The sequence below is a fragment of the Anopheles bellator genome, chromosome 1 (genome assembly GCF_943735745.2).
Source record: "Anopheles bellator chromosome 1, idAnoBellAS_SP24_06.2, whole genome shotgun sequence".
Taxonomy (NCBI): Eukaryota; Metazoa; Arthropoda; class Insecta; order Diptera; family Culicidae; genus Anopheles; species Anopheles bellator.
Window position 1 is genome coordinate 53,724,890 of NC_071285.1, and position 68,608 is coordinate 53,793,497.

At 50.8% G+C, this 68,608-nt stretch overlaps 9 protein-coding genes across 9 annotated transcripts; 5 read left to right on the top strand and 4 right to left on the bottom strand.

The window, feature by feature from the left end:
• Positions 1-11,175: 11,175 nt before the first annotated feature.
• Positions 11,176-15,945, top strand: LOC131215870 (uncharacterized). The gene is made up of 4 exons (XM_058210266.1): positions 11,176-13,215; positions 14,193-14,302; positions 14,373-14,554; positions 14,636-15,945. Exons 1-4 carry the CDS (start codon positions 11,176-11,178, stop codon positions 15,025-15,027), a joined length of 2,724 nt encoding a protein of 907 aa, XP_058066249.1. The 3' UTR covers positions 15,028-15,945.
• Positions 15,946-16,104: 159 nt separating this feature from the next.
• On the bottom strand, positions 16,105-21,083 carry LOC131214354 (ras-related protein Rab-2A). Its single transcript, XM_058208738.1, has 4 exons — positions 20,620-21,083; positions 18,616-18,931; positions 18,375-18,555; positions 16,105-18,305 (listed from the first exon to the last, which is right to left on the bottom strand). The coding sequence occupies exons 1-4, from the start codon at positions 20,663-20,665 to the stop codon at positions 18,207-18,209; spliced, it is 642 nt and encodes a 213-aa protein (XP_058064721.1). The 5' UTR covers positions 20,666-21,083; the 3' UTR covers positions 16,105-18,206.
• Positions 21,084-21,603: 520 nt separating this feature from the next.
• Positions 21,604-23,599, top strand: LOC131214315 (post-GPI attachment to proteins factor 3). Its single transcript, XM_058208701.1, has 5 exons — positions 21,604-21,742; positions 21,813-21,970; positions 22,034-22,448; positions 22,514-22,718; positions 22,797-23,599. Exons 1-5 carry the CDS (start codon positions 21,604-21,606, stop codon positions 22,873-22,875), a joined length of 996 nt encoding a protein of 331 aa, XP_058064684.1. The 3' UTR covers positions 22,876-23,599.
• Positions 23,600-23,758: 159 nt separating this feature from the next.
• LOC131214192 (uncharacterized) lies at positions 23,759-27,648 on the bottom strand. The gene is made up of 2 exons (XM_058208575.1): positions 27,468-27,648; positions 23,759-27,412 (listed from the first exon to the last, which is right to left on the bottom strand). Exons 1-2 carry the CDS (start codon positions 27,646-27,648, stop codon positions 24,315-24,317), a joined length of 3,279 nt encoding a protein of 1,092 aa, XP_058064558.1. The 3' UTR covers positions 23,759-24,314.
• A 1,570-nt stretch (positions 27,649-29,218) lies between these two features.
• On the top strand, positions 29,219-32,429 carry LOC131214295 (D-glucuronyl C5-epimerase B). The gene is made up of 4 exons (XM_058208679.1): positions 29,219-29,263; positions 29,983-30,133; positions 30,203-31,645; positions 31,715-32,429. Exons 1-4 carry the CDS (start codon positions 29,219-29,221, stop codon positions 31,864-31,866), a joined length of 1,791 nt encoding a protein of 596 aa, XP_058064662.1. The 3' UTR covers positions 31,867-32,429.
• Positions 32,430-56,380: 23,951 nt separating this feature from the next.
• Positions 56,381-56,842, bottom strand: LOC131215871 (uncharacterized). Its single transcript, XM_058210267.1, has 2 exons — positions 56,633-56,842; positions 56,381-56,569 (listed from the first exon to the last, which is right to left on the bottom strand). Exons 1-2 carry the CDS (start codon positions 56,840-56,842, stop codon positions 56,381-56,383), a joined length of 399 nt encoding a protein of 132 aa, XP_058066250.1.
• Positions 56,843-57,674: 832 nt separating this feature from the next.
• LOC131215872 (uncharacterized) lies at positions 57,675-58,117 on the bottom strand. The gene is made up of 2 exons (XM_058210268.1): positions 57,923-58,117; positions 57,675-57,854 (listed from the first exon to the last, which is right to left on the bottom strand). The coding sequence occupies exons 1-2, from the start codon at positions 58,115-58,117 to the stop codon at positions 57,675-57,677; spliced, it is 375 nt and encodes a 124-aa protein (XP_058066251.1).
• A 474-nt stretch (positions 58,118-58,591) lies between these two features.
• Positions 58,592-59,020, top strand: LOC131215873 (uncharacterized). Its single transcript, XM_058210270.1, has 2 exons — positions 58,592-58,768; positions 58,850-59,020. Exons 1-2 carry the CDS (start codon positions 58,592-58,594, stop codon positions 59,018-59,020), a joined length of 348 nt encoding a protein of 115 aa, XP_058066253.1.
• Positions 59,021-59,907: 887 nt separating this feature from the next.
• On the top strand, positions 59,908-60,270 carry LOC131214372 (uncharacterized). Its single transcript, XM_058208757.1, has one exon. The coding sequence runs from the start codon at positions 59,908-59,910 to the stop codon at positions 60,268-60,270; it is 363 nt and encodes a 120-aa protein (XP_058064740.1).
• The last annotated feature ends 8,338 nt before the right edge of the window (positions 60,271-68,608 follow it).

Sequence of the window (68,608 nt, forward strand, 5' to 3'; positions counted from 1 at the left end):
AACTGCAGTACAAGCGTAAGGTCGACATTTGAGGGATAGAGAAAAGAAGTTAGATTGTAATAGAAGATATTCCAAACAATCGAAAGATATCTACGTAAACCGAAGATGATATCACATGGCGACCGTGTAGCGCCTCGAACCGTGCAATGAATGTGAAGTAATAGAAGTTAAACAAAACCATTACAATACGATTGTCGAAAGCCACAACTGAACTCACTCGCGAATTGCAAAAGATACGTACGCTATCCTGCTTCGTTTGTGTCGCAAAAAGCAGCATCTCTGTGTTGATTATAGTTTACGCGATTATAGTTTTACGTTTAGCGTCAAGTAGAAAACGAGCATTTTCCAGCGGCATCCCGACGATGTCGGCTTTCTCAACCACCCAAACGCAAAGCAATCCCGATAGCCGAGGACAATGGTGGCACGGCACCGGCGATAGAAGCGCCGCCAAAAACCACCACGATAGAACCACCACCCAAACCTAAAAGCCGAAACTGGGCCCGATTATAAGGTTTAAGTTAGATAATTTAATATGTAAGTTAGCTTTAGTTAAAAGGAACCAACATTTTTCTTTCTCTCCGATTCCCGAACCATTCGCGAATATTGAATAGCAATAGATTTGTAATTAGATTTGTATCTTCTGTCTGATTTGAGTGCAAGATAAGCCAGTTTCCATAAAGTGTTGCCACATAAAGGAAGAAATAAATTACATTAAAACGTTGAAAGGTAATTTTTGGCCTTATTGCAAGTAAGTAACTGTTCTGTTGATCTGTTGTTGATCAATTACTCTTGAAATCTTCTCACTTTGTTCTTTTTGTTAAAAATCATAATGTTTCTCATTACATTTATGTAATGTCAGAAATTATTATTGTTTCACATAATTTCATTTAATTTTTTTTTAAGATGCAAAACCTGGCAAACAGGAAAAAAAATTACTTTACGATTTTTCTCTATCCGTTCGCGGCCATAATTGCCTGCAACTATGCAACCAGCACGAAACTTAAAGCTTCATCGAGAGAGCTTTTGAGAAATATTTCGTTGACGCTTTTACTGGCACTTTTCACACTAAAAAAACAGTTACAGTCTGTGACGAAAAAAGGTTGTATGCCTTTTTAAAAATTATCATCATCTAATAATCTAATACGAGGGAGAAAAATTACTTTAGTCTATCAACAATCAACTCACCATTGTTGAAAACTAGCCCTATGCGCAACAATGTTTGCACTGCGAAATTTTCGGACAAAGGCAAACCCTCAAGGAAACAGCTTCCGCTGCTTTTTCCATTGTCCGGTTCACCAGCTTTATCGCATGCGTGATTAGTTCAGGCCATTGGACATAATCGATCGGTTTGAAATGCGAAAGAAAGCAAATGATGCAATTACGACGGAAGCATTCCATCTTTTTGGGGGCAACGCGCATTATGATAACGGGTAGGTTCACTTGATAATAAATCACTTACCTACGGCCGCTCTTGCCTTTGCCAAATTTATCACCTAAACTTCACGTGACTCAGCATCTTATCGCAATGATCCTTTTTTATCTCACATCACGTGAATCGGTTTATTTGAACAAAATGGACTGATTTTCAGCACAGGTTGCTTGGGTGAAAAAAAGGAAAGCGTATTTTGTGCGTTGTAAGCCCTGGGCGACGGTACCTGCCGGGAAGTGGCTCTGCTTCGAGAACGTTCCACGGTGACGCAGCACAATAGGCGTGCCACGGACAGGCCCTTTTCTTCGGCACTTTAATATAATCATTCGAAATTGTTTCAATTTTTGCAACGGTTGCAGCGATACCGATGAATCATCGGCGGTCGGTCTGTCGGTCGAGACGATTTTGACGTCATTCCGAAAATAGTTTCCCAAAAATAGATTACGCTCAATTGCAGTGGCTGGTTCGAGTGGCTGGTTAAAATTATCCAGCAAAACCATGCGCCGCCGGCTTTCGGCCAGCAATTGTAGGCGCCGGGGGTTGATGGCCCTCCGGCCATCTGAAAGGCTGCCGGCCCAACGAGCGCCGGCCGATACCTGATCAAGAGAGGTTCCCCACTATCCGGATTGGCCGCAGTCGCGTTTTGTTCGTCACCGAGTACGGTTGTGTTCTCACGCTTACGCTTTCCGCTCGCTCTCTCGCTCTCGCAAGACCCCCCGAAAACGCAGCCTTTTCGCAGCTGACCAGCTCAAGAGTTTGTTCAACACATACACACCGAACGGCCGCGCCACTATTGGTTTGTGATTCCCTTAACCGGGTCAGCGGTCCGGAGAACGTCCCTCCCGTGTGCAATTTCGAGGACCACGAGGATTTCGAGGAGCCCCCAAGTAGTCGCCCCAGCGTTACGCGAGTACAACCTTCAGCACTGACAGCTCCCGGCTGCGCACGCCTGCCCGATATTTCGTTCCGAGATTGTCCCCGTCCGCGTATCGCGGCTGTTGCCGATTGTGTCGACGCTTGTGTGCGTGCGTCTGAGAGTAGTGTGTATCCGCGAGAGCGTGCGTGCAGCTCACTGGCAGAGAGAACGATTTCTTTGTGCGGATCCCCGCGGTGGTAGAGAGAACAAGAAGAAGCAGCTTCACTGTGTTTGCAGTTCTTTTTGTGGGTGAAAGTGGCCGCAACTCCATTGTCGTTGTTTAGTATTGCGAGCTCAACCCTTTCAACGTTGCCCTGCGAGTGCCATCGTGTGTGTGAGAGAGAGAGCCGACACCGCGCCGTGTTCTCCCGTGAAGCAGAGCGAGAGCTAGCAACCAACTAGTAACGCACAGTAGCACAGCAGTAATCGAAGTAACCGGCGTTGCTACTCATCTGAACGACGAACACTAACACGCAGACCGTTGGCGCCTTTCAGCTGGGTCACCGTAGTAGATTGCAATCGATCGCCCGACGAGAACCGACCGAAGGAAGGCAACCGGGGAAAGAAGAACCCGCCCATCGCGAACGTAAGTATTGATTAGAAACTAAAAAAAGGAAAAGCGTTAATCACGTGCTCGGATCGCATGTTAATGGTCCTTGGTCCTGTAGCCGGTGGCCTGCCCGGTGTCCTTGGGCACCATTTCACCACCGTTTGGACATAACCACCGCAACTCAGGTCGCCATCCTGCTCTCGCTGGCTTCCTGCCTCTTTCTCTCACATGGAGACCGCAGCATAATAAAGTGAAGTCCGCAGCATAATAAAGAATCGCTAATGGTTCTGAGCCGTGTGTGAAAACAAAACCTTTAGAAACATTAGCGCGTTTTCCGCTCTAAAATAAGGCTCAAAAAATGAATGCAGCGCGGTCTCTTCGGCCCCATAATTGCTGTAACCCTCCTCCACTGCTCATGTTTTATCTTTATCCAGTTTTAGTCGGTTCGGTACCAGATAAAACATGGACCTCCCCACACACGCCGAAGCGGAACGCGCACCGATCGAACGGCGATGGAAATTTCCATTGGCCATTACCTTACACACCACACCACGCAACGGCGCAACGGCGCAACGGAGGGACGCTCGAATGTTTGCTTGGCCACATATTCACGGGCTGCCCGAGCGCGACGCACTTGCTGAAGTCGGTTCTTCGACATCATCTTTCGTCGACCGCCGGGCTGCGATGCAGTTTGCGCGCGGCTGCCATACATATTTATTGCTTTTCGTGTGCGTCGCGATCGCCATATGCGTCGCGACAGAATTGGTGAGCGATCGCCCCAGAGGGTGGTGCTAACTTTAAGCTCCACCGGAGAAGTGATGCTGCCAATTTTAATGAAGGGGTTCCGACCGAAACTCGTTTCATCTTCCGGTGGCGATGTCGGGCGCCAGCCCAGTCATCGTGGTCTGCTAATTGTGACGAACACATTCGAGTGTGTTTCTCCGTATCTTAACAAGATCTTAATGAATTCGTAACACACGACACCCATCCGTGGGCTTCTGGTTGATTGGATTGAATTGACCGCAGTGTTCACCACACGCTCCGATTAATGATGTGGTACGCGAGTCCCATTCTTCATTTTATCGACCGCACAGTTTATGCACAAAGTTGTCGCCACGCCTGGCAGACGCACGCCTCAGCCTGATAATGACATTGCGCACATGTCTCGCCCGCGGTCCCCGGGGGCGATGAGTAACCCCGTCACTCTGGGTGTGATAAGCAAGCAGACGATCAAGTGCCTTTGCAACATCGCCGCAGCCGCCGCACGAACGTCAGCAGATGAACGGCCGACCCGACCCCCGGCAGCATCGGCGGCCGGACACAACAACCGAATCGCGCCACCAATCGTAAACGCGATCGATCGGTAGGGATTGTCCGAACCGAACACTTCCTCGTTCTCGGCGCGATTGCATAATAGAAACCGGTCCCAGCGAGTTTCGTCGTTAACAACGTTAGCGTGACGGTTTTTTTTGGCTTCAGTTTCGCTTTATGCTTTATGCGCATCGACCACCAGATTGTTTTTTTTTTGTTTTTGGTTCTGAATGTAACCTTATCCGAGGGCGATATAGCGAGCGAGAGAGCGACGTTGACGCTGAGAGGGAGGGAGGGCTGTATCTAATTTACCGTTGCGAAAAAAGGAACCGAACCCGCTACTTACTTAATTCGATTGGTGGCGCCCAGGTCGTATGCGAAAAGGACTAGCACGAATCGGGTGGCGGCAAACACAGTTATGAATGATGATGAAGCACGCGGTCCTGTTCCACGAAAACGCGTTGCTGGCTTCGTTGGTCCGTTCACCGTCCCCAGAAGGGGTTTTGCGTGTAATGTCCGATTCGGCAGTACTTTGAATTGCGGTGTAATGGTGTTTTAATCACGGTGTCCCTTCCTGGTTCACCCAAGGTTGTTCAATTATCAATCAAAGTTGTAATGTTGGCTCGCACCTAAATCTTGTTCCGTTCCATGGCGCAGTGCTGCCGTGTTTGCAAAATGGAAGTGAAGGTCGCAGACTAAGAACTCTATCGCGTTACTCTATCTTCTACCGTGCCCTTGTAGTGTACCGGTTGGTCAGTTACCCCAACAGTGACCCGCTCTAATCGGACACTTGGCCCGGATTTTTAGGAGGCATTATCATCCGTTTTCAAATGCTCCCATTTTTCTTCCCGACTTGCCGAGTTCCTGCCGAGTGGGAAAGGATTTACAAAATACTCACCACTTTTACAACATAGCCTCGCGAAGGTTTAATAGGGTTTGGACAGTTTTGGCATTGAAATCGCAATTGAGGCTAATTGTTTCCAATGACTGATCACTTCCTGGGCCACAGGATGACACAGGTCTTTCGTGCATATTGCACTGGGGCCTCAGGTACGTGAAGGGTACGTGAAGTTGATAGGCTTATCGTTTGACGTGGGCTGAGTATTTATGGTGACCTGTGTTCTTATTTCAAGAATAGCTGGCGGCTTGCGTTATCCGTGGACCACTTCAATTACCACCGACCGTCCATTTAGTGCCTGATGACGGGGGGTCATTTTATAGTACACTTTTGAGCCAATCTTTGGGCCTAATCAAGTGACGCAATGCAATACTGCCTTGCGGCTCATGCAGCGACCAACACACACGCAATGGTGTTTATGCAAAATTTAACTTATGCCCTACTCATCAACCCGGGCCCGGGTAACCGGGCGCAAGCATTAGCATAATTCCCTCCAGGTTGAGTGATTGCTGGCCGGAGCGAAACGAAAAGGACACAATCGCCACACGCTACCAGGAGTCCATGCACACTCGTGGCCACCCGGATACGCTCCTTCGCGGGCGAGCTAGCAAAAAAAGGCCAAAAGGCGACCTCAATCCTCGGACAGCTTGTAGTGCTTCGACCACGTCGGGAGCGTTAGGTAGCGTAAGGACCAGTTTCACGATAATCCAGCTGTTGGCCCAAAAACCACCCAGCTCCATATCTTCCCGGAGCGGTTTTCGTTATTGAATTAGTTTCGGTCCCATTGCAATCGAGTGTGCGAGGTCACCGAAAGCCGTTCCTGGGTGTGCGCCGCGGGACAATTTAAACTCGATTTGTGCCGCTGCTGCCGAACGGAATTGAATCATAGTAAAAAAAAAAGTACGGTAACCGACCACGTGATCGTTTAATGGAGGTTTGCGGTGTTCGCGTGCGAACGCAAGTGAATTGCACGTACGCATGCCAATCTAGTGACAATTTCCGCTTTAGCGAGCGGCCATCTGATACCTCTTCCCGGACCGTCCGACAGAAATGATGATTGGCAGTGGAGCGCGCTCGTTGGCCGCGAATTTGTTTGCTGAATTGCAATCAGTAACCGCCGGGAAACGAAACAGCAGCCAACGCGTGCGTCACTCCGCCGTGCCGCGTCGTCTGGACGGCTGGGCGGTTGTCGTGAAGTGAGCTGAAAATAGAAGGTGAAGAAACGCTTCAAGATCGTTCAAACCCCACGACGCAAGCGGTGGCATCTTTCTTTCCGGCGTCGGCGTTTCTTGGGCAAGTTTGGTGGGGGCCGCCATTCGGTGAAAATAAGAGTGTACGCTGCGCACCACGCGCAAGACACCCGATGTGCGCACAAGACGCTCTGAGAGGCAATGGTGTGGTGTGTTCGGGTCGCAATCGGTCTTACGGTGGTGGTAGAGCCGCGAACTGGAGCAAACTGGCGCGAACCAAGCCGTTGATCGATGGACCGTTAGCGCTCCGACGAGCAGCCAGCAGCAGTGCGCCGGTCGACGGCGAAGGTTTGGCAGAAGCAGCCCGTTTGGGGGCCACAACCAGTGGCCGGCAGTTAAATCTGGTTAACGTTAATGCATATATATCAATACGGGATATCATATCCGACTGCGAATCGCTTCCCGCTGGGAGCGCAAAAGAATGTCCTTGTGGCGGCGAGCGCGTTCCCTCGTAGGGCTCGGTCGATTGCCTTCCCTGTAGAAAAGGATCGATTGTCGGAACACAGAGACGTTTGCCAACTGCAGAGATGAGGAATAAAAGCCATTAAAAGCGTCACCTGCGCGGACGTGTTTTGCATGCTCAGCGAAACATTGTTTCGCCCTCCGGGGGCCATTGCGTATCCGAACCGATCCAGTCGTATCCAGTTTGGTGTAATAAAGGGAACCATCCTGGCCGAGTGCTCCCGCATCTCAGTTAAACCGCGAGTTGGTTTAAGATCTTTGCGTGTCAGTTGCTTTACTCAGCAAATTAGTATATTGCTAGTCGGTGCGGATTGATGCCAAGTGTTTTGCCCCATCGGTTTACCCTTAATTGGACCCTCGCAAAGCGGCCCTGCGCTAGATGGAAGGAATTAGCCTTCGTTTCCTTGACTTGAGGAGGACTCCATGATGTGTTTGGCAAGGGTTGGCATCGTCAATTGATAACACTCAACCTTGAGTCCAAGCACATGTAGCACCATTTTCATCGTATATTTACCGTACTTATTCGTTAGTGTAAATGAATCGTCATAAATACGATAAAACCTTGGCGCGGTCCATTCATTCACGCACGGCAAATGCCGCGTTCTGTCCAAAGGTGCAATGCCTCCGCCCTGAACCCGGTTCAAGGGTAAGCCCCGTGTGTCCTAGGCATCCGTCGAGTGGCCACATGCGATAAAACTGCATCGACCATATGTGACCGCTGCCACCAGACAGGCGACGCTGATTACGGCCCGGCAAAACATGGCAAACAGCCCTGGCTAAAATATGCCCCCATCTCGCGTATTGTGCGCCGTAGACGCTGCTCAAACAAAGAACAGGCCGCATGGCATGACACAGATGTGTGTGGGAAAGAAGGGATTTAGCACCGTTTAGTCTTAATTTGCGTGGCATGCGACGAAAAGATAAGATTAGTGTTCGCAATTACGCTGTTTTTCGGGGCCCGAATCAAACTGGTGGCGTCCCACTGAATCGGAAGTCGGTGCTCCATCTCTGGTTGGACTGCCTGATCAGGTCACTGATCATCGTGTAAGGCATGGCCGGTGTTTGCCGCGGCTGTTGGAAACCAAACGGAACCGCACACAATCTCTGCCTCGGGCTGTGTCAAGCCACCGGAAAGGGACCGCGATCGGATCGGACAACAAACACGGATTCACTCCGTTCATCCACGGCGCCGCTGCCGCCGAGCCTTCGGCGGGTTTACTCTCTTCGTGGCGGACAATTTGGCTTTTACCTCACCGCTCACGTCGCCACGAGTCTGATAATGGTGACAGGCGACCGACGGCGACGGCGCCGATGACGGCCGATGGGCGGCTGACTCAAACCTCTTCGAGGAGGAGTGTGGCGGCGAATGAACTGCCCGCTGCCATGATAAGGAGCGTGCCCCGGTGTGTAGGTCACATCGCTCTGGATGCTATCTGTGGTACACGCCGCGGCCACCAATAAGTTCCCACGCGGATTGCAGAACTCAGTTGCTTGACGCACGCCGCGCAAGGCGCACCCACCCGCGACGCGACCAGAGTCTGAAGCGAGCCCACCAGCGAGAGAGATCATCCTGCGGCCGCCCGGAGTGGAGTGTCTCAGCTGGCAATGGGGCGCTTTAAAGAAAAGTTTAAACTGTGGTGATGTGCGCAGCCCGCATACCGCGCCTTGGTTGCCCTGCCGTTTTCCCAGCCTTGTGGCGCAAAATTGTGGACCCAGTGCGAAGAAGTCCGAACAGGATTTGGTTCGGCGGCTATGGCGGTGGCGGCTCCCGTTGGCTGCTACGATTGCCGAATGATAAGTCACGGATGATAGAGGTGGCTCCGTTACACAGAGGGCCCCGCGCAGTTCAGTTTCGGTGGAGCTCGAGGCGGCGGGCCATAATCTGCGAGCGTAAAACTTAATTTATCATCCCGCGATGAGATGACGACGACAAACTTCGCGGTGTGTCGTGCCGTGCACCCACAAGTTTCGTGAATTGTGAGAGAATGTGGTAAGTTGGGGGTGCACCCCGCGTGTCACGGCGAAGCGTTTGAATTGTTCTTCTATTGCTACGTGTTTGTGTGGGTGTGTTGGTTAGCTAATTGCCACCGGCTCCAGCTGATGAGCGGGCTGGTGGATGACGGATTGAGCTGCGAGTTGTGCTTTGTCCTAAACTCAGCTCTCGATAAGATACGGATTGGGCAGACCTCACGTGACAGCTCAGTACGCAAGGTTTCTTCCTTTCTTACTTCCTTCGGCGTCTTAAAACACTTTCGTAGCCTAATCGAGTGGCTATTACGCCGCAAGAATCGGACGACTAGCTCCATGTTGCTCCTGTTCATTTCGAATGCTGTCGAATGTTCCCAAAGCCGGCAAACTGGTGCCTCGGAGTCCATTTGTGCGCCATGGCCGCCACTCGTCGAGACTGAATGGAACCGGCATTCTGGCAGCGTTCCATCTTCGCGGCCTTCGAATGGGCCGGAAGAGAAACCCACAAAGCTTAGTGCGGCCGATGGGTGTTTGCTGAACCCCAAATCCAGTGAACTCTGTGCGGGGTAAAGTGAACTCTGTTGTGTAAAACGCCGGAGCGGAAACTATTAATACAACCGATGCGCCATGGATCCAGGACCGAAGACAGTCGGGCGGCCCGCATGACGCCAGCGGTGACATTAACCACGTCATTCGTGCTACTTTCGTGCCTCTTGATCCTTGCCTTTCGCCCGTCCTTGAAGGCGACCAAAGACGTCAGCGGGCTTCCGCGGCCGACGGATGCTTCGGCTCCGGACCGGATCGATCCAACTCTGACCGGTGGCCGCCGTTGTGTGCGAGCGTGCGTGAGATTGCCGTACGGTTACTTACACTCTCCTGCAGCGGAAGTAGGAGCTCCCGGATTTTTTTAATGGGTGACGGTCACTATCTGCAGCTCGATGCTGCGCTCGGTGCCACAATCTGGAAGAAAAATGCTGTGAGAAAAGGCCGAATAGAAGTGGGCTTGAAGTTTTGGCGAGACTGTGAACTTTGCCATGTGCACTTTGATTGTTTCTAGGTGTGGTTGAAAGCCGTTGCCGTTGCTCGATTATTTTGAATCACTCGCTCTCGGAATGACTCGAATGTCAATTTTTGAATTATCAACAACCGGCTGTGAAAAATGGTGACGACGCTCGTTCTGGGATCTCGTTAATGTTGGGCGGCCTAAATATAACGTGTTTGTACCGTAGAGAGGGAGCAAAAAACCCCTTGCAACCTTTATTTGTGCGCGCGTCCCAATTTCGGCTGTACCGACTTGCTGTCCCATCCTTCATTCCTTCAGCGTTGTTTTATTTTTGCCAATTATTCGACATTCTATTTCTGTCCTGTTTTTGCAGATTTCCCGCGCACACTAGCACCGAGCAGTGGGTGGCCAGCAGCAGAGCGTCGCACACGTGGCGAAGACGGCGGGCCGAGTGAGAGTGCTCCTTGGAGTGTGATTTGTCTGCTGTGGCCGTGCGTGTCTCGTGGTGGTTGTGCCGAGAAAAACCCTTCGCGATCGTCGAGCTGTGCTAAGAACAGGCTGTGCTGTGAGAGGTGCTTGAGCGATAAACAAAAATAGTCTGCCTTTATTCCCGGTTCGGCTACGGACTCGGCGAAACCGTCCCGCGAGGTGTGCCCGTTCAAAGTGCAGTGCCGCGCTCCCGGTGGGCCAAGATGATCTGGTTGGGCTTTGCGAACGCCGCCGAAGCCTGACACACTGCAAGGCCGTGTACATTGACCGCTGCCGTGAGCAGCTACCGCGAGCAGTGCGTGCGTTTGCGCGTCTCTGTACGCCAACGACTGGTGACTTTGAAGGATTGCAGTAGAAAACGTGTGTTTTGAGTAGCAGAAGCAAGTGCCTAGAGGGAAGGAGCAGCCCGTGTACCGCGCGCGAGGAAGCGGTTTGATGAGAACAACGAACCCGTGTCTGTTGTCAGCGACGCACGGCGGTCACTCGGAACCCCTTATGCATCGTATCCGGAAATCCGTGACCACCACCGAATCCACCAGCCACTGTCTCCGCTATCTGCCAAAGGATCCGCGGCTCAGATCGATCCGATCGAGACGGAGAGGGTTTTTATTAGCCGCCAAGGCCACCATCACCACCACCACCGCCACCAGCACCAGTAGCGGGACCAATAGCACCAACACGGTGTAGGGTTGTAGTCGGTAGTAGTGAGACGAGCCACAACACTGCCCCATCGCGAACCTGCTGCTCCCGGGAAACACCGGGACAGTTCCGACCAATCAGCTGGTCCGGGCGATCACCTAGCGCGCGCGCACCCGTCACGGAAAGAGACAAACCCCGCGTGTGTAGCTGTGTTTCCTTCCTGCGCGGAGCAGCTGCTTTCGGAGCTTTTTGCTTCTACGATGGTGCTCGAAATCCGCATCACGGACCCGTCGGAGAAACCGTTCCTCGAGCCGGACCACGCTACGGCCGACCGGCAGAACAACAACAACCATGGCAACCCGCCGGCGGATCCGGTCACCGGTAGTCGATCGTCACCGGAGCGGAACCGCATCGGGCGCGAAGAGCTGGAAGCGATCAAGACGAATCTGTTGAACACAGGGAACGAGGTCACGTTTAGCAGCGTGCTCGACTCGGACCTCGGTCCGTCGGAGAAGGGCAACTACGGGAAGAACCTGAGCATGTCCCAGCTGAAGGTGCCGCCGGCCGGGACGGGCGTCGGCAATGGGCGCCGATCGCGCCTCAACTCGGAGGTGTCCGAGGCCGACTCGATACTGTCGTCGCTGCAGGAGCCGGTCAAGAAGAAGCCACCGAAGATACCGGACGGTGGCTTCGGCTGGGTGGTGGTGTTTTCGTCCTTCATGATCTCGCTCATCATGGACGGGGTGTCGTTCTCGTTCGGGCTGATCTACATCGAGCTGCTCGCTTACTTTGGAGAATCGAAGGCTAAGACGGCCTGGATCGGGTCACTGTTCATAGCTGTGCCGTTGTTGTCCGGTCCGATTATGTCCAACCTCGTGGATCGCTACGGTTGCCGCAAGATGACGATGATCGGCGGTGTGGTCGGCGGGCTTGGGTTCGTGTTGGCTTCGTTCTGCCAGTCGATCTTCCAGCTGTACCTCACGTTCGGTATACTGGCCGGCGTTGGGCTGGGCGTGGGCTACGTGACCGTGGTGGTGAGCGTGGCGTTCTGGTTCGACAAGCGACGAACCTTTGCCACCGGCATCGGGGCGTCGGGCACCGGAATCGGCACGTTCGTCTACGCGCCACTCTGCCAGTGGCTGATTGCCGAGTTCGGGTGGCGCGGGACGACCCTCATTCTGGCGGGGACCCTGTTCAACATCGTGGCCATGGGCGCCCTCATGCGGGACCCCGAGTGGATGATCGAGGAGGCGCGGCTCGAGAGTCGGGCGCAGAGCATCCAAACGTTCTCGAACTCGAGCGTGTACCTGGACGAAATCAAAAAGCTCATCGAGACGGGCATCTCGCGCGAACACGTCCTCGATACGCTCGTGACGAACGTGAACACCGAGGCGAACCAGATGATCCTACCGCCGGAGAGCTCGGTCCTGACGAAGCGCTACCAGAGCGAGGTGGCCCTGCCGACGTTTTACGCCGAACAGGAGCACCTCAGCCCCGGCGAGCACCACTTCCGCGGGCACCGGGGCAGCAATCGGTCGCTGCGCCAGAACATCCTCACAAAGGAAACGTTCAAGCGGGGCTCGGTGCCGGGCAAGCTGGCCACCAGCGCTGCCCGACTGGCCAGCGCCGAAACGCTCAACTCGTACGAGAAACTTACCGAGGACGAGCCAGCGAACGGGAAGCATGACCGCATCCGGGGGCTACGAGCTTCGCTGAAAACGCTTAGTGTGACGTCGCTCGAGGACGGCTACTTGAGCGTCAAGCGGCAGCAGGAACTGCAGGAGAAACCGGGTGGCAGCCGGTGGTCGCTGGACGAGGTAGCTTTGGCTGCCGGTGGCGGCGACGCTAACGGTGGCATCGGCGGCGGTGGTGGTCACGGCATTGGTGGGGGCAGTTGCGGTGGTCTCAGCACTGGTGGCGATGGTCTGCGTGTCGAAAAGGGTACGCCCCAGCGCAGCTTCCGTGGCAACTCGCTGGACGTGGTGTACGAGAACGAAATCTTCAATCCGGATGTCGACACGAGCGTTACGCTGGTTGTGCCGAAACAAACGAAACTGAAGTCCCGTCCGGCGGCCAGCGCTACTGCTGGTGAGACGCGTAACGGTGGTCTCAAGCGGCAGCAGCTCGCACGCCAGCAATCGATGCGGTACTCGAACTTCTACAAGGACATGCGGCTGCACCGCAACTCGATCCACTATCGGGGCGCACTGCTCAACACGCACCGCTACCGGCTGAAGGCGTCCTCGTGTCCGAACATCTTCCGCAACTCGATGACGACCATCGCCAAGGAGCAGGACGAGGTAAGACGGGCGGACCGGTCCAATCCGGTCCCATTTTCATATTTCGTTAGTACATGGGCGGGCGGGATCATAAACACCTCATTTCATTCGGTTGGTACCGATTGGTACTAAAAATAAAGCTGAGTGAGTTGGAGACTGACTGAAAGGCGAGTTCCGCGGACGCGGATTGCAGTGGTTCCCTGGTCCAAATGGGGACCGCTAGAGATAATTACGGGCTCGAGTCTTGCAACCGGTTCGAACCGGTTTCCGGGTATGTTGCGGCTGTTGTTGATGCGACCCTTCTCATCCGGTGACTGGTGCCGGTGCGGTTCTCAGAAGCAAACAAGTAGTAAACAGAATTACCGAAAGCTTTAAAATTTTACTGTTGTAGCTAACTGTGGTTGGCAACAAACATAAATTCAGTGACACATTGATTGACGCTGTGCGTCACGTGCGTCATCGCGACACGTTTGTTGATGTCTGGGAATCGCACGCCATTCCCGCTAATGAATGTCCCACGATCGGTGGTCAAGATGATCTTGCACGGGGCTTTATCAAGCACCTGCGTGACGCTAATTCCTTCCCCGCTCGAAGGTTGTTGTGGTCCGCATCGGTTGGCATCGTTCGGGATTCCAATTTTACCCGGGTTTGAAAACTGGTTCGGTACTTGTTTGGTTTTTGTTTTGCTTTGATGTGCAACGTTCTAGAAAGATTGCACATTCCGGTACTAATATCAGTTCTAGGCCGTCTAGTTTCATTGCTAATTTGAAAGGCATTCATAAGTTTAGCTGGGATAAAATTAGAATTTGTGAGGGAAATCCAACCGGTTTGCTTCCATTTCACGGTCGATGGAGACGCATGGTCGTTTGAACGGGTGACAGAGAATACTTTTGATGAAAACACCATTTTTTGTTTATGTTGAGGCAGTCAACAACATTCATTGAGTTCATTCATTGAACGATCTGATCGTGTAACTGATCGCTTTCTTTCCTTTCCAGCCCTGGTACGGAAGCTTCATCGACACGCTGAAATCGATCTTTGATTTCTCTCTGTTCTTCGAATTCCGCTTTGGTATGCTATCTATCTCGACACTGCTGTTGTTCGTTTGGTAAGTCTTCCCACTTAGTTTAGTTTAAACAAAAGCGTCCAAACTACTGATTGGTCCACTCTATCTACAGGTACATCATTCCCTATTTCTACATCCCCGAGTACGTCCTGCAGAACAACTACAGCGAGGAAGATGCTGCGAACCTTATCTCAATGATCGGAATTTTCAACACGATCGGTATGGTCGGTCTCGGTTGGCTCGGAGACCAGCCCTGGGTCAATGTTTGCAAAGCCTACGCCGTCTGCTTAGCTTGTAAGTGGCCCACATTCGGCCCGAAGATGCGACATTTGATCTCGCTTGATTAACATTTCCGTACCTTTTCCCAAACCCAAGGTTGCGGAGCGTCCATCTTTCTCTTGCCGTGGGCCGTCGGCAGCTACTGGGCCATGTCAGTGCTGTGTGTGGTATTTGGCATTACGTTTGCCAGCACTTTCTCCTTCACGCCCATCATCATGGTGCAGCTGGTGAGCCTGGACGATTTCACAGTGGCATACGGCCTCATACTGCTGGTGCAGGGCATCGGCAGTCTCGTTGGGCCTCCGATTGCGGGCTTCCTGTACGATGTGACCCACCGGTGGGACGATTCTTTCTACGCGGCCGGTTTCTTCATCTTCCTGTCGGGAGTGTGCGCCTGGGTGATCGGCCCGATAGAGCGTGCAAATATGGAGGACGAGGAGGACACCGAAAAAGGAAGTGAAGCCCTGAGCTCCACTGCAACGGCTTAAACGGATCGTTTCGCTTTCTTTCCGTGTCACAGTGGTGGTGGTGGTGGTGCCTTATGTACTTATATCAACGTGTGTGTTCGTAGAAAGCAAACGTGACAAATCCGCTCGCCGGAAACCGCCGTAGTTTCCAGATTAGAACGCCTCCACGGTGTGTCACAATACGAACTACCTCAGCAAAAGAACTGTTCGGAAAAGCAAACTCACTCACCCAACAAATTAACCAACCAAGTAATTAATATCGATTGTATGCCTTTTTTTGGCCTTTTACCTAGCAAACACCAGCCGGTGCGCTGTAGAATAACACTGTCTGGCTAGCGATTTGCATAGTATTCCACTTCACGGTTAGAAGTTTTCATGTTATTAGCAAAAACCCGTTTCGGCTTTACAGTTACGCAAGAAAAACTGCAATAGTGTGTTAGTATGAAATGTCGAAGTCAATGTAATTGCCTTATACACGAAAATGCACCCTGTAGGCCGAGCTTAGCGAATGTTAAAGCTTCACAGCAGCTCTAGGGGGAGACAACCCCTCATCAACCTGCTGCCACAAGCGCGTGATGATAGTTGATTACGAAGACGAATTTTAGGGGAATTGAACGGTAAAAAAATTAATAGTTTGAAGAATTAAAGGAAACTATAGCGTAGCTTACACTTTCCAGAATGGCCATTTCGATTGATTTTGTATTAGTTGGCTACCAAAAGTGGCCGGATACAGGTGTGTGACTTGTTTGTTGCGTTCGGAAAAGCTTTCCTGTATTAAAGTATACCCGTCATTGCGTGAAAGGCATTGGCCAATTTCAATAGTAAAATCGACCTTTATCATATACAACAGTGGGTGCAGGATGCAAGATAGACACTGAACTGTGGACGCGTGAATATTTAATTTAAACCACACTTAAAACTGTACTTTTATAAGATCTTGTTCGCAGCGGAATATCCTTTCTTTTTTGTACTTATCACTAAGATCATTTGATTCAATAAATATTTTATTCAACTAGATGGTGACTTCCAGAAAATTTCGGGTGAAAGTAAAATAAAAGGAAACCACGCGATGTGCACCGTTTCGCAAATTCAGTTCCATTGTCTTTTTTATTATTTCAGCTTTATCTATACCATACACAACTATATGCCAGTAAATTTGACGCCAGACCGGGCATCCGGATCTTGTGGAGATGACCTCATTTGCACACCTTTCATAAACGCTAACCTCATGTTGCTCTTGCTTTTCGGTGCAAAGTCAAGCTGCTTCGTGCCGCGTGATGGAACAACTTTTTACCACGTTCCTTGCATTTAATGTTGTTATCCCTAATAGCCACCAGCTCGTTGGATTGTGTTTTATTTATTGTTGTGTTAATAATAAACGGGGGATTAAAGTTTGTTTAGCTACGATGTCGTGCACCCGAGTGTGGATCTCTCTTTGGGGCGAGTTGGGCTGTGACAAATGAGGAACTCGAGTGCACCGCTGGTCAAGAAATCGAGTGCAAAGCGTGGAATTGTTTTCTGTAATATTCCAATCAAGATAACGCAAGGGTAGCTGACCTCTCAAGCATGGAGTTGGTTGGGAACTCCACAAGAATTCATTAGACTGTCAACTGGTCATAACTTCCTACTGCCGCTGTATGTGTTTATCTAAACAAGAAGTTTCAGCTACTGCAACAGCGGTTTTAACCAAATATAAGATTACAGTGACGTAGTCGTTTCAAAGTGGACAGTAAAGACAGTATTGATCACGGCAGAAAGCTGGGACAAGATTTGTTGGTTAAACTATTTGGTTTAGGAGAATAAAATCCATCGTCAAAAAGATTTTACCGCTATTAGTGAACTAACTCATCAACGCATTAAAAGAAATTCAATTGGAAGAGCAACGGGCAAGTTGTAAAACTAAACTTGAAATTGTTGACGAGTAATGGAAAAGCAGAGCTCATATGGGACGTTGCATTATTTTTATTTGCCAATCCTCGACATGCCTATCGTGCTCTATAATATAGTTCCCTTATCATTTAGTCTGCTTATTTAGTCTTTAGTCTTCAATCCGCAACGTGTGTTAATCGTACCCAGTATCTTGCGTATTAGCGAAACAATCTGCGTATGCGTAATAGTAGAAACGTGTCCGCTTCACCGTGAAAAGGAACAGTAGATGATCGGTTTCGGTGCCAGTGAAGAGAAAGCAGCTATTGGCCCGCAGTTTTGTTTGTTTGTGGAAAAAATGACAGGAAAAGTTATCTCACGCTTGCGCCTCAAATACACCTCCATCGTGATGAGATTAAAACTATTTATGTAATGTTTTTTTTTATGTTATGCTACTTTACAATCACCCGCCGCCACAGCTGACACAATCCTGCCGATACCATCTGCTCTGCTGCTCACCTGCTGCAAAGGATGTTTTGTTTGGTTTTTTGCTTTATTGGAAGATGTACCGTTAATGCTCGGATCGGAATCGGATTGATTGATAGGGTATGCGTGTGAATTTGTTGTTCGGTAATCATGCCACTCGCTCTTACTGGTTGCAGTATTCCCTTCATCGCTTCCCATTCACCTGTACGCCTGTATTTACTTGGATTTAATTTATCATTGTGTTTAACGTCTTGTTCGTACACCCTCGTATACCCAGTTTATACTTAAACACTTAATTTGTTCGCAAGTTGGGAATTGATTTGAGTTTGGTAACGGTGTCGCGCTCCTCGACCTGTCCTCTTCTACTGCGATCTTCACGTACGGACAAGTCAAACCACGATTCACTGCCGTTGTTAGTGGCTTCTGCAACTCGTTTTTCGCTTCTCGCGTGGAAATTTACGTGTCATCGGAACAGGGAATGAGATTGGTTTTCCTTTTCGGCTTTCGGTTTTTGCTACTGTAGTTGTATTGTTGTAGAGAAGAAAATGCAGCCTCCAACGGTAAAATTTTAGATCAAACACACACATACACACACATACGCAACACAGGCCTTCGCTTTCCAAGCTCGGTACAGCGGTCCGCGACACGGTATCTCATTTGTCCATTTGAGTTCGGGACGCGTTTCGCTAACGAGCCATGTGCTTCCCACCTTCGGTTCTACGCGATGAGATCGGTTACTTGATCTCATCCCAGGTGCGGCCAACCATCATCGTCGTCGATGTGGGACCGTCGTCGGGTGGGGAAGCACTACACATCAGGATCGTCGTCGGTGGCTGGCGGCACGACGCTTAGCAGCATCCACTGCTGGCCGGTCCACCCGGGCTGTTGCCGCTGCCGAGCGACGGGCTGGTCGGTGAATGCTGCTGACCGATCTTGATTCCGTTGGCCTGTCGATTAGCGGGAAAAAGTCAATCGTATCGTACATCATTACTCGAGAGACAGTTGTCGCTCCCTACCTCATTGTTGATGTCGAAGACACCTTCCTGGATCTTTTCGTAGATCTCCTTAGCCGTGTTGATGAATGCCTCCTCAACGTTGGCCGCCGTGCGGGCCGAAGTTTCCATAAACACGAGACCATGCTCACGAGCGAACGCTTCGCCTTCCTCTTTCTTTACCTCACGTCTCGAGTCGAGATCGCTGCAAATCGAAGAAAGAGAATTAGTGGTTTGCTGAAGCAGTGTCACCAGCACCGCTAACCTCTTGTTGCCGATCAGCATAATGACCATATTCGAGTTTGAATGTTGCCGTGCGTCCTCGAGCCATGTGGTCAGATGATTGAACGTTTCACGGCGCGTTATGTCATACACCAGCAAAGCACCGGCCGCTCCTCGGTAGTACGAGCGCGTGATCGACCGGAATGCTTCCTGGCCGGCCGTGTCCCAGATCTGTAGCTTGATCTGCTTGCCATCGATCGTGATCATGCGCGCTCCAAACTCGACCCCGATCGTTAGATCGTGCACTGGCTGGAAGCGTTTGTCGGTGAACTGCAGCAACAGACAGGATTTGCCGACACCTGCGGAAAAGGATCGTCAAAGAAGGAGTTTGAATATTCCCGTTAAATCCACCGCATTGTTATGATGACGTGTGAGATGTTTCGCGGCGGCCAATTGCTCTTCGTGAGGCCTGTGCGAGAGGTTCATTTATGGCAGTCCATTTTCTTAGCTGTTATCGCAAAAAGATTGCTCGCTCTATGAGTCGACCTGCCATGGGTCAAACCTGCGTAGGATTTCAGCATCAACAATTTCGCAATTTTTGCCACGCGGTCTATTTACGAGCATGTGATCAATGCGTGTATTTTATTTAACAAAAGAAAAGAACCTGATACGATCAATGGTATCACAATTGAGGTTTTAATGACTTTCCATGCCACTTGGAAAGACGGCTGTGATCAATGGATTTGTGATAATGGTTTCTTCCTCGAACCAAGCTTGCCATGAATCATGTTCGGGTTGCTATCGAAATGGAAAACATTAAAGAGCGAGTCAACTGGCCAGTCTATTATAAATGTTTCGCCGACACGCGCATAATGGGATCAAAGGCAACCCCAGTTTCCCGTCCGACTCGCATGATTCATGCTACCGACAGACGTAAACAAACGTATTAAATTACTGACCAGTTCTTGCGCCCTCAGACTTGCGTCTTTTGTTTCTTTCTATCCCTGCGTGATGATTTGATGACGATGATAGCCAGTGAAGGCAACATCACGCCATTTCTCTTCATTCGATATCGTATGCATGTCTTCCATCGCACTTTGCTTTGTCCGTGGGGCCGTAGTGTTGCAAGTGCAATTTCTATGCGCTCAGGAACTCAGATTGCTGATAGTTTAAACCATCCAAATCGAGTTGCCGTGGCCAAACGGTGGTGTTCAGGGACGATACTTTCCCTCATTGTTGGCACGATTGGCCTTTCCGTTTTATGCAGTGTAATTACATACGATGCTGACCCACAGAGGGAGACAGAGACAGAGAGACAGAGAGCGCGAGTGACACACGCAGACACGGACCCGCATAGTTAGAAGAGAACACAAGGCGGACAAAGGACCACCAGCCGTCAACCGGTCGCGCTCCGGTTGCTGGTCACTTTCAACCACGCCAAATTTGCGTCCTCGACAAGCAAAGATTGCTTTGGTTCAGAAATCATCACACTAAAGTCCGGGCGACTACTCGGAGCTTAGGAGGTGGAAAAACGTGTACCAAGCAATCCTCACCAGTTCCTTCCATATGGCGCTACAAAGCCCAACACGGAGGTAAACCACGTCAAAGACCGTCGTGTGCGGCGCTGACTGGCAGCAGCGGTGGGCAGAGTGTGGTGTGTGGTTGATGACGAAAAATTATCGATTATTTAGCTTTCCGTAGCCGTCACCGACTCACGGCGCACTGCCTGTCTGTTGGCAGCCATCGTCGGAGTTTTCCCAACGAAGAAGGATAAGGAAGCGATGTTCGTCCCCGTGTTCCCACAAACATGATAATATTTCGGATTCCCGGAAGCGCCCCTTGGTTGTGGTGGTTACGCAAAGCCTTTGGCAGCCTTCGGCAACGAGCAACGCCTACGCAATGCTAATTTAATCACACCCCAAAAGAGCCAGTGAGCCACCCCCCGATGGGCATGGATTTTGGTGTGCGGCAGAAAATGTTGGAACTGGATGTTCCGTATGTTTCCGGGTTCGCGGATAGGATGCTGTTCTACGCGCTACACCCTTACCTGTGTCCCCGATGATAATATATTTGAACAAATATGCGTACGACATTTTAATTTGCGTTGTTATTCGACCCGCTACGCAGAAATCGCCTTGGCTCTGTTGCACTTTGTGTCGTTGTTCGCCTTATCACGTCACGACCGCACGGTATCACTAAGGGATGGTTTTCGCTAGATTACTAGGGGATAATCGGATTCCTTTTTCAGACGACACTTTTCCGCGTTTGCTCGGCCACTGCGTATTGGTTCTCTAGGGCAACAAAAACACACACATAACACACCGTCAGCCCACACAATAGGAACACGGAGTGCAGTATTGGATGATGTTACGCGCACTACCGAGCGCAGATTCGATTGAATATTACAATTGATCGACGGGTGGCTGTGAACTCTGCACACTTTCCACGATTCCTCTATTGGTTCTCTTTGTTCAATCTACGCGATTAGGGGCTCAGCGATGACCGATCATGAAAAAAATCGTACTACGGATAAAATCTGATGACGGTCCTGCAAGCGAGAAACTTCAAGTGCAGTTCGTGTGGCAGGGTTGCATCCGCGGCTGGACTGCTGTCAAAGTGATGACTGTTGTAAAATCGCTTTCACTCGTTTGCGATTGCGAGTTAGAAAGTAAAATGGGAATCGGAACCATTGTTAAATCGCTTTTCATTGACCTCAATAATGAAGGAAGTGAAATAATCAAAATAAAGCGCTCTGTCCGACAGCATTCAACATTTGTTATTTTCTCACCTTCGTCTCACTCTCACTATGGGCATCTCACGTTCGTTTCACCTCGCGCTCCGGGTTTGTTTTGATTCCCTTCCTCTCCGACATTCCTGACACCGCGCAAAGCGTCCTTGCGAAGGTGTAATTTGCAGGATTACGCGTAATTCATTGCGCGGCATGATCCTGTGATTGTGCTGTTTGTCGGTTTGCTGCTGGTGTCATTGTTTGCAGTATCGCTTTGGGCAACAAGCTTTGGGCGGCCGCACCATGATTCGGTACCGGGTTACGCTGGTACTCAGTTTACTGGTGATCTATTTCTTTCGCCTAATTTTCGCTTCCGGCGGTGACCGCAGCCAATACTATCAGAATTGTTTAAAGTTTTGCACGCTCGATAACTGTACCAAGTGTAAGAAGCGCCGGACACGGGCCCTTCCGCTCGGAATTTAATGCAATGTAATGCATTGTTTTGATTCTAGCTGGAATTTCGTACACCCGAGAATTACAATGGAAGCATGACCCGATCAATAAGTTGCTCCTGTGGACATGTTACGACGAGTGCGGCTACGAGTGTATGTGGAAGACAACCAGCGCATTTCATAACCGCAACTGGACCACTCCCCAATTTTACGGGAAGGTAAACGGTCGTCCCACACCGGATTTTGTTATGAAACCTTAATTTAAATCTGCTTATTTTTAGTGGCCCTTTGTCCGGTTTCTTGGCATGCAAGAACCGGCATCAGTTGTTTTCTCCGTGGCCAACTTCGTTACGCACTACAAAATGATGCAACGCTTCAAGCGGGAAGTTCGCTCCGACAGCCCCATGTTTGGGACGTGGCGCTTTTTTTCCTACATCTGCCTCAATGCTTGGATTTGGTCGACCATCTTTCATACACGGGATTTCCCCATCACGGAGCTGCTGGATTATACGTTCGCGTACTCGATGGTGCTTGCCTCGTTCCACGGCATGGTGCTGCGCATGATACACCGGATGTCGGTGGTCGTCCGGGGCACCTTCAGTACGCTGTGTGTGCTGTTTTTCGTTAACCACTTTTCGTACCTCAGCATCGGACGGTTCGACTACTCGTACAACATGAAAGCGAACATTGTCACCGGTAGGATTCTGGGTTCTTTTAAGGCGAGATTCTGAGTCTAAAATGGCCATCGATTATTGCGACAGGGATGAGCGGCGCTCTCGGGTGGATGCTGTGGTGTTTGATGCAACGCCGGAAACGTCGCTACGTTTGGAAGTGTTTTCTGTTCATCGTCCTGGCGACCCTGTCGCTGCTGCTGGAAGTAAACGATTTCCCACCGATCCTGTGGACCTTCGATGCGCACTCGATTTGGCATCTTGTCACGGCACCACTCACTATACTATTCTATAGGTAACGCGTATCGTTGGGGTCCCTAAGGAACCCGTAATTACGTTAGTTGATTTAACCCCTAATCTTGCCCCTTTCCAGTTTTATCATTGAAGACTGTAAGACGTTGCGAAAAGAACTGGCGATCGGCGAAGACGAAGAAAACCGTAAGCTGTTGTAAGGCAACGTTTCGGAATCCAGCCTGGGGGGCGTTTTCGCAAAGAACCAGCGAACAACTATCTCCACGACAATAATATACAAGCCAGCGTAAAAACGACGATCGAAAGTGACAAAAGTACGGGTTAATTCGACGCAACCAAATATCCTTTACGGCGGATAACACATTGCGTTGTCGAAAAGTGTCGCGTTCCGTAGAGAAGACATTTACAGTTTTAAGGAATTTACATAATTCGACAGATTTTAATTTATAAATCACCAAGCTAAAAACTAACCACAAAACGATTTTCGAACAAGTTAGTGATCAGACGGTTGCCAAAATTACGATTTTCTTAATAAGTTTCGCACAGTAACTGCGAGCCGGTGGCTTTACGGAACCAAGCATCATCACGGAACAAATATCTTAATGAAGTTTGCGAAAATAATAACATTCTATACATCATCATCACGAGCAGCACCGGACCCGAGCAGTGTAGATAGTTAACATGTCAATTTTATGGGCTCGAAAAACTTTCCGCACTTGGATTCCAGCGTTTGTGAATGTTTGCTGATAGTCGTAGCCGTGAAATTTGTATCCCTTTGCACGGATTTCTAGTCAACTTGTACGTGGCCACAGTAGTACGGTGACGCGAGTGGGATATTTTAACTTCCCTCAGTTACCATATTTCAGTGTAAAACATGACTGTTTACGATAAAAAAAACTATTGCTACCGTTTCGTAACGTAGAGAAGTGTACCTAGACTAGGACCAATATACAAATTTTAATCATATATTCTTATTCGATCAACAAAACGATTTTTGGGCTGCTGTTTCTCTTTTCTCCTACAACTGACAAGATGATGACCAACGAATCGCGAGGAATGAGAAGCGTTTCTTTTGGATTTAGTTTACACATTGGTTTATTTCGCGCGGTACAGGCCGTTACACATTATTAATTAGCTTTGCCGCTGCGCTTTACACTTTTTTCATTAACGATAAAAAAACACGTTTACATTTCTGAAAAATAATTGTACAGTATAATGTGAAAACGGGAATACCCCTCGGAGCCTTGCTCTGCTTAAACCCTATCATCTTTGCTTAAGAGAATGCGAATCCGCATCCGAATCCGAATCTGCGGGCAGCTCCGCGAGGCGCACACACTCGCAGGCGTGTATGTTTATATATTTATACGTGTGTATTTGTGTTGCTACTTCAGCGTTGAAGGTTAGTTAAATAGGCGAATTCTAATGTGCATCTTAGTTAACCGTTAAATAGCGCACCATTGTGTCCACCACCACCGCATGCTTTGCTTCGTTCAGAATCACAAGTTTAAAATTTGCTGAATTTTTGCCCCGTTTCGCCCTGCCTACCGGGATGCGAAAGCTAAACAGCAATGGCGACGATCGAATGATCGGTTGCTTCCCCACGTTAGTTCCCTCCCCGCTGCGGTCCCCTGTGCGAGCTTCACGGACTTCGGTAAGTATTGCGCCGTGTGTAACTGGCAAAGCGGACGTAGTCGTTGATCTGGGTCAGCTGATTCCAGTACTGATTGCTCCACAGGGCGTACGTTCGATGGTAGGCGGCAGTTGCTTGGGCATCCGGGCTAACGGGTGTTCGTGCCCGTTGTCGGACGATGTGTGATGAGTGCGCCGGGAACGGCCCTCCGCTTTCCATTTGCACAAACTGTGGACCACTTATTTCTTCCTCCAGCGGGGCACCACCAACGATCACCGGAGCGATGGGGACCGTTGCGGGTCCCGGTGTTGGTCCTGTGCCACCAACTGCTCCACCGGCCGTACCCACAAACAACGGCGACGGTGCAACCGAAACCGAGTTGGAGGCCACAATTTGCTCCAAACTACCTGCGGTTACGAGTGCTGCCGACGTGCCGGCGGCGCCACCACCACCGCCCATCAGCTCGTTGGCCGTTTCTTTCGGTGTCGATTTGGCCGACGTTACCGAAATGCGATCGACATCATCGAAGAAGGACGAATTCGACCCATCACTGTCATACTCGGATGAGTATGAGCTTGCATCGTCCATGTCATCGTGCGGTTCATCGTTCGGAACTGCCTCGATCGGTATCGGTAGTGGCAGCAGTGGTTGATCGAGCATCTCCGGTGGTTCGGGGGTCGAGCCTACGTTCGAACCAACCGTGTTCGAGTTCAGCTCAAGCGAATCCTGTTGCTGGAAGCGAATCCGTTTTGGAATCTTCGCCTGTATCACATCCTCTACGTCGTCCTCTTCTTCTTCCTCAAACAGTGAACCCCGATTCGAGCCGCAGGTGTTCGAATTCAGTTCGATCTCTTCGCCTTCCAGCTCCAGTTCGGCCACCGATCGTCGTTCGTGGCCCAGGAGAATCTCGGCGTGCTCCTCGGCTGTTGTACGATTGTGCAGTCGCGAAGGATCGAGCGAAATGCCCGACGGAACCACATCCGGCACGGATCCCTTCCTCGACAGCTCCCGGTCACTGATCGTGTCGTCGTGCACCTCGAGGCTGCAACCGTCGATGGAGTGAAGCTGTACCTGGTGTTCCTGCTGCTCCACGCTCAGTTCCTTCTGCTCCATAATTTTCGCAAACAGAGCGTCGTTGTTCGACTCGAACGCGGGACACTCGTTCACGTTCGATTCACTGTCGGAGCTGTGCTCGAGGTCGGAACAGTCGACCGAGCGCATCTGGCGGACGGCACGCGGATCAGGGATCTGATTGAGACGGGCCAGCGGTGCATTGAAGTCCGAACCGACCTCCACCTTTTCGGTGACATTGGTGCTGAGCGACGAGCTGCTGCTCTCCCCGTCCGAATCTGCTGCAAACTCATTCACCGCCAGCTGTTCTAGTCCCAAAACGATCGTTTCCGGAGAAGTGATTGTCGGAACTGCGAGCATTAGACCGTTGTTTACTTCAGTGGATGGGCACACTGTGGACACTTTTATGCCATTTCTCGAAGGTCCTGGCTTGGGTGAAGGTGCCGACGATGAATCATCATCATCATCATCGTCATTGTCCGTCGCACCATTAGCCGGCTCCGTGTCCAATGATTCGTCAGCTTTGCCATTTGCCTTCCGATTGCCGTTAAGTGAATCGAGTTTAGTAGCACCGGTCCCAGTGCCCCCGGGTTGGGGCCGCTCTAAGCTTAATTTTCCCATCGACACGGTCATATCGTCCAAAGCACAGCTGGGCCCAGATACGTTACCGTTCATCTCTCCGGTGTGCCCGTTTCGCTTTCCGTTCACGACCGTTGTTTCTTTGCCCTCAGTTGCGCTCACCTCGACCACCGTTTCTTCGTCGGAAGTCGACTTTTCCAAACTATCGTCCAGCTTCGTGTCTTCATTGTTGTTTACCCGTTGAACCGCCGAAGGTGCATTCGCGATCTTTTCACCCACCACGGCCGCCACCTCATGGGTAGCGTCCAGCATTTTCATTGCTTTTAAAAACAATTGATCCGCATCGCGATCACGAATTTCCTGTTCCATCTGTGAGGCGAACAGCTTCTCGTACCGGTCTCCGTACGTCGCAAATTGCCAAATGTGTTCCATCGTGTCCTGGCTAGGCATGCGGTACACGAACATCTCGTTCCCGCCGATATCGTGTAGTATGCGCCTGAAACGTTCCATATCTTTCACGCCGGACACCAACGTGACCGCGATTCCGTTCGTACCGAAGCGTCCCGCCCGCCCGATTCGGTGCAGGTAGGTCGCGTGGTCCTTCGGTACTTCTGCGTTCACCACCAAATTGACGGCTTCCACATCGATACCGCGTGCGATCACGTTCGTGGCCACCAGAACTCGGGCCCGTAGCGCACGGAAATCATCCATCGCTTTCAGACGCGAACGCTGCTCCATCCCACCGTTGATCATGTCCGCAGGCCAACCGCCCTTCCGCAGGTAGTTGCAGTACGTTTCAGCTTTGGCGGTCGTGTTTGCAAACACCACGGCTTGCGTGAAAACGATCTGCCGAAAGAGCTGCCCCATCGAGGCCACTTTCGCCAACAGATCCTTCACATTGTCGCTCTCTTCCGGAAGTTCACGCACGAATTGCTTGATACCGTACAGCATCGGAACCTCCCGCTTTGGCGTGACGCCGATAAACTTCTCGTTCATGTAGCGCAACAGCTCCCGGTCGCGGTTGTTGTAGAACGTGGCGCTGCAAACGAGCGTTTGCCGCTTCTCGGGCAGCGCCGCCACGATACTGTTGATATCCTTGCGTATGTCGAGCAGTGTGTCCGCTTCGTCCAGAACGAGCGTCCGGATGTGGGACGTGTTGAGCACATTGCTTTTGATGAGGTGCAGCAGCCGACCCGGAGTGCCCACGACTGCCGAACAATTCTGGAGATTTTTCCGATCGACACTGATCTCCATGCCGCCTATGAAGCTGCGGGCCTTAAAGTTTGGCACATCGGCCCCGATCCGGTTCAGTACACCCTCGATTTGAACAGCGATTTCGCGTGTCGGTGCGATTGTGAGTGATTGTGGAAAGCCGACTTCCGACAGGTGCGATTCCACGATAGTCACTGCGAAGACGAGCGTTTTGCCTGTTCCCGCTTTTGCCTGCACTAGAAGATCTGCAAAAGGAGACGATGAGCTTGTGTCCACTTCTCCCTCTTTATCCCCACTTACCGAAATCACACCGCGCCAGCGGAATGGCACGGGCCTGTATCGGCGAAGGGTGTATGAAATTATTCCGCGCTAGGGCCTGCTTAACCGTCGCGGAAAGAGGCATCATGTCGAAGCGAAGCGAAGTATCGAAGAACACGTCCGCCGAGCGTGGCTTTTCATCGTTCAGGTTGTGAGCAGCCATGGCTGCGGGAGATTCCGGATTGTGGGAAAGTAACGGGGAAAGAGGGATGGAGATTGTGTTGCGCTTCAGCGGCGCTCCTCGGGCGAAAACTCTTCGTCCACGGCACTACCAAAGTTCGCGGCCCGTAATGGCAAGAAAATTCCCCCTATGGTTTGCTAATTGTTTACACTTTGTGTTCCTCCAGCAGCCCTATTTGCCGAGGAGTCTGCCTCATACGCAAATGACACGCAACACGCAATAGATCGTCACCTGCACACGGCCCAGCCACGGTACCGCCCCGATTGCGTTCGCGAACTGCTGCACCCTTTTTGGCGAAAAAACGGTATCCGTTTTTCTTCTTTTGTTTGCGACGCACCCGAAATACACTTCCTTGCCTATTGCCTTCAGTGTCCTAGTGATTTACACTCCCGAAAATGGATTGCACACACTCCTTACGCGTCGCCTTCTGACAGCTGCGTCGATGAAAAGCTTCCCCGCGCCTTTGCCAGAGTGAGATGCAATGTGAGAAGAGTGTGCACGACTTCATCGAAGGTAGAAGGAAAGGGACGACAACACTTTTCTGCCTACTACGATTCGATCTTCGTCAGTTTTCCTGGTAAACAATGAAAATAAGTCGAATTTGTGCTTCAAATACGATCGATTTCAAACACCTTAAGCAAAAACATAAATGATGCGATGAAGCCATATATTTTCCACACAAAATACATTGTAGATTTTTTTAAATTTTCGCGAGCAAACCGGTTTCATCGATTCTGCGAGCGTTCCAAGTCGCTTTGTTTTGATTCGGAGCTGTCAACTCTGACGGCCTTGCTCGCCCTCCCCGCCTTCTCCAGTCTTCGCTCCTATTGCTCTTTCGCTGCGATCGATCGACGCACCAAAACATACACACGAAAGGCCGAAAAAAGTCAACACGCAGCAAACGTCAAGGAGTGCGGGTTTGGCCAGAAACACCTGGGCAGGATACGAAGGACATTTTGCATGCCGTGTTCAACTGCACACACGCACGCACCCGTCACAGTGCGTTGTTGTGTGTCAGCGAGACAAGTGGCGGAAAATATAGCACCCTCGCACGGTACGTCCTCATTTTCGGAAGTGCGAAAACGCTATTGGTCCGCAGTTCGCAATCGGCAGCCGTGTGGGATGTGAGGTCGGTGAGCATTGTAGCACTGTTCCCAAAAGAGCCTGCTGGTGGGTGGTAGCGCACGAATCAACAACATAAGTAGTGTGTGAGAAGCGACCGCATAAAGCAGGTTAAACCGCGATGGTTCCCGTCATATGGTCAGCTGCCGACACGAATTGAACGAAGGGGGCCAAGCAAACTGTGCCACCTCTAAGCATGAACGCTGGAACCACAGTAACCGTGCGACGATTGCCTAGCGACCATGGTGACCGATGGTGAAAAGGTGCTAAAACCGAACGGAACGCTACAGTAAACCTAGAACGCATAAGTAATGATCACCTAGTGCCGTGCTTGACCATTCCGGCAGGCAAACCGTGAGTGCTGAAGTTTGTGTGTGTTTCCCTGTTTTGTCCTGCGTCCGAACGTGTCCCGCAACAATCATCCGAGTCGATGACTGCGTTAAAAAACGGCATTGGCGCATCCGCAGATCAGAAGGTATCCGGCAGGAAGTGGCACATCTTTTCGTTTCGTCGATTGATTGATAACATAAACGCGTTACATTTATAATTTTCAATTTTTATTTCAAGTTAGCAGAAGAGAGCGCCATTTTCTCGAACAGGACGAGTCCCTTGATGTCAAAAGAAAAATGTTTCAAATCCGGAAAAATGTTTTCAACCTGATGAGCTTGGGAGATATTTTTCGATTCTTTATTGACTACAATATTTGTTCATTCAATACAAATACTTACGGCTCTTGGCTGCTTCGACGGATTCGCATTGATTGCAAAGAATTGCCTCCCTTTGGAATTTTCTAACCTTTTCCTTCCTTACATTTGCCGGTGGGGTGTAAATCTAAAAGTAAATTCAAATTCACTCCTATGACTTGGGCTCGCGTTTCAGCCCCCTTCGCTAGTTATCGATCAGTGTATCAAAGTGGTTCGTGTATGATTTATGGTTATTGACCATGCCGAAACGGAAATTGCACGCCTATTTGAGCACGGCCGCAGGAGGTTGGCAAGGAGGTTATTGATGGACGATTGAGAGGAGTGTATGATAAATAGATGCAATCAAGATTGTGACGTATTGTTCCCAAGCTGCGTTGGCCACATTCCTGCCGCTAGGTAGCAGGCTAGCTGCTGCTGCTACCTTTCTTTGTTGGACAAAACTGTTTCGGGCACATTTTCACTTACATCGCAATTTCGCTCCTCTTTTCAGACCCGATTCTTTCTTATCATTATGCGGCTAAACCCAAAGTTTCTGCTGAGTCTCTGCGTGGCGGTGACACTGATAACGTTCGCCCTTTGGGCGTACTGTGGCGTTGGTCACGGGCTGGTACCAAAGTGGCCACAGCACCATGGAGACGGTAGTGGTAAGTTTTAGTTGTGGTTCGCTTTCTTAATCAGCCATCACTCAAAGGAATTGCTTCTTTCCACAGGGGATCTCTTCGAGCAGACGGAGGAAATCGATTGTATCATTAATCAGGAGTACGCGATCGGGTGTCGCAAGGAGGGCGATGAAGTGTATCTGCCCTTTTCGTTCCTGCAGAAGTACTTTGACGTGTACGGGTCACTGAACGTGGTCGATGGTAGCCGTAGGTTCGATTGGACGCATAGCTACGGCAAAGTTAACTATCCCAAGGGAGGCTACGATCCCCGTGGTATCTTCATGTACTTCGAAAACTACAACGTGGAGATGCGCGATCGCGTAAAGTGCATCAGTGCACTCGAGGGCGTCCCGATTTCGACGCAGTGGGAAAGCCAGGGTTACTGTTACGCCACGCAAATTGCCCAGTTTGGACTCTCGCACTACAGTAAAAACCTGACCGAACCAGAACCACGCCGCAAGGTGGTCGAGGATGGGGATCGTGAAATGGCCGCCTGGATCATACCGAAAGGTAGCTCGCTGAATAGAACGATCGATCCGATCGTCGCGAGGGCGTTAGGACGATTGACGGGAGCGAACATGGTGTTGACATTCTCAACCGGCAAGTCTTTCGATACTGCGCTCGTCCTGCCGATGGATCATGTGCTGGATTTGGTACTGAGCGTAGACGTGCTGCTGAAACCGAACTCAACCCTTTGCGTGACGCTGCAGAACCGGGAAACACAGAAGCTGTACCACGTGTACTACATTCTTGCCGATCTCCTGATCGGTGTGCAGGATGAGAACATTTACTACGGCATCGGTCTAAACAGTACCGGAGCGTGGAAGCGTTTGACACGTGATCTGTTTGTGGATCTGCAGAAGGGTTTGCCACAGTACGTGACCACGGACAAGCGGCGCAAGATGCGGCGCACTGAGTTAAAGGTGGTGGAAGTGTCGTTACTCGGCAACGGTAGTATCGATAATTTGACTCTTTCGACGAGTGAACATATTGCACATTTTTATGATGCGGCCGAGTGGTTGATACGGCACCAGGATCCGAGCAGCGGTGGATGGCCTATTCCAGTGCGAAGAAAATTGGGCTCTGGGTTCGGTGAGCTGGCGCGCGGATGGTACTCCGCAATGGCTCAGGGCCACGCCATTTCGCTACTGGCCCGCGCTTACTACCATTCGCGGGGTGACCAACGCTTTCTGCGGGCGGCTCTCGACGGGTTAAAGCTCTTTCGGATACCGTCCTACCAGGGCGGGGTGCTGGCAACTTTTCTGGGGAAGTACGCCTGGTACGAGGAGTACCCAACGACACCGCACTCCTTCGTGCTGAATGGCTTCATCTACTCGCTACTGGGACTGTACGATTTGAATTCGACCGCACCAGCAAACCAATCGAACGAAGCTGCGATGCTGTTTGAGCAAGGCATGACGAGTCTGAAGAAGATGTTGCTCCTGTACGATACCGGATCGGGCACGAGCTACGATTTGCGCCACTTTACGCTCGGTAAGTAGTGTAGATAGTGATCATCGTTTATTACCGCCTGTGGTCACGATGTGTTGGTGCTCGTTTTAGGAATTGCACCAAACTTAGCCCGATGGGACTATCACGCAACGCACGTCAATCAACTGCTACTGTTGGCTACCATCGACCCTGATCCGCTGATCATCCAGACGGCTGAACGGTGGAAAAACTACATGATAGGTAAACGCGCTCAGCACAATTAAAACCCGGCGCGGACAAGCGTGAAACGGGAACGATTTGGAACCACTTTTCACTGGGGTTTCCCATTCCTAGACCTATAATCTTCTCCACTTCCATTTTGAATGCCTTACACAATGTCGAAAAAACACATATGGGAAACATAAACCTAGGATCGTTAGCTCGCGGGCACTGTAGAGTCATCAGCGTAGAACCGAGTCAAAGGACGGCAAAGAAAGAACGAATTAGGACAGAAGAACTGATGGTTGAAGTGGTAGTATTAGCAGTAATAGTAGTATACCTAGTAGTGATGGAACTTGCAGCACCCGTTTGGCATTCGTATGACGCGGTGACGGGTTGGCTGGCGGTGATCGCTGTTCGCGATATCCGATCTCCTTGTGCCCAGTCGGTGAGCAGTATCATCTTTCTAAAGTATTGGCAAACGGAAGAGATCACTTACTCGTGATATTATCGGTACCTTTAGCGTAAGTGGTGTTGTAAATATGTAACCCGTTCTTTCCAATTTTACTGGCTAGAACTTGTAGAGCGCCTTTCGATCGAAAGAGTGAACGACTCGCTGCACACTTCTTTCCTGTCTGCCGACGTGGAACCCCAAGGATCACAAGCTGTGGGGTGCCCGTGGAAAGAAACCTTTCCTAGATGCTTTCAACTTTTGTACGACGACAGTGTGCACAGCACGCCCGTGGCCACCACTCTAGATAAGGCACCATCACACAATAATCATAAAGTCACAAGAAGTACCACAGGGATAGCGTTTTTTTAGGGCGAGGCTGTAATGAAGGTTGTAAAAATCGATCCAAATATCCTTATTAGGCGCAATGTATTATGCTTTCCCTAAAACGTACTTACGACGGAGTGCACCCTGGTTGCACACACGAACGGTCATGCCAATGACTCAGTGGGTGAGAGTTCATAATTTATGATGTTACGGCTTCTTCTGACCACTGTTGCGAAGCAACTCATCGAACGCGATGGTTTGAACTCCAAAGCGTTTGCAGCGGTCTCGTAGTTCCGTTACCACTCAACCTTTCTTGATCTTAACTATGCACAAACGAACCGGGTGTGTAGGGATCACCAATCGGTAGAACACAATTAGAAACAAAACTACTACAAAACCCAACATTTAGAGAGCTTATACTGGATACACAACCTATTTGAGCGAGATAGTGAGGACACTGGGCGATTTCACGTTCAATCTATTGTTACAGGACTAGTAGCGAGTGTAGCACAATGGCAAACACAGCAATCGGAAGGAAGGAAGTTTGTCTAAAAGTTTAGTGTGCACACACATCCACAAAGATTTACGATAATTGGTAGTAAAACGATATCAAAAGTACTGTTAAAAGTGCAACGATGAGAATGGAATGTTCGACTAGAGTTCGGTGGAGTGACCGCGAATTATTCTTTCTTCTGCACATATTCGCACCTCAACTCGTTTTCTATAATGTGTTTGTATAGTTTATCAATCAGTACCTCATAGTTGTTAAGTTATGCATTACTTATGCATTACTTTTTTATGTTTTTGTTTTATAGTTGCCGAAAGATAGGCTGAATGAGGCCACAAATCGTTTTAAAAATAGTCCTCAATTACGTTGGGATCGTTTGATCCTTTTTATGTTTATAATTGCTTTAATCCACAATGGTATTCTACGTTGGTATTCGATTTTAATACACAAAGCCGGTACATGTCACAAGCAGACACAGAAAATTATCGCACCGTTGCATTTGATTGGGTCTTGCTTTGCAGGGTATAGTTATTAAGGTGCAACCACGAGACACCGAAGCGAACATCACTTAGAATGCACGCACGAACGAACTTAGAACGATTAAGTTTGTACAACTAATAACAAATCTACAAGACTGCTGATCCGATGATCCAAAAATCGATTATTAGTGTGTACCTTTCTGCTGGTTCGCTATCGGTGTAGGGGGCAAAAAATTTGAACGATTTCGTGTCGAATATTTAATTAACAAGAACAAAAAACCGGAAGCTTACATTTTGTTTATATTTCACGCTGTTAATCCATTCCTAGTTATTGCATAGTTACGATTGGCCTCAGTTAAACTGAAAAGTGAACATTATCATAAATAGCAATGAGCCCGGGCATGTAGAAAGGATAGGTGGAATTGTAACAAACTAAATAGCTAACATTGGTAACTTAACGCCAGGTGGCTTTTCGTAGTCCAAATGAACTTAATTAAGTTAGAACTTTCCAAACAATGATTGCACGATGTTATCGGCGGAAATCAGGCAGCAAATGTGTTTTCCGGTTGATCGTCAGCCGTATGCAGCACTCAATAATACCATCATACCTGACTAGGATGGACGAAGGCTGTTAGAATGTGTGTGTGTGTGTTTTTGTAATGTAATAACTCTCTCGACAATAACGTGAGGATGGTTCAGAGTTGGCATCAGCGTATTCCATTGAAGAATGTAAAAACATTGGTTTAGCTCGTTGTGCGATCGTTGGCGAAGCGGGAAAGCGGAAACCGACTCCGGATAGTTTAAGTTTAATTCAGCTCCTCCTACCAATAGACTTACGTCAGAGAAGTAGTTCACCGTGGCCCAACCAGCCACGTGCCACGACAACCAATCCTACGGAAACCTACAAATTATCAATAGCTAGTGAATGGTAGAGAAAAACGGCATATGCTAGGATATCATCGTTTTAAAATTCCAGAGCGTAGAACACCGCGAAAGCGTCACTTGCATAAAGAATAGCAACTATCAACCATACTACTGTACGATGATAATAGTTTTGAAATGTACAAATTTGTAGGTAATTACAAATGAAAGCAAAAGACTAGTAAACGCGTCAACTATCGGCGTATCCAAGAGAGCAAACAAAACCTGGCACCCAAAACGACGGCAAACAGAACCAAACCTGACACGCTCCCGAAAGAGGATTTCGTTTGTTTGCATCGTTGGAGTATTGCAAAACAACAACACTATTACTTTGTATTTCGTGCTCTGTTGTTGTTGTAACCATGTTTACTATAACCCAAAATCCGGAGCAGCAGCAATTACTTTAGGGAACAAAACCAAGGTACGAACTGTCGAAACATAGAACGAACTGTGGGAGTCTTTTAGCTCCTCACCGACTTCAAATCACTTCGTTAAATGATCGCTCAGCAATTCCTGTATAATCTAAAGTAGAACGCATTCTTCGTAGGACCTTTTTGCAGTTCACTTCTCCGTTGGCAGTACCTTTTGAGCAACGAATGAAATATCCAAATCTCTGATGCAAAAGAGTATTTCACTTTCCTTCAGCGCACACGGTACACGAAGCAATGTCAATAATATCATATCATAATGGGCACTGGAAGGAAGCTCACCCTGCTAATACACAGTACATAATACTGATTATGACATCACAAACGAAACGATGAACAAGTGAACATTGTAATACGATATGCGTCATGCTGCACAAGACTCTAAAGTACGGTATGATACGAATCAAACCTATCAATAAACCAATAACAAATGGATAAACATAATTTATATTTATCGCTACGTATGTTGAGCACGTACGAAAGATGGACATCGACGATAGTGAGGCACGCATTTATGGCTAACCCTTGTTTTGGTGTCGAACCGAAGCCTTTCGAGACGATGGGCTGTGGGCTCTCAAATTATCACCCCAACGTCTCCACACACCAACCTCACGTATACGCTGCACTCAAATCAAACGCGACATAGAAAAAACGGGAACCGACGCCTCTCAACCGAGGATTTGAATTTTTATGGGTCTTTTATGCTGAGCAGTCTGGCAGAGGAATACAACCTGGCGCACATTACCTGGGCACCGGTTGTGCAATAATTTTCCAAAGCATTACTTTAACACGCCGGGCGGCGCCGGATGCCCACACTGTGTCCGGGGCCTGCGGAGCCTTTAAAAATCCTTTTCCAAGAAGTGTGTTTCGACACAGGCTGAAATAAAGTCGAACGCCAGCGCGTATTATTGTTGTAGCGAGCAGAGTTGCGTGGTTGTGGATTGGAAAACTGGGCGATGGTAGGTCGCCCGTAAGCTGGCCCGATCTCCACAACCTGTCGCTGGATGGTCGTGGGATAGGAGAGGGAAAAAAAACTCACCACCAGAAACCTTTCCCTTCGAGTGGGAAATAAATTATCGTCCACCGGCGACCGATGCCGCCATCTTGGTGCACTCATGTTTTGCATAGAAATGGTGATTACGCTCGACGGTGATTGCCTGGTGCACTTTTACTAACAGCGCGCCCTGCACACTCGAGTACGTCCCACGGTGGTCAACCCTCGTGCGAAGGAGTTGTGGCGGACATTTTACCCGCAGACCGGACGGCAGGTAGTGAGCATTTGGTCCGAAGATAAATGATTGAAGAATGGACCACGTGACACAACCGTAATCCGCTACACATTGGGGAGATTCTGTTTACGGGATCGTTGAGTGGGCCACAACCAGTTCGGTTGGGCACCCTGAGGCCCATAGGATGTACGCCACACTGACGATCGTCTGCCGGAAGTGGGCGTAAGTCTGGAAAGAGAAAGTGTTATCCCCTGATGAAGATGTGGGTTGATCGGATCGACAGGTCGGTAGATCCTATTTGGGTGTGACGCTTTGGTGGATATGCTTGTCAGCTCATTACGGTCCGTCAATAGGGCTATGGTTTGCCGTAGAGCCAACGCAAACAGATATCTATATTTGGACTATCGAATTCGACGGTATGACGAAAGATACGTACTTTAACCTTCAATCGGCGACAAGGGGGTCATTATCTTTGATAGGCGCGTCATGCTGGCTCCCGAATGCACCGAAACGATAATCGCACATAATCATCGGTACACGCCAATGTTAATCGTTTCGATGCCGTGTTGATTGCTCTATCGCTCGCCACTGCACCGTGGGCTCCGGATCGGCGGATCGAAACGGATGTTATCGGGCGTCCGGATCGCGCCCGGAGTGAAATCAATTTCGATAAATTAGCTACCGTTTTATCAGCCCCTCGCTTCGTAGGCCAGCTGGGTGGCCCGGAACGCTCCGCTTCTGCGGTCTCCGGTGGCCGGCACAAGAAGCGTCCCTGCGGGCCACGCGTGATAGAAGCGCACGCGCTCGAATCTCGCCGCGAAGTTAATGGTAATCTGTAGAAAAACGATCTTTCAAACCGCGCAAGTAAACTGCGGCAATTCGTTCCGTTTTTCAGCGCACTACGTTGGGGTCCGAGCCCCGGCAAAGTTTGTTTGCTGTGCTGGCTCCCAGCACAGATGGCTGCAGCAGCAGCAGCCGTGCCTTTCGCCAGGCGGGAATTATTGGAATTAGACGTAATGACGCGCCTTCCCGTGCCACTTTCGGTAACGCGGGCCCGCGGGTTGGAAGCGGCTCTAATAATTTAATCGCCGGAACCAGAAAACCCACCACATCGCCCGGTACGATCTGGTGTACTGCTCGAATCCTTTCGCCCACCAACTCGAGCGAGCGGTGATCGTGATGGCTCGAGGTCGGCTCGAAAGCGCCACCAGATAGTGCGAGCCTCCCATGCGATACCCGACCGCAGACGGCGATCAGATGTCACACGCCGATCTTAAGTCCAGTTTTTATGGTTCGATAAATCATTCACTTTATCGCCCAAGCGAACCGGGGCACAGTTGAAGGCGAACTACAAAATCTTCTCCATCGCATCGCCGCCGTAACGGGACCGAGCATAAAGTTTAGATTATGTTGATAGGAAACCTCCACCGGCATTGCACTTCCTGGTGCAGGTGTCCCTGAAGACGGTATCCTTTTCTCCCCCTATCGCGCCCGCGTCGTGGTCATTGCGACGATCGTACGATGCGCAACTTTGGCCTACGGAAGAGCGAGCAAAAGAAGCAAAGACCAACCCTGACCGACCAGTGGGCCGGTGGGTTCCCGGTGAATCGAATCGAGTGTCGAGCTCCCGCTGAGAGACCAATTTTCCAGCGGAGGCCGATGAAAAATGGCACGACAACCCATGGCCGGACCATGACCGCGGTGATGCGTCCGCTGCGATGGGCCAGAAACCGGGCACCATTAAATTCGCAATAATATACTCATTATGTTGCGATGTTTATTATTTTGCATACACACCTAATTAAGCTGGCCGGTTGTGGGTCGAACGATCGTTGCGGCTGGGGCCGACTGGCAAATGGCGGAGCATGTACGATTGTTAAGGGTGATCACAACACCTAACGATGTTGTATAATGGTCTTCGCCGTCGCAGTAGTAAAGATGCGGTGCGCTCGTGATGGACTGAATTAGATTCGATCGCAAGCTGGAGCCTTCTTCGGGTCCCCAGGTGATGGTGTTCGAGGCTCAATTTTGCGTGTTTATGGACAGCCTGCGCTTTCTCCCGTATAACTGTGGCGTGCAATCAGACAAGTGTTTAACATGATCATCGTTTGTCGTCGTACCATGCATTACTTTAAAGCTAAGGACTTCATCTTTGAAAATAAAATACGAGAAACATGTGCGGAGAGAAGCACCGCGAGAAAGGCATGGAATGGAATGGAAACTTTTCACAAAAACACGTAAAATTTACATAGGAACATACTAGAAATGGATGACTGATGTAGAAAAGGGAAAAACGATCGACAAAAACGTTCTTATTTTATTAACGTTCTTATATGAAGCCGTTCATCAATCTCGATAACCCTAGAACATGCTTCAAGGAAAAGCCCAGCATTACTTATGGAGTTTTAATAACACCTCTCGGTACGATAAATGTGTTACGATATACGCATTTGCATCGCCGGTGGTATAACGGCTATCGGGATTGAGTTTATCGAAATCGGTCAACCCATTTCAAGAACGGTGGGCACCAGTTCGATCAGCTTGCCGGATCTAGGGATCGGTTTTTGCTAATTCTGTTTACCGATAGTCGGCCACAGATAACCCACCGGTCACACACTGGTCCGCAACTGGTCCGCCCCGCCGCGCCACATTGACTGCTCCACGAACTCGCCCCCCTCGGGAGGTATGGAAACCGGGCAAAAACTAAGACCGGGCCAGAAAAATCTGCAAGCACAGAAAGTGTACCAACATAAAGTAGTGCCCCCGTGACGTGGCCTGACCGGCGTTATGCCGGGAGGCCTCGCGAATTGACAGCTAATCTCTCGTGGGAGCGCAGAAATAAAATCTATAAATCGGTAAACCATAAATTTTCCCAACCGAATCCGTGCCCCGGTCCGGGTCCGCGGATTGGAAAGTCTTGTCGTTTCCCGATCGATCCGCCAAGGGGCCGGCGTCGATTGTGTCCGTCCGGGCACAGGTTTCAGGGTCGGGCGGTGTGCTGGAGCGCAACCGTCGAATCTCGGGCCGACACCGAGCCGGTGGAGCCAATTTCTTGGGGTGGGCTGCGATCGCCGTCCGATCGATACAGGCATTCCGGAGGAGCTGATTCATAGGGCACCACTCGAGCTCGAGGGGGCTTGCCCTTCGAGCGCTACGGGGAACTCCGCGGCACACATCTGGACATCTGGACAACGGTCCAGAGAGCTCCAGAAATGGCGGTTCAATTAGTGGCCGTTGGCCGATAGCCGGTCGAGTGTTTTTTTTTCTTTCGTCCTGACGTTCGAATTTGATTCCGTCCACTCTCCCGATACGGTGATATGGGTGGGTTGTATCGCACCGTGCTTTAGATTAGATTGGATCGGGCTTAGTTGCACTGATTGGAACGGCGGGAAACCAAGCGATCGTTGCTCGATGGTCGCTGGAACGGCTTCGGAGCATAAGATGTCCGACAGCAAGGCGCTGCGTCTTTCGGGGAGCAGCCCAAGCAGGCGGTGAATTTGCATACACTTTTAGCAGGACAGTACGGTTTATAGGTATACGATATTATAAAGTGGTCCATTTATGTATTGACAAGTTTTAAGACAAGATCCAATCTTAAAGACATCTCATTAGCCATTTGATCGGTCAATGTTTATTTTCTTCGAATTATCGTCGGTTGAATTCGAACCTTTTCGGAACCTTTCAGTTGGAACCTTCAATCATAGTTGGCTCTGTGGCGTTCCGAAAATCGCCAAACTTACTGCGGAATCGAGTAGGGTGCATAATTGTTAAAGTTGAGTGCCTAAAGTTAGGGCCGATAGTGCTGGTTCATTTTGTACGAAGAAAGGATTCCTAAATGAATAACTCCATCGGGTGAGTGATGCATTAAATAACTAATCAAAATAATCCTCCCCGGGGCGTTGTGAAAAATCGCGCAAAAATTGAAATCGTCGATCAAACACTATCATCATGGACGACTCAACAGATGGACGACCCAACAGCAACGCTTCTCAAGACGCCTCCCTCTCGGCTTAATGGGCCAACCGTTGAACGGCCTCGATAGCACCGTTAAGCTTGTCGAGTTGCTAATTTTATTTAATTTATGTTCCACCGCCGTCCCTGCCGATCTGCTATACCCCCAAAAAGCGATTACCCTCATCGAAGCCCCCGTGTGTGCAGCCCCCGAAGGCGAATAATGTGTCGAATCGATGGCCACATAAGTGCGCCATTACCCACTTATGCTAATCCACTCTAACGGCCAACGGAGCGATTCATTAGGAATGATTTACCATCAGCACCAACAGCAGCTTCAAACACGAACAGGTCCCGGGACCTGCCGGGAGTTGGGAGCGCACTCTCAATCGTTTATCGGCACACTTCGCAGTGACGATGGCCCAAGTGGTAACGAATGTTTCAATCACTTCCGAAGGATCAGCCACAAAGATCAATCAGACGGGCAGGGTAGCTTCATTCGGACAGGATCTTCAACTTTACTGTGGATCGAATGACGAAAAGTTAGAGAGAAGGAGAAAGAGGCATTAGAGAGACGAACAGACAGCGATGATTGGGGGCCATCAGCGTTGGCGACATCAACGGAATCCTTTTTGGGACGTGGAAGTGATTTATGGGTGGCCTATTCATACTCAATTCGAAAACCACAACGCTCGAGCATGATCGTCATGTCATAAACATGTGTGCCCGCCACAAACGGGCGGCCAGTAACCTGCGTCTGTCTGTGCGCAGCCACCCATGTCAAGTGAAAAATGTTCACAAACCTCCCGAATTTTATTGGCCAAACTGGCATTAGCGTCGCAACATGTGTCGATCGATGGTGACACGTTTACCATTTCGAGACAAAAGCCGTCGCCACACCCGCGGCCAGAGGGCGATTGGTACGCCGGTAATGGACGGGCCCCGCGACTCATCAGCGATGCAGCCGGGGCTGTAAATTATTGAATATGAATTATTGATAAGCGATCGACGGAGTGATGGTTGTGTTGTCTTCGATCGAATCGAGCGACGCCGGTGGCTTCGCGATCCGAGTGACCAAGCTGTCCCGGGTGTCCCCCGGAAGCATCTTAGGTGTTCCTTTTTTTTCTCCTGTTGTCGGGTTTGTTTACTTCATCGCAGCGGGAGACGTGTTCCGTGGAAACGGGCCGCTCGTCAGTCTCGAGCGTCTTTCGAAAAAGCTCCGCCGCCTCGTTGGGATCCGTAATTTATGTCACAAACGGTGTCGTTAGTCATCCGTTTCGCTTGCCGTGTTTGCCGATTTCTGACATCGCCCGGGCCCAGCCGTTCGAAGCGCTGATCGTCACCAGATTTAGGAGCCCGAGATCGTCAACCGGGTAAAACGGGAGTAATTTTTCAAACCAAACCCGCGCGCGCGCCCGCACTGGATGCGATCTTAAACGGCGGCTCGCTGGGCTGTGCGATCCTTTGCGCTGCCAGCGAGCAACCAGCAACGGGATGAACAATTTATTTACCGCCTTGATCGTGCAGAGCGGGTGCATATGCTGCCGCTTTAATATTATGCATTATTTCAGTTTGCACCCGCATCCATCAAACGGCCCTCGGTGCCTGGGTTGGCCGCCGGTTCGCAGCGATCCGCCACCGCGCGACAGAAGGCGTGTAATTTATTGCATTCTTATTAAAAAATCATTTACCCCGATTTGATGGATGTGCGGCTGTCGTCACGACGTTTTCCGGCTGCGGGTTGGCAAGTATTTATAGGAGATTTATAAGAAAAACCATCACCGTTTTCTTGTGTACAGTGTCTGTCTCGGGGATTCGAGCGGGCCGAATTACATGTTTGAATATTTTTGGTAAGTCTTCCACCTCACCGCACCTCAGGCTCTCAGACAATTTTAGTTTGAGAAACAGGCGAACGTTGCATAGGATCTGAGCCTCACGCTGAGAATGGTGCTTTTTCCGTTACGCTGGATTTGTTTCCTAAAAGGTCACAAACATGCTTTATGAAAGTTCTTCCGTCTTGTTGGAATGTCTCTAATGGCTTAAGCATCGATGAAATAGCAATGTCTTCCTCAGCTCAGCTCAGCTAAGTCTCGCACTCTTCTAGTCTTGGAGTGGCGGCGCTTACGCTACGAATGTCTTTAAAAAACGCTTCCAACGATCTTGCCCAAGAAATTCCATGCGCCGAGTTTACTGCAAACTCTTATCTTCTTTATGGCTTGAAGCCGCCCTGAAAAGTTTATTACAAATCGTTTAAAGCGCTTCAAATTGCCTATCTTACCACCAACATCAACTAGCTCAAAAGAGCATTGATTTAGCGTTCTGCTCGGAATTAACATTCTTGGGCAGGTGATAAAACAAATGCCATTTGCCGGGGGTCTCCTCGCCGTGGTTAAGTGGCACGGATTAAAGGGAAAATGACCGCTCATAAAGGTATAATCGTTTGCCAAGATTCAATCACCGAACGGGTGGCCCTAAGGGTAATCATGCTCATGCTGTAGAAATAGCTCGTTTTTGTTTCGCCACAAACAAAAACTGCTGCAACAACGGGTCCGTTTTCGGTTTTATGCGCCATTTAAGTGCGGTGCCCCACTCGGTAACGGTGCGCCGCTCGTTACAAATCGTTGGCTCCAATCACCGGAATGTTTACATTTATGCACTCGTTATGCGGTCGTTGCGTCGCTGTAAACGTGTAGTCCGGAGAAAATGAGCACATTAACGGTGCCATCTGAGCGTCAAGTTTTAGGGCAACGCGTCCGCGCAGTCACACCGCGACAATGTTTATTGGTTTCGAGCGTCAGCTTTGCCGTGCAAGTGCATTCCCCCGTCTAGCGGCCACTCCCCGTAAGTCGCCGTGGCCGTAAACTCCCATTTACACTCCCGGATCCGGGATGCGCGCCGGGCCAGGCACATAATTTATGGCCGGTGGTCAGTCGCAGTCCGGCTAATTGCGTTTTGTTTTCGCGCAGCGATAGAGATCACAGTTTTTAAGTTGCACGAAAGCGAAGGATACTTTTTAAGTGCCTCTCGGTGGCGACAGTGCGTTTCCCGGTGCCCTTCGCCAGTGCCCTCTGCGGATTACGGGCGCGACTTAGCGACCCTCCAAAAAGGCGCACCCGGCCGGAGAGGAGATCCAATCATAAACCCCCGACACAGTGTGTCCCGCGGCGGGGGTCATAAAAGTGCCCGAGTGGGGATTCCAAAGCGGGATGACCTGCCTGTGGCCAAGAAGACCAGAAGTGCGAACGCTCGTAGCGGGTGGCACCGATGGCCATCGGTGTCGTAATCTCGCCATCGCGAAATGTTTATTTAATTTCGCGTGTCTTCCGTGGCCACCATCTGGCCGGCGTACTTTGTTGCCGTGTGCCGGTTAACCGTTTTATGGGATTTTGATTAATACTGGACGTACGGTGCCTGAACCCATGGGTGTGCATGGGGCCGACTGCATTAACCTTCGGAAGGGCAAAAGCCTGGGCCCGCGACCGGGGACCGGACGATCAGGTTTAATTTGATTAAGCCCGGTCCCCGCAGGGGGAAACGCAACCTGTTCGCACTGAGATCGCAGACACACCTGGTACCGGTCAGGTGCCGCTCTCTCGGTGGACCCGGACCCTAGCGACGCCAACGCTAAGCCGCGAGGGTGATGCGATCACTGCCCAACATTGTTGCCCGCCGCGGAATCCTTCGCACCGTGGGGCACGTGCGCCAACGCACGCCCGGTTGGCCACCCGGTTTACTCGGCGCGCAAAAAGGGCAACATTAGCAGCTTCCGAAGGGCAGCGGAAGATTGATTCGAGGGCCCATTACTACCTGGGCCGGCGGTTTTTGTTTCGCCCGCGGCCTCTTCACAGGCTCTAGGTCAGCTCGGCGATACAAAGTCTTCGAATCGCGAACGGAACGGAAACGGAGGATCGCCTGCGCCCGGGACATTCCCGGGCGTTCCTGGTGTCGGATTACGGAGTCGTTTGATTGATGTCAAATGTGCGTGCTGACCGTTTCCGCCGTGCTGCCCGAGCACCCGATCATTATAATTAGTGACATTCGCGTGTGCGCCCGCAAGGGGCGCGTTCCAGATTGGTTGACGAGCCGGGGCCGGCGAAGGGATTGGAGTTCCTGATTTCCTTCCAGAAGCTTCTGGGCCACTTTCTGACTCCCGCGAAGATTGACAGCCAGACGCCAGACGGGCGACCGCACATCACGCAGATGATCCGGTTGAGTGTGCTGCAAATAATGTTCCACCGCAAATCAGTGATTACTTTTTAACATATTGTTGAGTGCTTTGCGCAATCCAATTAAATCATCGTGTATCGATGGCAAGCGACTGTAATTTTCCTTCACGAATCGAAACATATCCTTTTTTAACATAAACGTTCTACAATCGCAACATCAAAAACATCAAACCTCGTTTGCTTCACAGCACTCGCAAGCGAATCCAGCGCGGTCTCGCTGTGTTGGGACCGAGCAAAGTGGCTACCTCCCGCCAGACGGGACAGGAGCGTTTGTTTTGTGGCAGGAGTGAAGAATTTATGCTCGCAACATATTTCAACAACATCAACATCAGCCCCTCGGCTCGCTCCAGCCTGACGTGAGTTCGGTCCAATCGTCGTCGATCACCTAATGGCTTCCATTTACGGTGTTTATGGTTTGCTACACAAACCAATGGGCCGGCGCCCAGGTACCGGTGCCCTGCGAATGGGAGGCGCTTTCTTGGGGGGTTTATGCAAACCGAAACGGAATAAGAAAAAACAAAACAAACCGAACACGGAACGAAACGGTCCCCTCTCGCTTGCTCGCTCGCCGGCCAACTCATTAATGCAAACTATGCAGAAATGTAAACTATGCCCGAGAAATATGCATCCTTCTCCGTTTTGTTCCCGTTCCCGCATGTCAGGCAGGCTGGGAAATGGGAAAATGTCAGTCGAAACTTTTCCCATCCACCGCCCCCCCTCCTATCCCGAAGGTGAATTCTTTTGCTCGATGGCGGCCACCGTCACTAGGGGGCAACTTGTTTGGGGGCCGCATAAAATGGTTTAAATTAGCGCCGTGCGCGGAACCACCCTTCGCAACGCTCCAGGAGCGTCTTCGGGTTCCACACTTGGGGCTGAGAGAGAGAGAGAGAGAGAGAGAGAGCGTGCCAGAATCGTTAGTGAACCGTGGACACGATTTCCTTCGCAGCACGCCCTTTTCGTTTGTACAAATTTCCAATTTTTCTGAACACGATTCCGTTGTGCCATTCTTCTTCCGGCGCCTTCCGAGACGGAACACCCGGACGGACCCAAGCCCCCCCCCGCCACGGGAACCCCGAACTTTTCGAGACGGGTGCACGTTCGGGTTTTTGGGGGTCGCTTCGCGGCGCCCTGACAGGTTGAAGTATTTACGGGCGTTCGGCCGCGCCACGAAACGGTAGCCAGGATGACAGAAAAATCGTTAGAAGCAGTAAATAACAGGTTTCGGGTGGACCGAACGGCGCTCTTTTCGGGGGTCGCCTGGGTCGGTGACAAAACGGATACCCTCCTGCCGCGGCGAAATGCAAATTCCGAATAATCCTTCTCCGGCCTTCTTTGGCGGCGTCGCGCGATCGCGATCTTCGAGTTCGATTCGGGGAGCGCAAGACGCAACTCGCTGTCATTCCGTCGAGTTCTTCCGCCGTTTCCGGAGCGACCGGTTTGATAGAGTGATAAAGTGGACGAACGTCATAAGTGACAAGTGAGGGTCCCTCCCCGCCGCCATCTGGAGCCAAAGGATTTATGCGGTCGCCTGCACGGGCGCCTATTCAAATCGATCGCACAAACTGATGAATGTTCTGCGATCGATCGCTGGCTCGCCCGGTCCCGAGAACCCGGCGCAGACGATGATGATCCCGAGACGTCGGGTTTCATTTCGTTTGCGATCCTGTTTGCCCTGTTTCAAATCCCTCCCCCGCCCCCGGTTATAATTGAAGGAGAAAACGGACGGCGCAATGACGCACGGGACGCACGAGAATGATTTGTTTGAGCTCGTTTGATGGCTGATTGATTTGGTGCGAATGGAGATTTCAATCATTGTCAAAGCGACGAACCTTTCGAGATTTTTTTTGTGTTGCGTGACGTGTTTTTCCGTCCTTCCGCTCCTAAAGCTTGCACCCGGTGGTAACCCGGTGTTTTCGTCCTGTCATTCATCGAGTGGAACGGGCATAAGGCACCGGGGAAAAACGAGGCGCACGCTCGCTTGCGGGAGTGCCCCATTTTGGAAAACCACTTTTCCGTCAATTGCTGGGGGGCAAAAAACGTGTCCATCATCGTGATGCGGGGATACCAGGCGTTGCCTTCCTGATCCGCCGGTATGCCAACCATGCGCCACGCACTTCGCACGGATCGATCGTTACGGATCACTATGGGGATACGGTTTCGGTCCGCGATTCCTTTCGCGGAATCGCGCGACAGCGGCAAGGGGAAAAAAAACTCTCTGTGTGTGCCTTGAAGAAAACTGACAGCAATTCAACGGTCTGGCCGTCGATGGCGCGGCGAGTAGAAAAAAAAAAGAAATGGCAAGAGTCTAGGTAGCAGAAGGGGATCGCGCGCGCATCGATCGGGCAACCCGAAATGGTTCGGTCTCCTTCGCAACGCTGCGGATTGCTGCGTTCAGGTTGTGCAAGTCCGGCAGCATTCCGCGGTGTGGCATCCCCCTGGCGGCGGTGGCGGGTGCGTTTCTGATTCGGTTCCGATCCGATATCGCCACAGCGGGTCTCTAATGAAACGTGCACCCGGAATGGAATGATGGCCTTTTTGCGCGCGACCGGCGGTGTTCGTGGTGCCTGCTGCCTGGTGGTGTAATAAAACAACCATCAGCATTCCGCCGGTGTCGTAAGCCCGAGGTGTACTATGCGCCCCCTGCGCGGTCAACCGGTCATTCATGGTCCGGTAATGCGAACATAGCGAAAATGCCACTGTGCCCCCGTCCCGAAGTCCCGAGGATGGTCCGATAAAGTCCGCCACAAGCACGCCACGGCACGAAATGCACGCGGCCATTGATGCCAAACATACTTTTTCGAGTCGCTGGGCGAAATGCAGAAACCCAAAGGCCCATGATAGATGGCCGTCGATCGCCGTTGTGAAAGTATTTAGACAGAAGCTGATGAAACATTGATCCTTTATGTAACGGCTGCGGGTTGCGTTTGGCGAGACGCAGGAGCGTCGATTGCGTTGAAGAAGCAAAATGAATGCTCGTAGGAACATTACGTGCAGCATTCTTTTTCATGCAACTCTTCTTAAGTAATGTAAAATAGTACTCTATTTATTTAACCATCGTTTTGCTTCCTTCCTGGTTTCGGTGCTCGCACTAAAATGTAGAGTCCTCAAGATCCTATCATGGCCAATTTGAGCTTAGGGAATGGGAAATAGTCACTTCACTCTCCTTCAGGATTAAACTTCCTGCCTTGTGGGTTAAGCTCTTGGGATCATAAAAAGTGATCAATGTTGTCCTTATTGTCCAAACAGAATAAAACTCGTGCTCTACACTCATCCCCATGAACGTATTGTAACAAATTATAGGTCTCAGTACATGTTTTAGCAAGGCTCAAACAAAATTTAATATTTGCTTTTTGTTACAACTTACAACCTTTCAACCGATCTAACTAATAGACGGCGTTCTATTTTATATTTAAAAAAAACTATCTCCTGATTTATCGAACATGCTGCATTAAATTCCAAGTGCAGTCCTTGCACGTCACACGCCTCCAGGAACACCGTGCTTAAGCTTGATTGGCAGCCACATATTTCTCTGCTCAGATCGAGAGAGGGAGAGACAGAGAGACCCTCAAACGGATCCCTTTCGCAGAGCTATTGCAGCATTGTTGCAGCAGCGATCGGTGTCGCCGCTGGCACCATTAATCATGGGTTGATTATAATATTGCGGCGACGTTGACATTCAAGCGCGCAGTGTGTGCAGCCGTTGCGCTATTTCCCCTTTCTTCTCCGGTGCATCGTCCGCAGTGGGCACCACCGAAGGGTTAGACAAGTGAAACAATGGTCGGCCCCATCGGGAAGGAGGTAAATATGGGCCGCTCTCTGGCGCGTCTGCAACAAAATGGCCACAAAGTGTGATCGCCGATCGCCAGCCCGCGATCGGTTTTGTGATTGGAAAACTACATTTTAGGTACGGGCCCCGGGATCGACTGCGTCGAGATTGACAATTGATTATTGCTTCATTAAGCATACACACCGTGCGACACGTTACGCCGCGCCCGGCACAATAAGAAACTGAAGCGGGCCGTAAAGCTACGAGAACGATCATAGAATGCCCAATTGGCCAATCCCTACACGTAGCAGGGACCCGCTGCGCCCTAACGGCCATCTCATCTTTTGTCATCCAGAAAAGGGAATTTTTTATTCTTCCATTCTTCCTTCTTGGCGGCGTCGCCATTGCCCAACAGCAGACCGTGAATGTGTAGGCAGCCCGCAGCGGTGCACCCCGATCGCAGAAATAGAAGTATACAATTCTTATTTATGGCACGTCGATTATTCCTAGAGAAACTGCATAAGCGCGCCGCGACGCGACCTGCACGCGGAATGGGCCGACCGAGGGCCGGCGGCCGGGCTCCTGCCAGGGACGCCTGTCGCACGTTGGACGGGCTGGAAATGGAAACGGCATTCGCTCAAAATATTCAAACGGTTGGCAGTAATTGACGTGGCCGGCCGGTTGCTGTTGGGGCGGCCGACGATTGGCGCGCTGCATTCGGAGAGAAAGGCGCAGCATTCGGTGCAGCCACGTTCGAATGGCCCACGGTGCGGCCCGGCACAGAAAGTGGCCCAGCCCTTGCACGCTGGCCCACGGCTGGCTGGCTGGCTGGCTGGCTGGCCAATTCCCGGCTGGTGTCGCACCCTTTACGCACCAAACTCCCGTGGGGGGCTCGACAGGGCCGTCCAGTGCGCCAGTTGATGGCAAATTAATTTCCAATTTCAACAAATCAAAACGGGCGTGTGCCCGGCCGGCAACACGGGAGTTGCAACCGAACCCACCTGGCCTGCCCGCCCAAAAAGGGTGGGACCGAGAAGTGATAAAGTGTAGCCCCCGAGCCTCGAGATAGCATTTCGCTCGATCCACACCTAAACGCCGGGGTGAGGGCGCCAATGAGCGAAGGAAACCAGAATCAATTTATAGCTGGTGTTTCAAATGGTTCAATAACGGTTGTCGACCGGCGACCGGCGACGACGGCTTCGGCTAGGAGAGAGAATAAAATAAATTGTACTTAACATTTGAACGATAAAAGCGACATTAAAGCAAATTATACAACGCGAGATAACATAATAACGCAACGCAAGTAACATGGCGCAGCCCAACTTCGGTTGGTAATAAAAATGGAGAACTCCCAGACTCAGCCAGATACGGCAATGGTTGTTGATACTGCGCGCGACGTTCAAATGTACAATAGTCGACTAATTTCGACCCCCACCACAATGATCGCGATCGGGCACCCGAAACGGACTTTTAAACGGACGGACGGGCCTCGGTTGAATAATTAAGCCGTCTTTCGGCTTGATTGTTTTATGTGGCGGGCGTGATAAGGAATCTCGCGCGGTCCCGGTGTGGTTCATATTTCTATTTGGAACCATAACTCAGCCATCTTCTTTCCATGCGCCGGTCGTTACATTAAATCAACCTCGCTCGCTCGGGCTGTCGAAAGCGGGTCCGGCGGGGTCTCTTTATGCTTCGGCGGCGGCGTCAAGGGAAAGGCATCACGGGGCCCACGTGTCCGACTCCGGTCCGTCTGGTTCGTTGACTTTGCGCCGGTCATCGCGATCGCGGAGCAGGTGGAATCGTAAATCGTTGCTTTCCTCCTGCGCCAAAGCCACAAGCGTAACCGGGCTTTATCTTGAACTTTTCCCAACCCGTGGGTTTTCCACCCGTTTTCCTGGTTGGCTGGTGTTGGGTTTGCACCGGTTTAGGTACTATCGGCACCGAGGAACGAGATGCTCTCGGGAGACAGTCCTTCCGGGACTGGATGCACTTAAACAATTACCAGAAAAGGATCCACTCAGAAAGGTTGGCGAAAACAACAACAAAAAACTCTAGAACAATTATCCATTAAATTAGAGCCCGAACGTCGGTGTCCGCCGGGAACACTGGCGAAACATAAACACGTTCGCATGTGTTCGAATGGTCGCGGGCCCGTGCTCACATGGAGCGTGAAAATTGCCTCACAAAACTTTGTTACGACTTTGTTCCGCGGTGACCCGACCGACGACGGCGCTGCCGCCGAAAAGCTAATTGCGGGGCGACGCCCTCGGTTCTTGGGACGCCCTTCGTGGGCTAATCTGGCGGGCTGCCCGGGTGCCGCCGAATAAGCTGACTGAATAAGTTATTAGCGCGATTAGCACCGAATGCTCCATTTATTCGCCGAATTATGGCCGCGAGCCGAGGGACCAACCACCGCGAAGGAAACCCCCCGGGGGGTGGGTGGTAGCTGGGACGCCCAAAAAGCACACGTGCAGCGAGCGGAGCAAAGCCCCCGCCACACACCCGCAGGCGTTTGTAACGAATTCCAAACACCTCCAGCGTCCACCGTGTGGTCGGCGGCGATGGTTTACGAGAGAGCATTAAGCCGAGCGCCCGGACCGGACAAGGGGTCTCGGGTTGGCGTGGTCATAACTTGCCGGGGCCTGGGTCTCGTCGACCACTGACCACGGAACCCTTACAATGGTCCCCGGCATAATGTTGCCCGTTTTGGGGTAGATCGCGGTCCGCCGAAAGAAAAGCCCCGAACGATCGCGGCTCGAGCGATCGTGCGGTGATAAGCGCCTGTGACCTCTACGATGCTGCACACCTCGCGCGGAACACGCAGCGCCGGGAACTGCCAAGTTGGCTGACAAGAAATAAATTCGTCCAATTTACGAGCACCCGGAGCCGCCGGTTGTAATGCCGACTTTTGGGACGTCGGAAAACACCGATAAAAAAATGCGGTTCCTTCGAAAATGTTGGGCGATTCTTTGTGGCTTTGAGACACAACGGACGATGTGCCAAAAGAAGCCCCGATTGATGGAGCCGACATTAAATCGAAAGTTCATGGGTTTTTTCCTGTCTTATCTGCGCGTGTCGGAAGTGGCTGGCGCACGGTGTGCCATTAGAACCGTAGTGCCCTTCGAATCAGGGGCAGCCACAATAAGGTGGGAAATAAAGCTGGCAAAAGTAGTTTAGTTCCATTCGAAAACGTTGGCAAAGGGACAAAAAATATCAAATTCGATCGGGATGTCTTGAATACTGCACATTGCGTTTCATCTCATCAATCAATCGCATTAATTTGTAGACCATAGCATACTTTGACCGTGTCCTTTATGATTTCTCGCACTCTATGTTGTGGTTGTTGTGCAAATCGCTTATTCTCAAATCTCTTCATAACTGTATCGAAAACTGTCTAAAACGATAAAATTAATTTAATAAGTTAAGGTCAGATAATGTTCTTGAGTGGTGAGATTGGGCAACCTCTCACCCTCTTATTCTCATCTCACTGTTCCGAACTCATCACTCAATTTTCGATTAACGCCTCCTTCGATTAAAGTGCCGCCTGCGAGTCTACTTAAGATAAAGAAAATCTCTCTAAAGCGTCGGTTATTCTGCGGAGCACCGCTGCCGGGTAAAGCCTGATAAATTATTTGGCCCATAAAATACAAACATACAAGACTCCGATGGCTCCGTCTTTCATGCGGCAATTGCTTAATAGCTTCCCAGCTTCTTGGGGCAACCCGGTGCGTGCCGTTTTATTCCCATTCGACGCCACCGCGAGCAACAATCGGTGACTGAAATATTATAATCGCTGTTCATAAATTGCATAAAATTGACTGTCGCTTTTGCACCGGTCTTCCTGTGGTGCATGCAAAACGTGGCCACGAGGCTATCTAAAATGGTTCTCGGGGCAGACAAGCCATCTCTCAGCGCTCGGGCGCTCCCTTTTTTGGCCTTCAAGCATCTCCCGGCCCGGTACCGGATCGGTACGGATTTATTGTACAATTACATTTGTCATAGCTAGGCCCGATCCGAATACGGAGCATAGTGCGGTGCCGACAGTGGGCCCGTAGGCCGGACCGGAATCCGTGTTCCGGTGGGCGCCCGGTTGGCCTCGGTGCCGGCTTTCGTCATCGTTCGCCCGGACGTGGGACCATTGTAAACGGAAGCCATAACTCAGCCCGCCGATGCCGCCGACATTCGCAACATTTGCCGCCATCTTGCCAGCCGGGGCCGAGGGCAGAAAAATATGGGTGGGAATAGTAATTGCCCGGTATCGGTGCAGGATGAAAGCTCTCCCCGGGTGGGGATTGTTCGGGGGAACAGGGACGCGTACCAATTTTGCCCACGGACACGTGGCCACGCGCGGTCGGTATCTTTTGCGTGAAAGCCCCACGGCAGCGCACGGCACGGCGATCGCATTTCAAAGACGCTTGCTGCAAACGTATTTGGTGTCCTGTCACCGCGCAATACCGGTGGCCGACCCGGCCGTGGCGTGAATCGAGCCGCGTAATCGATCGCTTCCCCTCGGTGCCGGTGAATTATGTCGCCTGACGGTCACACGATTCTTCTTTATGCGGTGCGCCCGGTGAAAAATGTATGCCACTCGTATCTAACGCCGGAATTTGTGTGGCCAGCGTGAGCCGCGGTACGCATCAAACGAACGGAGCAGCAACAAAAAAAAAACGCACACATATTGCGAGACACGTAAGATGGCATGAGAAAAATGGGAAAATTTCATCATCTCGAGCAGGCATCTCGGCTGAACGAAAGAACCGAGAGACACCGAGAGAGAGAGAGAGAAACGGCCAGAAACGTGACCACTTTAAATTGATCCTCGTCCTCGATCAGCATAGGTAGCCCACGGGTCGGGGACGGGGCTGACGGTTGCAAGGAGAGGGGGACACGTATGTGGTGGAGCATAATTTTGTCCGAGCGATCGCGATCGCGATCGGAATTAGATTGAATTTTGCAGCAATCCGAAGGCCACCGGTCGGTGCTTCTCATGCCGCCGGCCGCATTCGGATTGGCAATCGAGTGACACAAATAATCCGCAGATCATGGTGATGAATTTCTAAGCAACCGTAGGCCCCTCTTCAACTCCTGTGGTCCCCCGCCGGGCCCCGGGTTCCGATTGCGCCGTCGCTGCGGCCGCTGCATTCCGTAGAAGGGTTGCGAAATGAGTGTTTATGATCGATGAATAAAATATGGCACGGCGATCGTGGTGCAGCGCTCGGGCAATGCAACTGCATTTGAGCAGAAATTGCAAATTTTTGCCATTTATTTGTTCACCGCCGTGACGCAAGCCGAACCCGAGTGGTGCTACGATTGTTAAGTGCATTCAGGTGCCCGATGGTCCGATGTGAGGTCGTGATGGGGCTTTTCGGTTTGAAACACTCACTTGCAGTTGTTAGCTGGCAGGTTATTAAGTAGTTTTTATTTCATTTATCATCCGGGAAACATCGTATGACAGTATCATAGGACCCAAGTAGACGTTTCTGTAGGACTTAAATTGTTCCTAAAACTTAACGAAACAAGTAATAAAAAGTCTGAGGCATTCAAAAGACCACTGGACAATATCAAATAATCAAATAAATTATGTCAAATAAGAACGTTCGTAGGACTAACGCATCGTTTAGAAATTGTAATATATTTTTCAACAAATGGAGGCATAAGTTTTCGGTTTTATGCTACCGAAATTCCTTAATCAATGCAATTAATTTAACAGCGGCAGATCTTTGGGATTAAATGTGCTGTTTGTGATCATCATCGGGAAACCGTTAATTGGTAAGCGTTATCGAGCCATGATAACAATTTTTGTGATGTAACATGGAAGATTGCTAGTACCAAAACAATTTATTACAACCATTCTTTCCTGCATGTTTGACAAAGAAAAATGACGACTTTGGCTTTTGGCCACCGAGATCATCTGATTTGAGGCAACCAGACTTTTATCCACGAAATCCATACCGTACTTCCAATGTACTTACATTTAAGTCGAAATTGGACTTATATCCAATGCAAGGAAGTCCTTGTAGTTGAAAGGACTCGCAGATCCTTCTTCAAAAGCCTTATGGAATTATGGAAAACTCAACTCCACCAACATCCTGCAACGATAACAAAACGAACCCAAAAAAAGGGTAGAAATGTTCTTCGAGGCCCGACTGGTGTACTCGATAACAGGAGAACGTCGCTGCCACAAACCCCCAGGTTCTTCTGGCCAGTCTTACATCCTTGACAGAAACGCTGTTCATCAGCCAGTGTTGATTAGCCGATAGCAGCGTTGCAACAACACTATCACCCGGCCCGCGATTCCCAGAGGATCATCATCCCGCGTGCGGCTAATTCCCGCGAGAGCCATGTCACCGGATAAGATATCGACCGCCGGTAATAAACCGCAGGTACACACGCGAAAATCGCCACCCAACAACACCACCCGTGCTGGGTCCGTTTGGGTCGTGATCGTTATCGGCCTGGTTGGAACACAAATCGAACAAACGCCCGCCTAGCCTGCCTTGGCTTACCGGTCCCGGTGGACCTCCGGTTGGACGTGGACCTCCGTGGCCGTGGCCGGCCGGCCGGACGACAGGGTGTTTCTCGCGTGTTTTGACAACCCCCTCCTTCCGTCCGCCGTTCCGTTCGCTTATCGATGCACCGATTCCGATCGGTTTTCGATCCGGGCCCCGGCCGGGCCGGGTTGGGCCGGGCGCTATTTATCACACCACGAGCGGCTATAAATCATAGCCACTATCTCTATGCTGCTGCACCGTGTCCCGATGCGTGTGTGTGGTGCCGTCGCTACAAAATGGTTCAAACCGATCGGCGCGACACGCTCGACCACGAATGACAAATCTGCACGCCCCCTTCGGAGGGGTCCCGGGATACCTCGTCGTCGCAGTCGCCGTTCCGGTTCCTTTCGGGCGGGCGGGCGGTGGCCAAGCCCACCCCGGGCCGTGGGAGTGGTGTGTGGAATGCGATCGCGAAACCCGCGATCGCCACCGCGAGTGACTAATTTATGCACGCCTAGTCATGCGATTCGCCCGGCCAGTTGCTCTTATCGGCACCGTTTTCACCGCTCGCCTGTTTGTATCTTTATTTGCTAATTTACTTTTCCATTTTCGGACCCAACGGTGGCGTGGGTCCTGTGTGAGTTCCCGAAGCGCCGCACGGTGGGCGATTGCGCGCACGGACGATCCAAAAATTCGCGCTCACGACGATCATTGGCCTCAGATCGGTCTAATTGTGAGATCGAACGGCCGGGAATTATTCTAATCAAGCAGACTGAATGACCAAACCAGGTCCTTACTGCAAATGATAAGAGTGCAACAGAAAGCCCTAGAACCGCATCGACCGTTTTGGCCAGCACGCCATGACGGTGTCCCACCGGGTTCGGGTTCCACCGTGCTGTGCTCCCAGTCTCGTTTCGCCACCGGGTGAGCCACACACATGTTTAAGCAAATGGCCCGGCCCGACCCTTGGGCTCCGGGCTCATTTATATTTATTACTTTTATAATTAAAAACAATCATTTCCCAAGCGTCACGGGGGCGCGCACACCACAACAGTGCCCACCAGATATTGCCGGGCTGTCCGGGTCCGGGCTCGCTGTGGTTGTGATTTCCTCCTCCCGAGACCGAGCGGCTTCCGCGGGTGCTCCTGTGGGCGTACCGGTCGGCGAGTCGAGTCGGCTGCTGTGTGCCGCTGTGGCTGGAGTATAATTTTTCACCTCTCGATCGCGATCTCGACAGCAACATATACGGCCAAACGGCGGTAGACACGACCCGCCGCGCTGATCCGCGCCGAATCCGCACGTTTTGTTTGCTGCCCCGTTGGCATTCTCTTTCTCGGCCCGGTGACACTGTTGCAGGCGAGGGCCGCACAGCGCCAGTAGCTAATTTACGCGACCGCGCGGACCATAATGTTCATGTACGTGGCCGCCCCGGACGAGATCGGTGACGTGATCGTGAGTGAGCGCCGATTTATAAATGGACGATCGCATGCACAAGCGGGCGCGGAGAACATAAATTGTGGCCACGGCGCATTCGAGCATCGAAAAATGGCCGCGTGGACAACAAAATGGTCCTCCGAGATTCGAGCCCTTTTGCGGGGTGTCGTGAGTTAGTCCTAGACTACGGGCTTCCCTGTCAAAAGGGAATCAAAGGGGATCACCTGCGATCTCGGAGCACGACCCGGGTGGAGTAGTTTGGAGCACACCGATCAATTGGAAACACACATCAGGATGGTTATTTATTAGGCCGAACTTTTCTCTCACACAGACACATACACATATTCACTAATCGGCAACCATCGGCCCTACGCTGCACAGTACATTCGGATCTGGACGTTGTTGAGGAAGATGTTGGATTTCGGCGTGCTGGTCACCTGGAGCGTGATGGCGGTGCTCGTCCCGACGGTTCCGGTCGTGATGGAGGCCGTGATGCCCCCGAGATCGATGGATTGGTTCGCCTCCACGATGATGTAAGTGATGGCTTTGGCCGCCGGCTGCAAAAAGGACGAAACCGATGGATGTGCTGTACCTATGCGAACACGCTGCCGGCTACTTACGTTGGAGAATGACACCGTATGCGGACTGAACATTCCGGCGAACACCATATCGAAGAAGCACTGCGTCAGGGTCGCGTCATACGTACCGAACGTGACCACCAGGTTGTCGCCGTTGATCTGCAGGGTGGCACTGGCTGGACCGCAGCACAGCAGCAGCAGACTACTGCAGACCACGGCCACAAACCGGACACCAAACCAAGAGCGGCTCATTTCGGGGGTCCAGTGAGGTCTAGTTGTTTTGCGGGTTCTGCGAAGGACACACACCTCACTTTTGGGGCCCACAGCTTTTTTGGGTGCACTTTCTTCCTGTTCACCTTCACCGAACGAATTGAGCCCACTGGCCCGGCCGGGCGAGGCTTATATATCAATACAACGTCTTCGAGGGACACTTTTGGTCCGGCACGTGTACCCTACTTTGGAGGTACGAACGAACTGCATCCCATTCCCGGTCTGACCCGGAGTTTTTATTTGGTCCGCGGATTTTTGTAGGTCAACAGTGAAGGCAACCCGGCACAGGTTTTTTGGGGTCCAGGGGTTCAGTTGCAATATTTGGGGTTTGTGCATTTCGTTGCACATTTGCTAAGCGGTTTGCCATTTCAGTCGACGAATGTAGAGCGTGGTTGGTGATGAAAATGGCTAACTGGTGGATGATTAAGACTGTGAGCTTTAATTAGAAATCAGTAACTCAATCAGGTCCTGAGCTAAGCGATGTAACTTAGTGAGTGATGAAAATGCGAGAAAAATAGGAATCTGAATGGTTCCTTTTCGTAGACATCATGTAAATATAGTCCAAGATGGTTGAGTTGGGGAATCGAGGTGATAAATTTCTTTCATAGAACAGTTCCAGGGATGGAAAGGATTTTTGTTACGATTATGTGGAATCTTTATTGCTATCATATTGGCATTATGTTGTCATTACAAATATATCATGATTCGTACATTTTATTTTGATTTGGACAGACGTACACCGAAGTGCCACCATCCTAACGCAATCAGTGCTGTCAAAAACCCAGCACACGTGGCTCCGTTTTGATTGGGCGACTTAAGGGGCACAGAACATCGTCACCTGGACGTTGCTCTTGAATATGGACTTTCCGCTGCCGTCGGTGATCGTGAGCACAATGTTCGGCTGGGTGGCGCCTCCGTTTTTAACCTCCACATTCACGCCTCCGTACATGCCCGGGTTGAGGGTTTCCACCTTGACGTAGTTGATGGCTTTATTCTGCGTGAAAAGGTGCAAAAGCGGTAACATTATTCTGCCGTCCGTCCGGAACCCGGGGTCTAACTCACGTTGATGAACGAAACCAGCGTGGGGCTGAGACTTTTCGCGAACACCGTCTTGTCGAAGCACTGCACCAGTGTGGCCGCGTTCGTACCGAGCTCGGTGACCGTGGGGTTCGTGTTGGTCGGCCGGAAGCCCCCGCTGGGCTGCCAAAGGCTGGCGCACACGGCCAGAACCAGGCAGGCGACACTCGTCGGACGCATTGTATCGCACCGAAAGCCGCGTGAAAGCCAGCTCGAACCAGGACCTCCTCGCACTGAGGCCTGCCGGCCATCGAAAGGTATCTTTTATAGAGTTCCAGCGCAGATGCAGGATTTTATTTTACACCCATTTGTCGAACCCGTTTACTTTTGGCCCGTTTCGGTTCCGTTTTTTGCGGAGCGATTCAAGAATGCACATAAAGTTTCCCCGCGAAACTTTCACCGCCACCAGAACGACCAGAGCCGAAAGAGCACAAATGAGTTGCAGATGCACGCAGGCATTAAAGTGTCCGGAGTCCGAAATGAGGTTATGGGCTTCTCGGTTTCGTGTTTTTTGGCATTTGCTGCACCGAGTCGCCGCGGTTCCAAAGTTTATAAAAGCCTGCCATTCTGGCGAATCGGTGAACAAACAGGAAATTACCGTCGTCGCAGCGTCGCAGAATGGTTCGAGCGTTGCGTTACCCGTTGATCGGCGCCATGGCGTTGGTGTGCTGGGCGGTGTCCAACGTCGGGGCCAACTTCAATGGTGTGCAGACATCGAAACAAGCGTACTTTTTTGGCGTCAAGGCACCGGCCGACATCCTGTGCCACTCGCAGACGCTGCTGAAGGGCTCCACTCTGCCGCTCGACGTGTCCTTCACTAATCCGACGGCGGTACGACCTGCCGGGATCACTCGGCAGCAACGGTACGATCGCTAATCGCTTCCGCTAATCGATCCTTTGTCGTTTCTGTAGGCGAAGAACATCGACTTCATCACGGTGGCCGCGGACAGGCTCTCGCAGTACGGCTACACGGCGGCCATTAGCTCCGGGACCGTGGGATCGACGCCTGCTGTGACGGTAAAAATCACCGGGAAAAACGTTCTACCCTACGCCATCCAAGTAAAGTTCTACTGTGCTACCTAAGGACAATGAAATAAATTATCGTCTTCCGTACTATGATCGTACTTGTTGGGTGTTGGCGATTTACAAAGTGTCCGAAAATGATGATAAGGTGAAGGAACAATTGATTTGAGGCATTTGATTGCCAATCCATTGATTTGAGGGATCATTACTTGGGCGCATTACTTGGGATCGGGTTGGTTTAAAACAAATCGAAATATTTTCTATAGTTTATTTTTACTAACTGTATTTTTTGTATTGGCGAAAGCTCGACCTGTTGATGACTGGGGAGCTCGACAAAGGAATGTGACTAATTTACACAAACTTTTTTTATAAAATAAACGAAACTGAAAATAGTGTATGAGCCAATTGTGCTGTTCTTAATTTTTTAATGCCAATTGCTTAATTTTTTTATTTTTGAAACCTGTTCTGATTGCGCTAAACGGTTAGCTGAAGTGTGACTATCGAATGGTAAGTGGTTGTTCCCACTTCCCTGGCTCTCCTTAAGAGGCAGTAGGTCACACTGCATTTCCAGATGCAGCGCTTCCCGTAACAAAGGTTCCTTCGAAAAGTGCCAACTTTCTCAATCCCTTTCCACCGGCGGTATTGATTTGGGCACTTAAAAAAATGCGCACTACACGATCATAAAAATGTTGCCCGATCCATTTGGAAGTTTCGGCTTCGAAAAACCGGAAAAGAGGTCACTGACAAGAGGAACACACTTCTGGGCCACTCTCGGGCAGCATGACCGAGCGAGAGTATTTATACGAGTGCCCGACCGGACCCGGGCTCAGTCAGCGTAACTTTGTCCAGTATTTGGGGGTTTTGGGGCCGAGCAGAGAACCCGTTGGCCCGTTGGACCATCGACCAGGACCAGGACCGCAATCGGAACTGTCGGAACCACGAGAACGATGCAGACCGGACGATTGACGCTGGTTTTGGCAGCGCTGACTCTGCTGGGTTGTGCCCGGGCCCTGACGTTGGTCATCTCGACGGACCTGAGCTACTTCTTCGGCAACAAACCACCCAACAATGTGCTGTGCTACACGACAGCCATTCGCAAGCCCACCATCCTGCCGGTGACGGTGACCCGCACGGACCCGAACGGCAAAGCCATAAACTTCGTCACGATAAACGCCGAAAAGTACTCGCCGATAGGGTTCACGGTCGACATGACGAGCGGACAGCTCGGTACCAGCTCGATCGGCTACAAGATAAACGGGCCGATTGCGCTTCCGTACGCCATCATCATTAACATGTACTGTACGCCATAAGTTACTAGTTAATAAAAGCAAACCTTTCTAAACACGTCCCTTGCTAAGTGTCATCGTCTCTATGGCTTTTTCTACGCTCTGTACATTCGTCATTATTTGTGTTTATTCGCTTCGTCCCTCCTTTCGTTTACATTCGCAGCCTTCTCCGACCGAAGGTACTTTGCCTCAGTTGGAGCTTTCAGGATGTGCTGCCCGATAGAGAGAGAGAGAGCGCGAGATTGTGCTTCCAACCGCCAGATGACGCTCGCGAGCACGCACAGGATGCCCGAGGAGCTTTCGCTGGCCAAGGATTCGCTCGCTGACGGTTGTTCGTGTTGCAAGTATTTAACAATTCTAACTGTTTGCACCGCCGCTTGTTTTAATTTAATGTCGTTTCAGTTCAGTTTAATTCCTTTTTTTTTACTGAACTTATTCACTTAGTTTCACTCATGAGTAAAGAAATTGCTCTGAGCACATGGGGTTTGAATACACATTGAATTGTAATCTGTGAGAGAGAACGCATTTGCGATGATCTATCGACTCAATGGGAAGCGTCAAATCATCACCGTAATGCCCACCATTGCCCGAATCAAATCCCCAATCAATTAGGTGCCCTCGTCGTTCCTCGTGCGGTTAATCATATTTCGTGTTTGGTTTCCGGGCATCGCAACACCCCGACCGACCGGGGACCAGATTGTGCTCAATCGCCCCCGATCAAATTATGATCCGTGTGCCGTGAGTATGCAATTACGCAAACTCGCGGATATCGAAGGCCCCAAAACGGACGGGCTCGTCTGCCAAAAAGAAAAAAACGAGCTTCGAATTGGAAAACGAATCATAAACGGAGCGCCACGTATCGGGCCACCGCCAACAAAAGTGCAGCTGACCCAAATCCCCGGCCGCGAATCGTGCGGCTCGATTTGCATACGCGGCGCAATGCATAAAATGCAACACGATGCATCGTCGGCTCCGGTGCAACGCAAGCAGCATCCACGAGGCAGACTGTCGCCGTCGGCCAGTCTATTGCTTCGGGATTTTTTTTTTTTGCCCATGTGTACTTTTTACCATTTCTATTTGCCCATGTGCTCCATGTGGCCGATTTAGAATGGCTTTTCGCTCTCCTTTTTGTTGTCGAGTGTTTTTTTTCTCTCTGTTGGCTTACCATTTCGATCCACGTTTGCTGCACTCGGCTTGCATTTCAATAATCGGTCGGCAGCTGTTGCATCGGGTCGGGGTTGCATGATTTCCTATGCTACCCACACATGCCCACGGTGGGGTTCGAGGTGGTGGCCCACCGCCGTCCTCGTCTCCGTCACGAGCTTTCACAATCCATTTGGACTATAAATTCGTCCAAATTCCTGCCCAACAACACCGTGGGACGGTCGGTCGAAGGAAACGGTGCGAAACAAGAGTGGACCAGAAATGGAACAGAGCTGGCGCGTCACAGATTTCCACTCTCGCATCCGCACGCATGACCGTCCCCGGCTTCCTGGCAGCCCCGGCCATCGTCGCGGGTGACAGGAACAAATCGCGGATTGATGCCGCGGATGCATGGGCATTTGTTAAGCCACCACCGATCCGATCCGGTGGAAACGAGGGCTTCATTTTTTGTGCCCCTCGCGATGGGTCACTGACCGGGGCTTTGCTCTTTTTATGCGCGGCCGGATGCACCGGTGGATGCACCCGCGGATCAAAATATGACGTGCGAACAGGGGCGTACGGTGGCTCGATTTTATTTGCATCCGTTTGGCCCCGATGTTGGTCGGGCCCCCGGGGAGTGCCGCCTGGGCCGCCATTGCTTTGCATAGGAAGGATTATGGGATACACACCGATTGCGATGGGACAACGTGGGAATTTGCTGATGGTGGCGGAAAAGCTATGGCTTGACACTGTTTACCAACGAGCTTTGCCATCACCAAATTCTTTGTTGAACAGATTGGGAAATTCAAACATAAATTAACTCAAGGATATTTTGAGCAAAGAACTTATTTATTGTAACTATAAATTCCGTAACTTCGAAGGGGAGAAGTATATTTATTGGTTTTAACGTAAGAGTAGTTAGTTTTAGCTACAATAATTGAACAGAAAGCCTGATTTTGTTCTGGGTAGGAACACTTAGTCGATAATGTTTTAAGATAATGTTTAAAGAAAAATATTGACAGAATAACGTGTATCGTCCATAGACCATCCGGGTAATGAACGTAAAGGATGATGAGGGTAATAAACGTAAAGGATATTACATTACACTTATTAACATTCACAGTCATACTGAATCCTGGCTCTGTCCATTCTAAATAATAATAAAAAACCCAAATAGAAGTCGGTGTGGATTAAATCAAACAAATGTTTCTATTGTTTTCAAAGTCAGGACTTCAAAAAAGGCACTTTCAATGACGAGTAATGATTTGTTGGCACCTCGGTTCAATCAATACTTCTGCCTTCAGGCCATTAAAGAGCACAAATTCTTGAGCCGTCCCCTTAAGACACACCGTCCCAGCACGGTTTGCTCCACTTTCCGGCCACTTCCCGGTGCTTTCGTGCTCTACTTTTCCGCGTTTTTTTTTTCCATCGCCGAAACCGAAAACGACGGCCCCGGCCAGCTGTTCTGCGATTCACTTCATCCTGCGCCAGAAATTAGCACGTCCCCCCCCGGTGTACGACTTGCCGGGCAGAGCCTGTAATTGGCCGGTGGGGGTGGGGAAGCCTGTCTACAATTACCGGTGGTGGTACGAAAGTGAAACGCGCACCGAAAAATACCGCTCGGAAAGAAACCCGAATCTTCCCCATTAATCCGCAGCCGGGCGAACCGTCCGGAAGTCCTCGGTGAGGGTGCGAGGACCACCAGACGGGGCAGTGTTCTACATTCGTCGGGTGCATCTTGCACCCGCGCCCGGCCCCCTGGGCGCGCAAACCCGACCCTTTTTGTGTTGGGCCAACGGAGAGCCGTTTGAGCGCCCGTTGAAGCGATAATCCTTTAATTAAAAATCAAAACAAACACAACGAAAACGTGGCCAGCACGAAGAAATGCAATCATCGCGTCTACGGCGGAAGCGGCCCGCACCGTACCGCGTCTGACCGTCGGACGGGAGACGTGCTGAGGGACGAAACCAACTGCAAAGAAAAAAAAAACCCGGTCCCGAAGGAAGACGTTCTCATCGAGTCTCCTGCCGTCATCAGGCAGTCGGTCGGTTGGTCGGAGTCGGCCAGTCGTGGTCGGTTCCCAGCAGCAGCGCGCGGGAAATGCTCAATGAAATTCGCGAAAAGGGAAAAAACGCAAAAATACACCAACATTACCCGGACCCGGGGCCACTCGTGATGCACCTCGGGTGAATACATAATGAATGAAGATCAAGGTTAAGCCCACCTTCCATCATCCACTCCGGGGCCATTAATTGCTTTCGACCGTCGGCCGGCCGGAGGGAGCGAATCGACGGCGGCCCAGACAGACCGCGGACGCCCCCCCCTTCGTTCGGGACACCCCGGAACATCGTCGGAACATAAATGAAACAATGACCTACATTAACGACGCCGACGACCGACATGGCGGCAAATGAAATTATGCCAGAGAGAGGAAACGGGCGTGGTGGCGGGGGGGAGGCAATAAGTCAAATGGGTCAACCGACATCCTAGCGAAGGACTAAGGACCGCTGCGGAGAGGAGAGGGCAGCGGCACGCGGCAGACCTTTTTGCGCGGGTTTTGTCTCGCGCGCGCGAAACCCAAGTCCTTGCCGAAGGACTTACGACTACGGGGACTAGAGGGTTTTTATTCGATTTGGGCCGGCCGGCGGCAGCGGATGGGAACCGGGTGGGGGGGTCGTCCGAAGGGAGGCGGCTAGGAATTTCTCATTATGTACCTTTTTAATGCTGCGCACAGCTGCGGTAATGGAAAATAAAGTTTTTCTCACCGATCGTGGGGCCACGATTTTCTACCACCGTCTTCGTTCGCGTCTTCCTGCGACGAGGCGCACAAAAAGATGCCATTAACTGGTCGCCCTTCGGCCCGTTTCCCAGCGGGTCCGGGTAGAGTAAGTCACAGACGGTACTCGGGACGAGCTGAAGATTACCATTGTGGTCGCCACTTTCTCGGTTGTCGTCCTGGCCTCGGTCCCATCCCTTTCACTCTCGTTCGGACCGATTCCGCGCGCTGCTTCCGGTGTGCAGTAATCTTTGCGCGACTTTACACGCAACTTTACGACCGGTGCCAGTTGACAGGATTCTCCGTGCCGAGGGCGAGAGGCTGAGTGCTGAAAATCGATAGTTCAATTAAATCTTAAAGCTGCGGCCCACCGTCTGTTCGCTCTGTCTCTCTTGTGACCGTGTGAAATGGATACCGGTCGGTCGAGGGAGTCGATTCTCTGTCCTTAAAGGTGTCCCGCACTGCGTGAGGATATTCGCGGAACTCGAGCGACCCGAGCCCGGAGCGGGCTCCAAACAATCGCCAAAAGTCCCACAGGACACGGAACTGGCACTTCTTAAAGTGCCACCAGAGTTCGTGTCGACGACGAATGACACAATTCCGTCGTACCGTCCGACAGCCGACAGCGAGTGGCAAAGCCATTTGTCGCTCAACTTTCGGTTCCTTCTAACCAGCCCGAAGGATGGAAAAGAATAGTAAAAACACGGAGAGGAGCGAAGAAAACACTTTGACCGAACGCATTCCCGGGGCGACCAGCCTGCGACCGGAAACTGTATTTTCCCTCCGGAAACTAGCTTTTCGACGTCTAAATGCGTTTTACCCGCCAACCGTGGCCACGTGCTTCTGAAGTGATTTCGGTCGCCTTCATTCTCTCTCTCTCTCTCTCTCTCTCTCTCGCAGGTTAGATTCCTTCAGCAACTCAGCAACTTTGGCAGGCGGGTTACGGACCTCGTTACGGAACTGACACCACGGCACGAATGTAGGGCAGGATAGGCTCGCTCATCATCCGCATTTTCGGCTAGCCGCCACCTCGGGTGCCCGATTTCGATTTAATTTGCGAGCGACACGGAACTCCTAGGCTTTAAGCGTTCGATGCTTAAAGATCATCACGCCGCACCTATAAAATGTATTAATTTGAATTTTCAGTATCTTCGCGGGCTCGGGCAGCACGCGAGAACCGTTTCGGCATCGATTACACAGTCCGCACCGAGTTTTCTAGTGACGCGATCCGAAGTCGTCAACGAAGAGTAACCAGGACGCAACAAAGGACACGCCATTTGGGCGGGGGTGGAGCACAATGTTGCCGCGCCGCGGAAGCAGACTCCGGAAGTCGCCCGCGTCAACGGTACAGAACGGAACGGAGGGAAAAATTGGTCATTTCGCTCCACCTCAACGAAGGCAGATCAATTTTCACGCCAAGCACCTGGCGGTCTGACGCGTAAATCGATACAAACGCTCAGATATTGACATTTTTGCCGATATTATAGACTGAGCCAGAGGTTCTGTTGGTGTCTGGGACACTGCAACATCCGTTCAACGTCGGTGAAGCATCCCGAAACGCCGCACGCTCTTTGGCGCACATGCAAATTACACATGCTTCAAGATGTCTTCAGATGCCACGGGGACCGTCTTCGAGTGCGGTGACAGAGTTCGAACCGGCGGCCGGGGTGCAAATTAGCCCACGTAATCCTTTCGTGCTCGAGCGATCGTCAAGCCGTCCTTCACGGCGCACGGCGTACGTGACTTTCGCCGATCGTCGCCAAGAGTGTTCCCGACGCTGAAGTGGAGCTCCAACCCAAGAGGGGATCGAAACGTCCTCAGGCAAATCCTTGCTCGAGCTCGCGACGTACAAGTGGCCGTACATGCTTCAAGCCGTTCTTCGGGCTGGGCGGGGCGCGTATTACTTGAAACTGTCTGGTCCTTGCGAGACGTGCAGGGCCTCGAAAGGGTTCTCCGGGAGGCTTTTCCGAATGGGGAAATTTGTGTTTTATTCACATTTTCCCCGATACGGATGCCGGCGACAATCGCCTTGACCGTGTCCCGTCACTCTCCCCCCCGAGTCGCTCGCGTTTCGGTAATTCAGGCCGGCGAACAACTTGAGGCCTTCACCATGAAAGCGCATCCTTTCTGCAGCGCCCTTACGGCCCTTTTGCCACTCCAGCGCTCGGCCGGCCGGCGTCTAAAGGACTGCAAATAAATCTCGGCTTCCAGTATTTTTTGCTCCTGGTTTTCGTGAAAAACAAAATGTCACCCCCAAAGGCGGCCGTCGCATGTGTGCATGACTTTGATTATAATCTAGCGCCCCGAAGGCGGGAACCAGAGGTGCCGGCGCAGTTGGCTACACTTTCAAGTGCGGATGCTTTTTCATACTTGATGCATGGGCCACGGCACACACAGAGAGCCACAGAGACAGACTGAGGGCCCTGCGCTTCGGTGTAATCTTCAAAAGTGCTTCAAAGAAAAGTCGGAGACGAGCGGCGCACGTCACAAGTGTCCCCCGGACGGCGGAGCGATGGGTTTTATGAAGCCGCTTTTCTGAGTGAAATTTTTAAAAGCCATATCCATTACAGCGCAATCCGGCCCGGCCCCAGCCCGTTTTGGGCCAACCGAAACCGAGTTCCTTTTCAAAGACGTCCACAGCTCACTCGCCGGTCGCCGGCCGGCTTTGTTTACCTTCCGATGCAGCGAAAATGCTCTCGACACAACAACCAGAACCCGGGCCCCGGCACTCCGTCCCGACCAGGGAAATGTATTAACAGGCCGTGGATTTGCACACCGCGCGAGGAGCGGACGCCATTGAAATTACAATGTCGCCTCCAAAGTGGGAAAAGCTGGCGAAACACCCACACACGCGCGGGGGCGTCCACGAAAAGGGTTCCCGCCGTCAACGCCTCCGCCAGGATAAATAAGAAATCCAGCAGTCAGGCGAGCCGAGCTCAGCAACGGGTCCGACGCAAGATGTCCATTTCACACCCCGAGGGCCAGGCCCTTGAGGACGGTAGCCGGGACAGGATCGTTCCTTTTTTTATGAAAATTGAAACATGTCCTTATGATGGCGGCCCGGCTCGGCATTTTCAATGCCAAGTAATTTGCAGGCTGAATACAATGTAAACATGAAAAGTGTTTTCCCTTTCAGTGTTTTCCGTGTCCCATTCGGGTCCCCGCTTTCCGGGGCCACCGCACCAGCCGGGCCGCTCCGGGTTTTGTGTTTTGCTCTGAAGAGGTATGCTTTCCGTTCCGGCGGTGTCCTTATAATCCCGCCTGGGCCCGGGCCCACGACTCGGCTGCGAACATGTTGCTTTGTTTCCATTCAGGCCCATTCGCGCGCCACGGTGTCCGTATTGCGCACCGAACTACTTAAGCCCACCCGGGAGCCGGGTTCCCGTCAAAGCGATAAATATGTCGAGTAATAATTTCAATGACTTTTGGAGCGGTGGGCACCAGGCCCGGGGCTGCCCGGTTCGCGCTGCGAAATAATCAACAAAAAACCGTCATCATCCATCTTCTAATTACCGCGGAGTGCCAGATTTCAATGGCGCCATTCAGAGGTGCCATGAATGTTTTATGCTTTTGCTGCGCCCGGGCGTCGGCCAAAAATGGGCGACGCTGGCGCTTCTCTATCGGAAAACAATCTGTTGGTTGTAGCGGAAACACGTTGAAAAGCGCGCAAGGATCTTCAGTCGGATCGTTGGTCGGTTATGCTATCAACACCGCCGAATGGGGTCCCATGCCGGTGAAGTTCCACTGAATGGAGCGGCTGCAGTGTAATGTACAGTGTAAAGTGGGATATTCAGTTTTCAGACGTTCCATTTCATTATTGTAACGTTTCGTTCTTGTTTTTGTTGACAATTAATGCACTTTGTTTATTGTATCATCCTTGTAATAATAATCATCATGTAATTGTAACCATCCTCATTTTACTTTTCACAAGTTAGTTGAATAACGTTCTCTAGTAACAAAATTCGAAGTTGTTTACCTATTAGCAAGACCCAGCATTACAGCAGCATCCAGTGGAACCAACTCGAGTTTTTTTAAATCTTAGAAGAACGGACCGGAACGGGTCGTATTTATTAAATTTACTCAATAGATAATAGATCTAACTTAACTTCATTTCCTACACTACAGGATAGCCTCGACCTAGCTTGGCTGAAGCAACCAGAGTTGACCTTCGTCGATTCTAAATGATGCCAATGATAATTCTTAGTGATTTCTAACGTAGCTTGATTGATAACTTATAGGACTAACCTATAACTGATACGAGTATTAAAGTGACGAAAAACTGCCCAACATACGACAAAGAGTAACTAACTGATCATTATATCCGCTGATAGACAACCACGCTGTAAGTCTGAGTTCCAGATCAGGTTGTTGTCGGAACAGGAAATTTTGAAGAGTCCATACGGGAAGCCAGATAATCACTGAGATAATTGTTCGATAATCGAT

Excerpts from the sequence above, each read along its gene's own strand:
- LOC131215870 (XM_058210266.1), top strand. The coding sequence starts at position 11,176 with ATGGTGCTCGAAATCCGCATCACGGACCCGTCGGAGAAACCGTTCCTC. Across the intron at positions 14,303-14,372 it reads ACACTGCTGTTGTTCGTTTG|GTACATCATTCCCTATTTCT; the intron begins GTAAGTCTTCCC and ends CTCTATCTACAG. Across the intron at positions 14,555-14,635 it reads CTACGCCGTCTGCTTAGCTT|GTTGCGGAGCGTCCATCTTT; the intron begins GTAAGTGGCCCA and ends CCCAAACCCAAG.
- LOC131214354 (XM_058208738.1), bottom strand. The coding sequence starts at position 20,665 with ATGTCGTACGCATATTTGTTCAAATATATTATCATCGGGGACACAG. Across the intron at positions 18,932-20,619 it reads TATTATCATCGGGGACACAG|GTGTCGGCAAATCCTGTCTG; the intron begins GTAAGGGTGTAG and ends CCTTTTCCGCAG. Across the intron at positions 18,556-18,615 it reads ATGCTGATCGGCAACAAGAG|CGATCTCGACTCGAGACGTG; the intron begins GTTAGCGGTGCT and ends TTCGATTTGCAG.
- LOC131214315 (XM_058208701.1), top strand. The coding sequence starts at position 21,604 with ATGATTCGGTACCGGGTTACGCTGGTACTCAGTTTACTGGTGATCTAT. Across the intron at positions 22,449-22,513 it reads GAAAGCGAACATTGTCACCG|GGATGAGCGGCGCTCTCGGG; the intron begins GTAGGATTCTGG and ends TTATTGCGACAG. Across the intron at positions 22,719-22,796 it reads CTCACTATACTATTCTATAG|TTTTATCATTGAAGACTGTA; the intron begins GTAACGCGTATC and ends GCCCCTTTCCAG.
- LOC131214192 (XM_058208575.1), bottom strand. The coding sequence starts at position 27,648 with ATGGCTGCTCACAACCTGAACGATGAAAAGCCACGCTCGGCGGACGTG. Across the intron at positions 27,413-27,467 it reads GCTGGCGCGGTGTGATTTCG|ATCTTCTAGTGCAGGCAAAA; the intron begins GTAAGTGGGGAT and ends CTCCTTTTGCAG.
- LOC131214295 (XM_058208679.1), top strand. The coding sequence starts at position 29,219 with ATGACTGCGTTAAAAAACGGCATTGGCGCATCCGCAGATCAGAAG. Across the intron at positions 29,264-29,982 it reads GCGCATCCGCAGATCAGAAG|ACCCGATTCTTTCTTATCAT; the intron begins GTATCCGGCAGG and ends TCCTCTTTTCAG. Across the intron at positions 30,134-30,202 it reads ACAGCACCATGGAGACGGTA|GGGATCTCTTCGAGCAGACG; the intron begins GTGGTAAGTTTT and ends TTCTTTCCACAG.
- LOC131215871 (XM_058210267.1), bottom strand. The coding sequence starts at position 56,842 with ATGAGCCGCTCTTGGTTTGGTGTCCGGTTTGTGGCCGTGGTCTGCAGT. Across the intron at positions 56,570-56,632 it reads ATACGGTGTCATTCTCCAAC|CCGGCGGCCAAAGCCATCAC; the intron begins GTAAGTAGCCGG and ends TCCTTTTTGCAG.
- LOC131215872 (XM_058210268.1), bottom strand. The coding sequence starts at position 58,117 with ATGCGTCCGACGAGTGTCGCCTGCCTGGTTCTGGCCGTGTGCGCCAGC. Across the intron at positions 57,855-57,922 it reads CGCTGGTTTCGTTCATCAAC|AATAAAGCCATCAACTACGT; the intron begins GTGAGTTAGACC and ends CTTTTCACGCAG.
- LOC131215873 (XM_058210270.1), top strand. The coding sequence starts at position 58,592 with ATGGCGTTGGTGTGCTGGGCGGTGTCCAACGTCGGGGCCAACTTCAAT. Across the intron at positions 58,769-58,849 it reads CCTTCACTAATCCGACGGCG|GCGAAGAACATCGACTTCAT; the intron begins GTACGACCTGCC and ends TCGTTTCTGTAG.
- LOC131214372 (XM_058208757.1), top strand. The coding sequence starts at position 59,908 with ATGCAGACCGGACGATTGACGCTGGTTTTGGCAGCGCTGACTCTGCTG.